Source organism: Bubalus kerabau, chromosome 14 (assembly GCF_029407905.1).
Source record: "Bubalus kerabau isolate K-KA32 ecotype Philippines breed swamp buffalo chromosome 14, PCC_UOA_SB_1v2, whole genome shotgun sequence".
NCBI classification, from domain to species: Eukaryota; Metazoa; Chordata; class Mammalia; order Artiodactyla; family Bovidae; genus Bubalus; species Bubalus kerabau.
This window is the reverse complement of record NC_073637.1, coordinates 9,087,709-9,156,037: the sequence shown is the minus strand read 5'-3', so window position 1 is coordinate 9,156,037 and position 68,329 is coordinate 9,087,709. Positions and strand designations below refer to the sequence as shown.

The following is a 68,329-nucleotide window of genomic DNA, read 5'->3' as shown; positions in this document are numbered from 1 at the left end:
CCATCTATCTGCCATGAAGTGATGGGACCAGATGCCATGATCTTAGTTTTCTGAATGTTGAGCTTTAAGCTAATTTGTTCACTCTCCTCTTTCACTTTCATCAAGAGGCTCTTTAGTTCTTCACTTTCTGCCATAAGGGTGGTATCATCTGCATATCTGAGGTTAGTGATATATCTCCCTGCAATCTTGATTCCAGCTTGTGCTTCTTTCAGCCCAGTGTTTCTCATGATGCACTCTGCATATAAGTTAAATAAGCAGGGTGACAATATACAGCCTTGACGTACTCCTTTTCCTATTTGGAACCAGTCTGTTTTTCCATGTCCAGTTCTAACTGTTGCTTCCTGACCTGCATACGGGTTTCTCAAGAGGCAGGTCAGGTGGTCTGGTATTCCCATCTCTTTCAGAATGTTCCACAGTTTATTGTGATCCACACAGTCAAAGGCTTTGGCATAGTCAATAAAGCAGAAATAGATGTTTTTCTGGAACTCTCTTGCTTTTTCCATGATCCTGCTGATGTTGGCAATTTGATCTCTGGTTCCTCTGCCTTTTCTAAATCCAGCTTGAACATCTGGAAGTTCACGGTTCATGAACTGCTGAAGCCTGGCTTGGAGAATTTTGAGCATTACTTTACTAGCGTGTGAGATGAGTGCAATTGTGCGGTAGTTTGAGCATTCTTTGGCATTGCCTTTCTTTGGGATTGGAATGAAAACTGACCTTTTCCAGTCCTGTGGCCACTACTGAGTTTTCCAAATTTGCTGGCATATTGAGTGCAGCACTTTCACAGCATCATCTTTTAGGATTTGAAATAGCTCAACTGGAATTCCATCACCTCCACTAGCTTTGTTGGTAGTGATGCTTTCTAAGGCCCCCTTGACTTCACATTCCAGGATGTCTGGCTCTAGGTCAGTGATCACACCATCGTGATTACCTGGGTCGTGAAGCTCTTTTTTGTATAGTTCTTCTGTGTATTCTTGCCACCTCTTTTTAATATCTTCTGCTTCTGTTAGATCCATACCATTTCTGTCCTTTATTGAGCCCATCTTTGCATGAAATGTTCCCTTAGTATCTCTAATTTTCTTGAAGAGATCTCTAGTCTTTCCCATTCTATTGTCTTCCTCTATTTCTTTGCATTGATCGCTAAGAGAGGCTTTCTTATCTCTCCTTTCTATTCTTTGGAACTCTGCATTCAGATGAGTATATCTTTCCTTTTCTCCTTTGCCTTTCGCTTCTCTTCTTTTCTCAGCTATTTGTAAGGCCTCCTCAGACAGCCATTTTGCTTTTTTTCATTTCTTTTCCATGGGGATGGTCTTGATCCCTGTCTCCTGTATAATGTCACGAACCTCCATCCATAGTTCATCAGGCACTCTGTCTATAAGATCTAGTCCCTTAAATCTATTTCTCACTTCCACTGTATAATCATAAGGGATTTGATTTAGGTCATACCTGAATGGTCAAGTGGTTTTCCCTACTTTCTTCAATTTAAGTCTGAATTTGGCAATAAGGAGTTCATGATCTGAGCCACAGTCAGTTCCCAGTCTTGTTTTTGCTGACTGTATAGAGCTTCTCCATCTTTGGCTGCAAAGAATATAATCAATCTGATTTTGGTGTTGACCATCTGGTGATGTCCATGTGTAGAGTCTTCTCTTGTGTTGTTGGAAGAGGGTGTTTGCTATGACCAGTGCATTCTCTTGGCAGAACTCTATTAGCCTCTGCCCTGCTTCATTCCGTATTCCAAGGCCAAATTTGCCTGTTTCTCCAGGTGTTTCTTGACTTCCTACTTTTGCATTCCAGTCCCCTATAATGAAAAGGACATCTCTTTTGGGTGTTAGTTCTAGAAGGTCTTGTAGGTCTTCATAGAACTGTTCAACTTTAGCTTCTTCAGCATTACTGGTGGGGGCATAGGCTTGGATTACCATGATATTGAATGGTTTGCCTTGGAAACGAACAGAGATCATTCTGTCGTTTTTGAGATTGCATCCAAGTACTGCATTTGGGACTCTTTTGTTGACCATGATGGCCACTCCATTTCTTCTAAGCGATTCCTTCCCACAGCAGTAGATATAATGGTCATCTGAGTTAAATTCACCCATTCCAGAGCATTTTAGTTTGCTGATTCCTAGAATGTCGACATTCACTCTTGTCATCTCCTGTTGACCACTTCCAATTTGCCTTGATTCATGGACCTGACATTCCAGGTTCCTATGCAATATTGCTCTTTTTACAGCATCGGACCTTATGCATTAATATATAATATTTGTCTTTCTCTTTCTGACTTCACTCTGTTTAATAGACTCTAGGTTCATCTACCTCATTAAAACTGACTCAAATTTGTTCCTTTTTATAGCTGAGTAATATTCCATTGCGTATATGTACCACAACTTTCTTATCCATTTATCTGCCAATGGACATCTAGTTTGCTTCCATGTCCTAGCTATTGTAAATAGAAGAGCTTCCATTTGGATAGATATCAGCTCAAGCCCTGGTCTCACAATTTAAAAGCTGAGTGACTTTGATTGTGTATCCTGGACGCTGTGCCCCTCACCATATCTTCCATCCCCAACTTTTCTGCCTGCCCAAGTTCTACCACATGGATCATTCCAGCATGTTGACCTGTCATACTTTAGTGGGAGATATAAACATGTAAATAGCAAAAGTATATTGAAAATAAAACTCATGAACCCACGGGTGGCTCCGTGCTCCAGGCTGAAGAATTCGATTTATCTATTCTTACAACACTGGGGCTAAACGTCTCTGAAAAGAACTGGAGGTTATGAAGCCCCACCTCAGGATTTGTGGTGACTGTTATTGAGATGCGCATGTGAGATGGAGGAGGTTATAACAGAGTGGGAGGGCCTTGCGATAGCAATCAGGAGAGCTGAATTTGAGTCCTGATTCTGTTGAATCAAAGTGTGTGATTTCGGAAAAAGTCATTTTTCAAATCTCAGTTCCCTCACCCATCAAGTGGAGAATGTTAATACCTGACTTTGGCACAGACTTCTTGCAGAGATCCTAGGAGGTAAAAGCTGTCGATGGTCACCAACTCCATTGTACAGATGGAGAAACTGGGCACCAAAATGTAAGAGCGGGAACAGAGGAAACACGGGCCTCCAACCTCGTGCTGCGCACTATTCTCTGCGCTCTCTCTGCTCAGTGATGCTGGCATATGCTCCTTCCCTTAAATAAGCCAAGCTCATTCCCGCTCAGGGCCTTTGCCCTTGCTGTTTCCTCTCCCTAGAATGTTCTTTCCCCAGATCTTCACGTTCTTCAAGGTTGGCCCCTTGCCCCTCAAGTCTCAACTCAGACATAGCTTGCTCAGAGGATGTCCATAGACACCCATCAGAGGTGTCAAATATTGTATATTAACGCGTACATATGGAATCCTTCTCCCAGGCTCCCTTTAGCATGTTATATTGCTGTATTTTCACATAGCGTTCTCACTTCCTGAGATTATCTTATTTACTTGTTGGCTTGTTTTCCTTTCTTTCTTTCTTTTTTAAATTTATTTATTTATTAGGTTTTTCTGGGTCTCAGTTGTGGCATACATGGGTGCATGCTAAGTTGGTCCAGTCATGTCTGACTCTGTAACCCTATCGACTGCAGCCCACCATGCTCCTCTATCCATGAGATTCTCCAGGCAAGAGACCGAAGTGGGTTGCTATGCCCTCCTCCAGGGATTGAACCTGCATCTCTTATGTCTCCTGCATTGTCAGGTGGGTTCTTTACCATCAGCACCACCTGGGCAGCCCTGTGGTATATGGGTTTTTTTTTTTTTTTTAAAGCAGTGGCATGTAGAGTCTTTCGTTGCGGCATGTGAGATCTAGTTCCTTAATCCGTGATTGAACCCAGGCCCCCTGCGTTGGGAGCTCAGAGTCTTAGCCACTGGACCACCAGGGAAGTCTCCCATTTTTCAATTGTTTTGTTTTTTTCTTTTTGATATTGTTTTTCATCGTTTCCATCTTCAGACATTCATGTGGAGCTTGTTGTACACTGAATGTTTGTGTCTCTTCTTAAATTCATAGAAGCCCTAACATCCAGTGTGGCTGTATTTGAACATGGGGACTGTAAGGAAGTAGAAAAGGTTACTTGAGGTCATAAGGATGGGTCCCTGACCCAATAGGATTAATATCCTTTTAAGAAGAGTCCCCAGGACACTGACTCCACCTTCCCAGCCCCTACTCCACCCCTTCTCTCTTTTTGTCTTCACGTGAAGTCACTGCAGGAAAGTGACTCTGTGAAAAGTGAAGTCGCTCAGTCGTGTCCGACTCTTAGCGACCCCATGGACTACAGCCCACCAGGCCCTCCGTCCATGGGGTTTTCCAGGCAAGAGTACTGGAGTGGGGTGCCATTGCCAGGAAAGTGACTCTAAAAGCCAGGAAAACAGCTCTCACCAGAAACCCGGACTCCTGAGTCTTCAGAACTGGGAGAAGACGAATGGCTGTTGTTGTTACCACTCAGTCTACGGTATTTTATTATGGAAGCTTTTGCTGCCTAAGACGGAGTGGATTCACACATGCTTCTTGAGTTGAAGTCATAACACATCACAGTCCCTGTAACGGGAGAAGAATGGAGTGGAGGCAGGGTGGGACCATTTCCAAAGGGTGATGGAAAAATGAGCCTAGTCAAAGTTAGTAGGTGTCTAGAAAAGCACAGGGGGTAAACTTATCCATTTATTATATTCTTTAAAGAGAATTTTTAAATTCTTAAAAATTTTTTACCTTTATTGAAATGTAATTGACATATATGATTGTATAAGTTTAAAGTCCTCGGTGTGTTGATTTGACACTCTTATATGTTGAAAATGATTATTCCCCTAGCGTTAGTTAGCACCTCCATCACAGCAAGTAATTACTGTTTCCTTTTTGTGATGAGAACATTTAAGATCGCTCTCTGAGCAACTTTCAGGTGTATACTATAGTATTATTAACTGTACGCACCATACTGTACATTACTGTACATTAGTTCCCCAGAACTTATTCATCTTATAACTACAAGTTTGGACTGCTCTGACCAACATCCACCCCCGCCCCGAATCTCTAGTGCCTGGTAACCACCACTCCACTTTCTGTTTCTGTGAGTACAGTTTTTATAGAATCCACAGAAAAGTGATATCGTACAACTTTGTCTTTCTCTGCCTGACTTAGCATAATGCCCTCTACTTCATCTATGTTGTAAAGGTAGGACTTCCTTCTTTCCTGTGGCTGAATCATATTCCATTTATCTCTATCTCTGCCTATGTCTGTATCTCCAGTCATCCCCATTGGTATCCACAGGGATGTGGTTCCAGGAGCCCCCATATGTACCAAATCTTAGGATGCTCGAGTCCCATGCCAGCCCTCCATGTCCATGGTCCTGCATCCATGGATTCAGCCAACCATGGATCGTATAGTTTTGTTGTCATTTAGTCGCTAAGCCTTTGAGACCCCGTGGACTCCTCTGTCCGTTGGATTCTGCAGGCGAGGAAACGGCAGTGCGTTGCCACAAGGACTGAACACAAAAATGCCTGATGTCTCGTCTCACATGTTTTCGCTGTTTCGAGAGATTTGCCCCATCGAATACTGCTTAACTTGAATGACTATTCCCTTCTTGATCATTTAGGTGAAATTGTTTTTCTAGTGACAGTGGCCTTCTATCTTGTACCTCATCTTAGAGACAGGGTAGTTTTCGTTTGTTTCAATGGGGCAAATCTCTCAAACAGCGAAAATATGTAAGACGAGACATCAGACATTTTTGTGTTCAGTACTAGTGGCAAACCAGTCCAGAATTCTTGCCTGGAGAATCCCATGGATGGATAAGCCTGTCGAGTTACAGTCCATGGTTTCAGAAAGAGTCAGACACGACTGGGCGACTAACACACACCATAATGATCTAATGAAACTAATAAAGATCCACTGCTTAAGTTGCCAAAAGAATTGTTGCTCAGCTTCCACAGATATTTAGAGGATGGTCTCAAGAGTGAACAAAATATGGCTTCTTAATGTGTGCAGAAATTTTGCTGAAGGAAAGGAATAAAGTGAATGATCTGGTGGGGAAATGCATTAACTAGCTTTGATTATAATCCATGGTAATGTCCATGGTAGAAAACAGTGATGACTTCTCTAAATAAGGTCTCTCGGTCCATGACACAGTTCCAGTACTCTTGTCTTTGAAGTCTTCGAAGTACTGGGTATTTACTGTTTATGCCATTTCTCTAACAACTTTGCACGTGATCCCCACTCAGAGATGTGGGTTCAAGTCCCAGCTCTGGCACTTAGTAGGCTGAGTCAGTCAGCCACTGTTCACGTCTTGTGATACTTCCTTCTAATCTTTGTCTTATGCATTTTTCATTACTGAGATATTATTGCATAATTTTGCATCCTGCCTTTCTCACCTAAATTAAGCTCTTCGTGTCTCCATTTTACTGAAAGCTCTTTTTTTTTTTTAAGATTTTTTTTTTTGATGTGGACCATTTTTTAAATCTTTATTGAATTTGTTACAATATTGCTTCTTTTTTATGTTCTGGTTTTTTTTTTTTTTTTTGCCCAGAGGCATGTGGGATCTTAGTTCCCTGACCAGGGATCAAACCTGCACACACTGCACTGGAAAGAGAAGTCATTCTTAACCACTGGACCACCAGGGAAGTCCCACAAGCTCCTCTTTATGTTTTAGTTTCAGTGACTGCTTATGATACATTTGCATGGACATGCCATGATCTTCATGTCCGTGCCTCTGCTATCAGAGCAATTTTGAACAGGAAATGGCATGATTAGATTAATGCTGGTAGCTGTCAAGAGAGTGGTAGCAGGTTGGGAGGGACCAGGGTGACTGAGAGCTACTTTTATTACATGATTATTGTTGATGGAATCAGAGCAGTTTTGTGGAAGAGGACCCTAAGGATCTTTTAGTCCTATGCCCTCCTTTTATGGTTGAAGAATCAATCAGAGATTCAGACAGGAAGAGTAACTTCACCAGGGTCTCCCAGCCTCAGCTGGGGCTCCCTAACACTCAGTCCAGTGCTCTTTCTAGTCCGGTCCAGCCTGGAATCACAGCCAAGTAGTGGCTGAACATCATCTAAAATCCACCCCCAGGGGACTATTTCATTAGCAAATAGAGATCTAGTCTTGAAATATATTTGGTGGCTCATTTTTTTTTTTTTTAACAAATTGTCAGTGTGATTAGTAATTACTGGCTGCTGGCTGAAAATAATTTCCTGCCTACCCAAACAAAGCAAATTAAGGAGAACAAATGATGTAACCCTGTTCAGGAAAAAAAAAAAAAAAGCCATTGAAACGTTCCCCAAAGAGAAGAAGCTATTATTATCCCAGACTTATAAATGGGAAGATGAGAATAGGAAGGCTGGACAACTTGTCCAGAGTGATCAGCCCAAATTAGAAGCCAGAGTTCCTGATGGCTACCCAAGGACAAGACCCCAGCTGACAGTCTGGCTTTGTCGGCTACCGGGAAAGCCAAGTTAAACAGGACGTAATTAGGGGCAAAATTCCATGCTTTCTCCTGCTCTGTGACCCCCTGACTGAGAAGTTCTTGCCAAATTTCTTGGCTGCTCTATCAACCTTCTGACCCCCATGCAGTCAGCAGGATGAGGCAGAAACATCGGGGGTGAATAAAACTCTTCCACTGCTCCCTGACCACGGCCCACTGGGCAAGTGGCTTCATCTTTCAGACCTCAGATGGCCCATCTGGAAAGGGGGATAAGAAGTCATTGCCCGCCCAGCTCAGTGATCCAACATGTAAAGTGAGAGTACCTTCCCAAAACGCGTTTGCCTGGGCTCCTCGGCTGGCAGGTGATAGAATGCCCATTTGAAAAGGTCTAGGCAGGGACTTCCCTGGTGGTCCAGTGGCTGGGATTCTGCTTTCCCAGTGCAGGGGGCCCAGGTTTGATTCCTGGTCAGGGGACTAGATCCCACATTTGGCAACTAAGAGTTCAGACGCCGCAAATAAAAGATCCCGCATACTACAACTGAGGTCAGAGATCCCACGTGCCGCGACAGAGACCCAAAGCAGCCAAAGAAAATAGATACTTAAAAGCAAACAAATGAAAACAGAACAAGAAAACCCCAAAACAAAAGAGGTTAGGTACAGGGAAAATTTACAGCAAGAACTTGGTATCAGCAGTGAGAACCTTTCCCTGCAAAAGTTAGGGTAATAATTGGGACTTCCCTGGCCGGCTAGTGGTTAGGACTTTGCATTTCCAATGCTGGGGATGTGGGTTCTATCCCTGATCAGGGAACCAAGATCCCATGCTGCCTGGCATGGCCAAAAAAAAATTAGGATAATAATAATAATAGGATTTTCTTCTGGTTCCTACTAGACAGGAAGCTCAAGCCTTGTATAACTTATCTCATTAAATCCTGGTAAACTATGAGATACCACATTTTATCAATCCTACTTGATACTGGAGTCAACCAAAGCCTTATGACCAGGATGTCATCAAATAGAACTGCAAGGCTGGATTCTCAAACCCAAGGCTCCAGGCTTCCACTCTTCTGCTGGGTTTGAGGAATGAGAGACAGGCATTTGTAAAGTGCTCACGTCCTGGCATTGTGACAGTTTTTTGAGGGAGGTATAATTATCCCTGATTGGCAGCTGAGAAAAGCGAAGCTGCCTCCACACGACAAAAGTATGTGTCCCATCTTGGGAGTTTGGATTCAAAGGAGCAGGCGCATCATGTACGCTGTTCCTTATGGTTTGGGTTCAAACCCAGTCAGCGGGCAAGTGTGTCTGGGACTGAAAGGAAAGCAACTTGACCTTGGCCGACTTACACTGAAGGCCTGCAAGCTGAGGACGGTGGTTTCTCAGGCTCTGAGTTTAACTGTGTGAATTATTAATAAATGGACGTTTTCTGAGCAGTCTCGGTGAGTGAGGCCCTGCACTGCTCAGTCACGTTTGCCTCCTCCTTTAAGACTCACAGTGACTCTGTGGGATGGTGTTATTTCCACTTAACAGATGAGGAAACTGAGGCTCAGGGGGTTTAAGTGACATGTCCTAGATCATGGAGATAATAAACAACAGAGATGGGGGTTGGATTCACAAACGTCAGATGCTGGATTTAAGACACTTTCTATTATTCCTCAGTGGTTTCTTTGGAATCAGCATTGGAAACCTTCTAGGTCCCTGGTTAATAGAACAAAAACAGACCACAGAGATGCTTTATATCCCACTGAATTTCAGAAGATCAGACCGGAAACTTAGTGATCCTTGAGTTCTGGGGAGGGGTTCCAAAATTCTTTGACATTTTTCTCTGATTTATGATTTATTTATCATTTTCTCTATTTTAATGCACATAGCACAGATACACAAATTCTTGCTTACAAGTCTGGGGGAAAAATTGCCCTTTCCCTCATTTCCTTGTGCCTTCACCTCAAGTGTGAATTTAGTATAATGAAAGGAAGTAATATAGTATACTTGCCACTAGAGTATGAGTTCCTGAGTTCCTATCTTAGTCATGGTTCTCTAGAGGAACAACTAATAAGCTTTGTGTGTGTGTCTGTGTGTGTATATATTCATCCATTCATCTATCTATTTCTATCTAGCTGTCTATCTATTCACTCTAGTTTTCTGCCTATTTATTTTTCTGGCTTTATCTATCTACTTCCCTACCTGCCTACCTGTCTATCTCTCTGGAGGCAGAGAGTTATTTTAATGAATTGGCTCATGTGATTGTGGAGGCTGACAAGACCAAAGCAAAGCAGGCAGGCTGGAGACCCAAGAAAGAGTCGATACTGTGGCTTGAGTGCAAAAGCATCTGGAGGCAGAATTTTCTCTTCTTCCAGGAACCTCAGTCTTTTCTCTGTCTTCAACTGATTGGATGAAGCCCACCCACATTACAGAGGGTCATCGACTTTGTTCAAAGTCTGCTAATTTGAATGGCAAGCACATCTAACAAATACCTTCACAGCAAAACATCTGGGCACTATGGCCAGCCAAGCAGATTCATAAGATTGACCCTCGAAGGTCCTCAAAGCCAACCCTGAATTTCACCTGACTCTGTGTTCCCACAGCTAGACACTGTGCCCTGTGCAGTGGGTACTCAGGACATGCACGTGTATGAATGAGTCAAATTCTAAAGCTCCCAGGATGACCTCGGAGGAAACAAGGAAAGAGAAAGAATATTATGCTCAGCCCAGAAGAGTGGACGTGAGTCTCAGAAATAACTGGGCATCCTTGAAGAGTTGTGGATTAGGGAGGTGAGTGTGGCTGTGGCTCATAGGGACCTTGGCAAAGGTGTGGGCTCCCATGACCTTGCAGGTGTTTCCCGTCAGAGCAACCCTGGCAGGGATTCCCGCCCACTGAGGACTGCAGAGCGGGGAGGAGGCTGGACTGGAGCCTGGTTGTCGGGAGGTCTGGTCCTTGTGCCATCTCTGCCACCAACAGGCTGTGTGCCCTTGGCAGGTTGCCTCACCTCTCTGGACTCAGCCCTCGCTTCAGTGGTTGGGTCAGCAAGTGGCCATCGGTAGGCAGGATCCAGGCTGCAATGGGGTTAATTGATTCAGATCAATTTTTAAAAGCAGTTTGTTCCATCCCTGGGTTGGGAAGAGTCCCTGGAGAAGGCAATGGCAACCCACTCCAGTATTCTTGCCTGGGAGATCCCATGGGCAGAGGAGCCTGGTGGGCTATAGTCCATGGGGTTGCAAAGAGTCGGACACAACTTAGCAACTAAACAACAAGAAGTAAATGGCCAATATTAAAAAAAAAAAAAAAAAGTGGATAGATTTCACTAAAAAATGGCTTCTGTGAGAAACTGCAAAGGGCTAACAAGTCTGGGCCTGACTTTACTGGGTGGCCAGGGCAGCCGGCCAAAGCTGATGGGCTCTCTCCTCTGTGGCAGAGAGGCTGCAGGCGGCCACCAGGCAGCCCTGAGCCACACGGCTGTCATTGCTGCTTCTCTATTACCTGCCGGAGTGAGGTAGCTTATGTGCATCTCAGAGACAACACTCCAAGACCCCAAGCAGCCTTGGAGTAGGGTAGGCACAGGGCTGGGGCTGACCCAGGGCGGGGAGAGGGGAGCGAGAAGGACCACCTTCTCCGGTCGGTTGCCGGCTCCCAGCCAGGACAACGCTGAAACAGCTTTTCACTCATTTTCTGTCCTAGGAGTTCTTATGGGACATGATTTTAAATATGCATCTTGACACCTTCAAGAGTTTGGGAAGGACTTCCCTGGTGGTCCAGAGTTTAAGCCTTCACCTTCCAATGCAGGGAGTGTGTGTTTAATCCCTGGTTGGGGAACTAAGATCCCACATGACGTGGGGCCCAAAATCCAAAATACATTGTAACAAGTTCAATAAAGACTTTTTAACAGAATATATTGTTTAAAAAAGAAGAGTTTGGGAAGATTGTTTTTGTCTGCTGAGATTATTCAAATTTGAGGCATGTGGACTAGCAATTCATCCACAAGTTTAATCACAGCTCTTCACTGTATGAGGATGCCCAGGATGTGGCCTTATTACCCGCTGCAGGTGACCTTCTGAGTCCTCACTCCCCTTCAAAGATCTATAATTGCTCAGTGAGAAGGACATTTCCGGACTGCTGTCTTTGGTGATGAGTGACAGAAAGCCCACATGAAAAGGATCAGACACAGGGGGAAATGTATTAGAAAGACTTGCACTCATATCCCGAGGTAAGAACTTTGGGAGAATGTGGGATTATGGCTCTGATCTCAAGGAGTGTAGGCTCAGTCTGAAGGGCAAGGGGAGCCCATGAGAAAGGTAGTTACATTTGATTTCTGCGTGGAAAGCATGTGAGACTTGGAGGCAGACAAGCCCGGCTTGTTGTCCACTAACTTAGCTAGCAGTGTGAAGTCTCAGTTTTTTCATCTTTAAGACAACTTCCTTCCTTGCAGGCCTGTTTTGGGAATTACTTGGCAACATCCTGGGACACAATAGGAGCTTAAGGTATGCCAGCTGTGGTCGTTATTATTCCACTACCCAGATGGGGAGTCTAGAGGTGCTGAGGGCCCTGTTGTCTGGGGGTCTGGGCAGGGTTCAGAAAGGAGATGGGCTTCAGCTGGGTCTTGGGGGGAGGGGAGCCACCTCGGGGGAGGACACAGTGTGTGCAGGGGTGAGGCAGGGGCCAGGTCACTGTGTGTTCGGGGGACAGGGCACACTGGCCTGACTGGAGAGTTGGGTTCACACGGGGGCAGCTGGTTAGAACAACACTTGGCCCTTGTGACAGCTGGTTAGAACTGCCCTGTAATCCTCGCTGAAACACCCTCCCCTTTGCCAAGTGGAAATTGGCATCCTGTGCTCTGGCTGGGGACTCTTTCTCCCTTGCCTGCGTACATGCAGCCTTGGGCAGTGGACCTGATGAATTGTCCTCATTCTCTGCCAAGTATCCAATTAAGAACTGCAAGCCTGGCACTGGCATTTCTGTGGAGCTGGCCTTCGGAGTGCGTCCAGACAGTGGGTCAGCCAGGCTGGAGGAGGGCAACGTTCAGGGTCCACGGGGACCCTCTGAGTTGGAACGGCTGCTGGCCAATTTCTCTCCGTCTCCGTGCAAACTTGAGGGACTGGGGTTTCAGAGCAGGGCTTAGACACCTTGGGGCCCAGATCATTTTCTGTGGAGGAGCCCAGGAAGCCATGCAGTGCCTACCAAGGTCACATCCGGCTGTCATTGCAGGAAACGCTGCAACTTTTCCAACAGGTGGTTGCAGCTCTTGTTTGCAAACTTCCCCGGGGTAGGGTGGGGGGGGAGGGGATGAAGGTGGGAGGTTGTGGGGGGTGGGGCTTATTGTCTCCCACAGCTGCCCTTCATTCTGTTGAAAGTCTTAGCAATTTGTGTTTCCTTACACTGAGTTATGAACCAACACCCATTCTTTTCTTGAGCTGATTTCTGTTTCATTTTTATCGCACGGTTACAAGGGTGGATGACATTATCTTAATAGCTCTTAACAGAGTCTAAAATCTAGGAGGAGAGACGTGTAAATAAATGATGTAGTGAAGGGAGGGGGGAAGCAATGAAGGGACTGAGGGGGAAGGAGGAGGGGAGGTCCTGGCTGAGAACAGAGCCACGTCCATCTCAAGGCTCCACACTGGACACATGGCCTCAGGGTCCCTTTGAGGTGAGGCCAAGAGTGAAAAAAAAACCACTCCAGTCTTGAGACAGGAGAGCAGGCCTGGTGGAGCTGGCTCTGTAGGATTCCCCCGTAACAACCACCCATTTGCTTTTTACTCTCTGCCAAACAAGGAGTGACTCCCTTGCATTGTGACAGGTCTTCTTTCCCTCCATGGGGTGAATGAGACAGTCCGTGTCCACCAGGAGGTCACAGTCCGGCAGGAAGAGAGATCTGGAAAGGAAAGTAGGCAGATAGGAGGACACGGAGGGATGGATGTCTATAGGTACCAAGAGGAAGATGAGGGTCTTTACCCACCCTCAAGGGTCTGCCTTTCCCACCTCACCCCCACTCTGGGCCATCTCTTGTACTTTGCAGATAAGATCAGCGGTTGCTGTTTTTTTTTAACTTTCTTGGCTGCACTGCATGGTTTTCCCAACCAGGGATCGAACCTGGACCCCTCGCATTGGAAGTATGGTGTCCAGTGTGGAGTCGTAACCACTGGTGATCAGTGGACTTCTTATTTAATCTTTCCTATTTCTTTTTTTTTTTCTAAGTTTTATTTTAATTTTAATTGGAGGACAAATACTTTACGATATCGTGTAGGTTTCTGCCTGCCATACTAATCTTTCTTATTTTTGCCTATTCTCGGTCAGTCATACTTTTACTGAATAGTCACCGCACCAGGGCCTGCGCTCAGTCCTTCTCATGGGTGATTTCAGTTGACTGCCTACCCTCAGTCCTGTGGGTACATGCCAGGCACTGCCAGGGGCTGGCATCTGAAGACGTCACGGCTGCACCCCTGAGACCACCGCGGGGCTGGCCCTCATAGCCTCCGTCCCTGTGTCCGGCTGACCACCATCCAGCCCCCTGACCTTCTGCCTCAGCCTCCGTCCCTGTGTCTGGCTGACCACCATCCAGCGCCCTGACTCCTGCCTCAGCCTCCGTCCCTGTGTCCGGCTGACCACCATCCAGCCCTCCGACCTCCTGCCTCAGCCTCCAGCTCGCCGAGCGCATACCCGCCTCGCACACTTGACACCAGCCTCGGTCTGGAATCCCCTTCGAGGACGTTTGTGAGCCTGGCTTGTAATTCAGATCTCAGCTCAAGTTTCTCTTTCTCGGAGAGATACCCCCACCTTCCACCTCCAGGAAACCCAGTCTGTCTGCCTTTCTCTTTCTCTCAAAGGAGAAGAAACCAAGGAAGGGCCCTCTCTGTAAGAGGAGGCTGCTGGAGTCTTTACAACATCCCACGCTCAGAAACCCCAGAGTCAGGGATGAAGCCTCCAGAGCCCGAGTCTAAAGGTCCAGTTTTACAGGTGGAATCCTGGTGCAGAGAGGGACGGGGCTCCACTCCCGTTCGGAAGGGGCTGCCCCTGACAACGGGTTTAATGCCTTTTCTCCACCTTCTGAGCTCCACCACTGAGCATTAACACACTGGCCCTTGGCCCTAAGCCCAGCCTTTTGTTCTCTGGTCTGGGATGCTGGGACTGGGACCCTGAAAGCACATTTCTATCCCCTCCTGCCCCTTCCTGGGTGCTCCAGATTAAGTTCTTCAGCAGCAGGTACCAGAGGGCATTGGTGAAGATACAGGAAGATGGTATCCTTGATCCGTTCCACCTCAAAGCTGTCATGACAGTTGAACCCAGGAGTTACATGGGTTCGGGTGACAGTTTCCACATCCCAGGGGCAGCCTGAGCGTACCCTCAACAAAGAAAGGCCCCCACCAGCCAGCTACAGCCCTTTCCTTAGACGCTCGTGTTCCAGCCCCACAGGGCCCCTCCTCGCCCTCCGAGAAGCTTCAAAGGGTTAGTAACCCTGGCCTCCACTTCCATGTTCCAGCTCTGGGTGGGCTGCTTCTGCAGCCTGTGACCCTGTGATGTCTCAGTGTCTTCTACCCCCCACCCCCCTTTTTTTTCTTTTCAGTTCTCTCATACTTGGCTGATGATTCTTTATACCAGCATCTCCCTGTTAAAGTGACTGGTAGAGTGTCTGTCTGCCGATGAGACCCTGAGACGTACTACTTGTATTTTATTTCATTTTTTTTATTAGGGTAGAGTTGCTTCTGTCTGGAAAACTCCATGGGCAGAGGAGCCTGGCAGGCTGCAGTCCATGGGGCTGCAAAGAGTCAGGTAAGACTGTGTGACTGAACACGTACAGAGTTGCTTGGCCATCTTGTGTTAGTCTATGCTGTGTGCGCTCAGTCATGTCAGACTCTTTGTGACCCCATGGACTGTAGCCCACCAGGCTCCTCTGTCCATGGGATTGGGGATTCTTCAGGCAAGAATACTGGAGTGGGTTGGCCGTGCCTTCCTCCAGAGGATCTTCCTGACCCAGGGATCGAACCTGCCTCCCCTGTGTCTCCTGCATTGGCAGGCAGATTTTTTACCACTGAGCCACCTGGGAAGCCCTAGTTTCTGCTGTACTACTTCTTAATTTCAAGTATCATTTAAAAAGCCCTTTTGCATCCTTTTTCTCCCCTGGTTCTCATTTCCTTCTCATGAAGCAGGGCTTGTTCATGTTTCTGGGGAAACTCAGGCCAGGCATCTCAGGCCCCTCAAGTAGTAAGTGGTGGGGCCAGAACTTGACTCCAGATCCTCTGTCACCAAGGGCGCTACGTGTCTTTCTGAAGCCTGGCTGCTTGACCTAGTTGCAAGGGAAAAATCCAGGATTCCCACCTTGGCTTGTGAAGCTGAGCTTATTATGTGCCTTGTTACAGGCATTATAAAACCTGTACATTAGGGAATACGCTCCTTGGAAATAAAAAGCCAAGACCTAGAATTTGTTAGTAAGTGCCCATGATAAATTCCAGACTGGAGAAGACATCTTAATAAAACAGGATTATTCTATGAGGCTTACAGTTCTGCAAGGACTTTACTGTGAAAATGATGTACCTTCTTGTTTAATTCGCGTTCCTCTCTACATGACATTGTAATGGTTGTATGTTCTCCATCAAGTTATTTTAGTGCTGTGCTTTTCTATACGTCTTGTATTTATAGGAGTTTTGGAGTGCATAAAGAAAATGTGGGTTTATCCATAGTATTGTACCAGGGAGCAGAGTTTCTCCCTAGTTGGATAGTCTGTTGAAGTGACTGTAATCTTTTCGTTGACTGGCCATTTTAAAAAGTTAGAATAGGGACTTCGCTTGTGGCACAGTGGATAGGAATCTGCCTGCCAGTGCAGGGGACATGGGTTCCACCTCTGGTCCAGGAAGCCCCCATGCTGTGGGAAACTAAGGCCCGAGCAACGCAACTGCTGCATCTGTGTGCTGCAGGTACTGAAGCCAGTGTACGTAGGGCCTGTGCTCTGCGGTGAGAGTAGCCCCTGCTCACCGCAGCTAGAGAAAGCCCGTGGGCAGCAGCAAAGACTCAGCACCACCAAAAATAAATAAATGAATAAATTTTCAAAAAGTTAAAAAAACGCGGCAAACTTACAGGGTATTTACAAGATCTCCAGCACTATTCTAAGTAGTTGCTGTATATTTACTTACGTAATTTCCATATACATAACAACCCTAAGATCGTACTGTTATCTTTTCGGCCGATGTCATTAAGCTCAAGGAGGTTGCGTAACTTGTCCAGGGTCACACGGCTGACAGATGTGAGAGCTAGGACTCGACCCCGTGATACCTGGCTCCAGAATTCTTGCTCGTATTCATTAGACTGATCCTACTTTTAACTTCACTCTTTTTTCTTTTTTTTTGCATGTGCAATTGCCAGCATAGAAACGTTACACATACAAACCTGGAAGGCGAGGCTGATCCCAGTTTGTAGAGAGTGCAGTCGCGGTGTTTCCGTGTTGCATTGACAGAGTGCTGCCAGCGTTGGCAGACCCCGCCGGTGCTGGGCAGGGAGGGGCACCCAGGTGTGCCTCATCCTGGTTGTCTGCCTCACGTGGGATCTTAGTGTCCCGACCAGCAATCACACCCACGCCCCTTGCATTGGAAGTGCGGAGACTTAACCACTGGACCACCAGGGAAGTCCCAGGAATTAGTGTTCAATGGGAACAGGGTTTCAGTTCTGGAAGATGAAAAATGGTCTAGAGGTGGAGGGTGATGACGTTTGCATAGCAATGGGAATGTGCTTGATAGCACTAAGTCGTATGTTTAAAATGGTAAATTTTATGTTATGCGTCTTTTCCCACAATTTAAGATTATATCTCACCTGCTTGCGTGCAAACCTTCCTGTCAAGGGTAAAAAGGCATTGTTTACCTTATGCTCATGGGTTCTGATGGGAGACTAGCTGGGTTCAGATCCGGGCTCTAGCTGTGTGAGGCAGTGGTTAGCTCTCAGCGATGCCACTTAAGCTCCCTGAGCTGTAGTTGCCACATTTGCAAAAACCAGGATAATAATAGGACCCAGCTTCTAGCATTGTTGGGAGGGTTGAGGGATGGGACACGTGGAAGGTGCTGAGCACTCGTGCCTGGCAAGGGGGAAGCAGCCGGTAAATGTCAGCTGTTGTTGGTACCTGATAAAAGATAGCACCTACCCCAGTGAGCCTAAAAAAACACCCAATACATACTCATCATTATGCGGAACATAAAGAACATAATTAAGAATCTTGGCAACTGAAATACAGCATATGGTTTCATACCTACTGTGTGATCATAAGAACAAACAACTTGTTCTTTTCCCTTTGGGTTAGTATTCAAAATTAAGGGAAAATTGCCCACAATCAAGTCTGGGCATGATGAAAATGGGTCACAGTACAAAGCCTTCCACAGTCAAATGATTCAATTAGTGTGGAAGCGGGCAAGCCCCAGCCCTGGATCCTCTTTCTGGCTCTGTCCAGCTTACAGGTCCTGTTCCCCTCTGAAGCCCCAAGCGCTTCTTGAAGGCCTTGGGATGTGACGTCTGACATCAGGGGCTGATTCACCCTCTAATAGGTCACTGTGCTGCTGACGCAAAGAAGGCCTTTCTGAGCACCCAGAGGATTAGATTCCTGTTGTCGTGAGCACTTTCAGGACATAGACGTTCCCTAAATGCTAGGAGATATGTTTACAATTTGAGTATTCAACTGTAAACCCCACCACGGTGGATTACAAACTGTGGTCGTGTAAGCATGAAGACACCCAGGCTGCCTAAGACCTGAGTGGGTGCGTGCTCAGTTGCGAAGTTGTGTCTGACTCTTTGTGACCTCATGGACGGCAGTACACCTGGCTTCCCTGTCCTTCACTATCTCCCAGAGATTGCTCAAACTCATGTCCATTGAGTCAGTGATGCCATCCAACCATCTCATCCACTGTCACCGGCTTCTCCTCCTGCCTTCAATCCATCCCAGCATCAGGGTCTTTTCCAATGAGTCAGCTCTTCTAATCAGGTGGCTAAAGTATTGGAACTTCAGCTTCAACATCAGTACTTCCAGTGAAAATTCAGGACTGATTTCCTTTAGAATTGACTGGTTTGATCTCCTTGCAGTCCAAAGGACTCTCAAGGGTCTTCTTTAACACCACAATTTGAAAGCATCAATTCTTCTGCGCTCAGCCTTCTTTATGGTCCAACTCTCACATCTGTACATGAGTACTGGAAAAAATCAAAGATTTGACTATACAGATCTTTGTTGGCAAAGCAGTATCTCTGCTTTTTAATACACTGTCTAGGTTTGTCAGAGCTTTTCTTCCAAGGAACAAGTGTCTTTTCATTTCATGGCAGCAGTTGCTGTCTGCAGCGATTTTGCAGACCTCAGTACCATCCCCTAAAGGAAAAGTGTGTCCATCAGAAGGTTGCCTTGGCTACTGGTTGTGGTGGTGTTTACTCAGCCTTGGAGGTATGGCAAACAGAGTCACGGAGCCAAATATTGTCAGGACCAGCCCACCTCTCATCAGGGAAGGAGTCATACCTGGGTCTATTCGTTGACCCATGTCCATGGTGGAGGTGGACACACTAGACTGTGTAAGTCTGACACCATTGTGGCTCCACTTCCATGCTCACCAAACCTCCTTCACAGACCTATATACAGGCAAATAATGTATTGGTTATATGAACTCAAGTATTCTTTTTTTTTGAAATTAATTTTTATTCAAGTTTATTAATAGTTGCTTTATAATGTTGTGTTAGTTTCTATTGTACAGCAAAGTGAATCAGCTATACATACAAATGTACCCCCTCTTTTTTGGATTTCTTTCCCATTTTGGTCACCACAAGGCACGGAGTAGAATCCCCTGAGCTACACAGTAGGTTCTCATTAGTTATCTATTCTATATGCAGTAGTCTGTGTATGTCCGTCCCAATCTCCCAGTTCCTTCCACCCTCACATCTTCCCAGCTGATGTCCATACATTCATTCTCTATGTCTGTGTCTCTTTCTGTTTTACAAATGAGATCATCTGTACCATTTTTCTAGATTATTATTATTTTTCTAGATTATTGTTAATGCACATATGTGCGTTAATATACGATATTTATTTTTCTCTTTCTGGCTTACTTCACTTGATGTGATACTCTCTAGGTCCATCCGCCTCTCTACAAATGACCCAATTTCATCCCGTTTTGTGACTGAGTAATATTCTACTCTGTGTACGTACCACATCCTCTTTATCCATTCCTCTGTTAATGGACATTTTAGTTGCTTCTATTGGACTCAGGTATTCCTGTTCTCATGTGTGGTAGGCAGAATAAGGCTCTCCCCCCAAGATATTTATGTTCCAATTCTTAGAACCCGTGACTAAGTTATGTTACATGGCAAATGCAAACTGAGGTTGCAAATGGAGTTAAACTGGTCTTAGAAGAGGGGGATTATCCTGGGTCGTCTGGGTGGGCATGAGATCACAGGGGTCCTTAAAGACCTTCAAGAGGCAGGTGGCAGCAGCCTGAGGTCAGAGTGACGAGATGTGAGGAGGATTCAGCCAGTGCTGCCGGCTTTGCAGATGGAGGCAGAGGGCGGCACGGCAACAAGTGCAGCCGCCTCTAGGAGCTGGAAAAGGCAAGGAAGCAGAGTCTCTCCTCGAGTCTCCGTGGGAACGCAGCCCGCCGACAGCTTGATTTTAGCCCAGTGAGTTGGGGGCCAGACTTCTGGCCTACTGAACTGTAGGATAATAAATTTCTGTTGTTTTAAGCCACTCAATGTGTTACAGCAGCAAGAAGAAACTAATACACCATGGCAGTGATTTCTCGACATATATGAATAAACTGGCATTTTGATTTATGCTTCCAGCTCAGCGTATGCGGTTTAAACTCTCCATGGACTGACAAAAATCAGATTTCTGACTCCACAAAGGTAAGCAGAGTCGGCCCCTGGAAGGCTTCTCCACTAACAGAGTGGAAGATTAATTTTCACTTATTGAGAAGGTCTACGTGTTGAGCGCTTTCAGTATATTTCCTAGAATTCTCACTACAGCTCTGTGACTTAGGTATGCTTATGCCTGTTTAATGAGCTGCTCTGGTGGCCCAGCAGTAAAAGAAGCGGCCTGCAGTGCAGGAAACCAGGCGGGAGCTGCAGCTTCCATCTCTGGGTTGGGAAGATCCCCTGGAGAAGGAAATGGCAACCCACTCCAGTATTCTTGCCTGGGAAATTCCACGGATAGAGGAGCCTGGCAGGCTATAGTCCTTGGGGTTGCAAAGAGTCAGACATGACTTAGCAACTAAACAGCAACATGATGAGATAATTGTGGCTCATGCTGGACCAAATAACCTCAAAGGATCTGAATTTACAGATCATTTACTGTCTGGGTGTCCCTAACACACATGCCTCGCGGCAGTGCGGCCCCAGACAGCTCCATCTTTCAGAGAGCAATCCTTCGGGTCATGCCTTCTCAGTAAAGGACACGGGAAGAAGCAGGACAGCATGAAGTTCCGGTCTTCATGTTCAGCTGGGGCTTTTATGTTCCGTCCAGAGAAGGGGGTGGAGTGCATCCCACATATTTTGTTATTTGTAAAATGCTGCCTGAGTAATTCCGAACATTCTGTGCTAACTGTTTTACACACTGCGTATGGTTCATCACACTGTGTGTTCTGTTGTTCTCAATGACTGTTATCGTTATTTAAAAGTCTTTCTTTATCTGGCTGCATTGTGTCTCAGTTGCAGCACTGGGGATCTTTGTTGCTTCCTGTGATTTCCCTGGTTGTAGTACCTACAGCAAATGGACTTAGCTGCCCTGAGGAGTGTGGGATCTTAGTTCCTCAACCAGGGCTCAAACCAGCATCCCCTGCATTACAGGTGGATTCTTTACCATTGAGCCGCCAGGGCTGGAATCCATCCCCAAGAAATAGGTTCCAGCACTTGCCCTTCAGGCTGTAACCCAGCCTCTGCATTCCCCACGGCACCCTGGCTTGGATGAGGAGCCCCGAAGAGCTTCCTGAATGAAGCTGAGGTCGTGCATAAGGGAGAAAAGCGTGAACACCTCTCCTCGTCTTCCTGGGGTTTTGCTGGTAATGGCAGGAAGCGCTCGGCGGGCTTTCATCATCAATACCCAGTTGTGGGTATTCACATCTGGAAGGCTTCCATCACTTGTGTTCTGAAGTTGTCGCAGAGGTGGCTCACAGGTGCCTGGCAGCTTTGTTCCGAATTTTCCATCCAGATAAGCAAGTAAGTGGAGAAGCCCCTGATTCCAGCCAAACTGCAAATTGCTTGTCTCCTTCCCAAAGGAACGAGAGAAAATGTGTCCCGAGCTGCAGCCCGAGGGAGCCAAGAGCAGGGGCTTTGGGACCAGCACCTTCCTTGAGTTCATATTTTCATTTTTCTGTCGGGCTTGAAGAGACCTGGGCTTTATTTCTTTACTTATTTTTTAAAAAAGTCTTTCTATTGTGTATAATTGGTAAGCAGCCACCTTTTTAAAAACAATTCTTTTATTTATCTTTTTATTTCTGGCCTCATTGCGCAGCGTGGCATGTGGGATCTGACGTTCTCAACCAGGAGTTGAACCCATACCCCCTACATTGGATGCGAAGAGACGTAACCACTGGCCCACCAGGGAAGCCTCCTGGGTTTTATTATTATGCGTCTCAGCAGAGCTTTCATCCTCATCACCTTCCCCACTCATGGTGTGTGTGTGTGTGCTAGTCATTCAGTCGTGTCCGACTTTCTGAGACCCCATGGACCATAGCCTGCCAGGCTCCTCTGTCCATGGGATTCTCCAGGCCAGAATCCTGGAGTGCATAGCCATTCCCTTCTCCAGGGGATCTTCCCAACCCAGGGATAGAACCCAGGTCTCCCACATTGCAGGCAGATTCTTTACTGTCTGAGCCATCAGGGAAGCCCCCTCCCCACTTATGGTAGGTCCAGCAAATTCAGTTCAGCCCCAGAAGCCCTGACTGTGTGTCCGCCGTGTTTGAACCCTGAGTAGGGTTGTGGGAACACAGAGACAGCCCGGAGCGTCTTCTCCAGGGAGGACAAACTCTGGCCGGTGACCAGCCGGCACAAACAGAAGTGTTTGTTCTCTTCGAGTGGCTGAGCAGGAAAGACTTGCTGGAGAGCTCACAAGAGGGGGTGGGGGGCTTGGGTCAGATGTCTCCATGTTATCCCCATCCTTGCTGTTCTCCTGGCTGCACGGACAGAAATCCAGTTGCAGACGTGCAGGCCAGAGCATGGGGAGGTGGCGGGGTCCCCAGGACCTGGCTTCCAACCCAGTCCTCACCTCTTCTTCCGCCTGTGACCTCGGGTGCTCTCCGCAGCGTCTCAGAGCCTCAGCCTTCAGCTGGCTGTGAGCTCAGGGAGACCCCAAGGCTGGGAGGCTCAGGGCAGCATCTTCTGTGCTCCTGCAGGTCAGACAGCCCCATGGGGGTCAGCTTAGGTGCTGCCTCTCCGCCGGCCATCTGCTCGGTTCAAGAAGAACTGGGCTCGGTCACCCCATGGGAAATGCCTGCATGGATCCCGGAGGAGTGGGGGACGCGTGCCTTGCCCGCTTGGCAGGCATGGAGCTGATGGATGAGAGGGGAGGGCAGACTGCCCTGTGGGTTTCCCTGCAGGAAGGAGGCTGCCCTTGGGGACAGCCACCCACTCAGCCACGGTTGCACAGCCTTCCAAACTCTGACCCAGGTCTCCACTTCCAGCACGCCCTCCAGAGGAGGGGGTTGGGAAATTCATTTTTGGGGATGCCAAGTCTCTCTCTGGTCCTGGGTTCGGTGATGGTGAGCAGGGAGTCTACCTGGAGGGGGAACAGCTACTGATTCCAGTGGCTTTCGTTTCCTTCCTTGTTTCTCTCATTTTATTTTGTTGGAGCAGCGGCTTTCTTTTCGCTACCTCTGAGAAGACCTTCGGGAGAGGCTGGCCTGGGGTCTTCCCAGCAAATGCGCATCTGGCTCCGGGCTGCTGTGATGGATAGAGGCAATTTCCCCGCGAAATCGGCTGCAGTATTGGCAGTTGCACGGGACATCCATTACATTCCTGCGGAGAGAGAGCTTTTCCAGGGCGCCTCAGGATGGAGCGATGCCACTCACAAGGGGGGTGGGGAAGCAGAAATAACCTAAAGGGAAAGGCGTCTATTTTAATTTTTTGCAGAGCTGCGTCTCCTGCATATGGGTCCAGCCCACTCTTGTGAAGCGGCTCCTTTTGGAAAATAAGGGGACTTGCAAACGGCTTTGTTAAAGGTAAGGACGAAAAGAGAAACAGAAGCTTGTGCAAACAGAACCCAGTGCCTCTATCTGCATAGGCAGACCCCTTGATCAAGGAGCCCTTAGTTTTCATCGGAGACCAGAGAGACACCACTGATCAACATGCTGGACGCTGATGCTTTAAAAGCATCAGGTACTTTAAGTTCATCAAAACCTGGTGATGTAGATATTATGATTATCAACCCCATTTGGGGGCTTCCCTGGTGGCTCAGATGGTAAAGAATCTGCCTGCAATGCAGGAGACTGGGGTTTGATCCCGTGGGTTGGGAAGATCCCCTGGAGGAGGGAACAGCTACCCACTCCAGTATTCTTGCCTGGAGAATTCCATGGACAGAGGAGCCTGGCTGGCTAGTCTATGGGGTTGCAAAGAATCGGACACTGAGTGACTGACACTTTCATACTTCTTTCATCTCCATTTTACAGATAAGAAAACTGAGGCACAAGGCAATGAGGTGACTTGCCCAGGGTCATCTCTTAGTAAGAAGAGGAGCCAGATTCAAACCCACGCTCTCTGGAACCCGCATTCACATTCCTAACGCTCTTTGCTTCTGTCTCTTGCTCATCTTGCGAAGCCAGACAACTCCCAGAGCTGTAAGTGGTGCCTTTGCTGGCTCTTAAATTCCAGATCCCTGTTTGGTGAACTTGTACTTTTCTCCAGACTCCTTTTTTAAAAAAATTTTTAATTGAAGTGTAATTGATTTACAGTTATACCATTGATTTACAATTTATTGATTTACAATATAGAATTGATTTATAATATATAATTTACAACATATAATTGATTAGCAATATAATTTTCATTTTTACAATATGCAATAATTATAATTTATAATATATAATTTACATTTTATATAATTAAAATGATTTACAATATAATTGATTTATAATATATAATTGATTTACAATTATGCAATCAATCCCTGGGTTGGAAAGATCCCCGGAGAAGGGAAAGGCTATCCACTTCAGTATTCTGGCCTGGAGAATTCCGTGGACTGTATAGTCCATGGGGTCGTGAAGAGACCCCATGACTGAAGTGAAGACACGACTGAGTGATTTTCACTTCACTTCATACACCTATAGCCATATGTATTCTTTTTCAGATTCTTTTCCCTTACAGGTTATTATGTATTATTGAGTTGAGTTCCCTGTGCTATATGGTAGGTCCTTGTTGGTTACCTATTTTATGCATAATAGTGGGTATATGTTAATGCCAGCCTCCTAATTTATCCCTAAACCTTTCCCTTTTGGTAACCATAAGTTTGTGTCTGTAGGCTCACTTCTTCTTGAGCCTTGACCTTCTTCCTCTGTGTGAACTCACTCCACCCCCGCTGAAGGGCAGGGTCTGCGGTGAGAATGCAGAGTGTCTGGCCCAGGGCTAGCTGTGGGCTTCATCGCGGAAGCATCAGCTTGGCGTCTGGGAGCTTGCTCTGAGCCGGGGTCTGGGAGTGTCCTGGCCTTTGCACGCGCCTGCTCAGTCACTTCAGTTGTGTCCAATCCTTTGCTACCTTATGGACTGTAGCCTGCTAGGCTCCTCTGTCCGTGGGGATTCTCCAGCTATTTCTTCCTCTGGGGATCTTCCCGACCCAGGGATTGAACCTGCATCTCTTATGCCCCCTGCATTAGCAGGCTGGTTCTTTGTCACTGGGAAGCATCTGGCCTTTAGGATCCTGCCGTTTACCTGGGGCATCAGACAATAAGTCAGCACATAGAAACCTGGGTGAGAGCTCAACAGCACGCTACGGCTGGCTCATGGGCGATGGGTGTGGGTTTTGAGTTGGATAACCAGGTGCGGCGGCGAAGGCAATGGCACCCCACTCCAGTACTCTTGCCTGGAGAATCCCATGGATGGAGGAGCCTGGTAGGCTGCAGTCCATGGGGTCGCTAAGAGTCGGACATGACTCAGCGACTTCCCTTTCACTTTTCACTTTCATGCATTGGAGAAGGAAATGGCAACCCACTCCAGTGTTCTTGCCTGGAGAATCCCAGGGACGGGGGAGCCTGGTGGGCTGCTGTCTCTGGGGTCTCACAGAGTCGGACACGACTGAAGCGACTTAGCAGCAGCAGCAGCAGCAGCAACCAGGTGTGGCCTCTCCAAGAAGTGACATTGAAATTGAAATCGAGTGGCTTGCAGGGTCTTAGTTCCCGGACCAGAGATTGGGCCTGGGCCCTCAGCAGTGAAAAGCCTGGAGTCCTACCCACTGGACCACCAGGGAATTCCCCCAAACTGAGATCTTAAAGTCGAAATGGAGCCAGCCATGGGGTGATCAGAAGGAAGGGCTCCCATAGTCTTTAGGATAGGGCTCACCTGTGAGTGGCTGCAGCCATCCTCATGTTACCTAACGGACCCAGTTCCCTCTTTAAGTGAAGTGAAAGTTGCTCAGTCGTGTCCGACTCTGTGACCCCATGGACTATTCAGTCCATGTAATTCTCCAGGCCAGAATACTGGAGTGGGTAGCCTATCCCTTCTCCAGGGGATATTCCCGACCCAGGAATCGAACCAGTTGTGTCCTGCATTGCAGGTGGATTCCTTACCTCTGAGCTACCAGGGAAGCCCAGTTCCCTCTTTGATCCCCTGCAAATGCCAAAACCATCCCAGGTTTAATCAAGAGACCTATGTTTATTCAACACAATTAGCTCAAGAAAGATAATCCAGGGGACCTAATGCCTTCTTTTCTCTGTGTAGCTACTTGCATTTTCTAAGTTATGTTTTTGATTTCTGTGTGTGTCTAATTTTATTTTCAATGATTGACCTGTATTTTAGGTTTTAATAGCGTAAATATCAAATTTTGTTAGTTCAGCTGTATAGCTAAGATGCTGTTACTCTGTTGCTCTTAATTAACGGATACCATTCAACAACAACAGAAAGAAGGAAGGCCGTTCCAGGGAGAGGAACCTGCACGTGGGCCAGGGCCCCACCGTGGGGGCAGGATGGGTGTGTGCGGATCGGGGGTGGAGTAGGGGGAGGGGTGGAGAGTGTGGCAGAGATGGGGCGGGGAGATGGGGGTGCAGGGCCTCGCAGGTCACAGCAAGGAGCTGGGATTTCATTTAAGTGCATGAGGAAGCCATGGAGGCAGTGAACACTGCAGGGACTGGGTCAGATAAGATGCTGGCATTTTGCAGACACTGGCCCCTCTGCTAGGGTGCCCGTGGAAGCCTCCCAGGCCAGTAGTGTGGCCCAATGGTTGGAGCTCGGGTCACACAATGAGAATGGCTATTCCATTCATCCTCCTGTTCATTCGATCGTGGTCCAGCACTTTGCTTGGCACCGAGGATACAGAGTGGCCTGGGGTACACCCTGGCCTCCAGCAGCCCCTGCTATAGGACACAAGGAAGCTGTCAGCCCAGGGCTGGGTGGCAGAGGTACAGGACAGAGGTCTTTCACGAGATGCGCCCAAGACAAACAAGAAACTGAGTAGTTCTCTGACTTTCAGTTCAGTTCAGTTCAGTCGGTCAGTCGTGTCCGACTCTTTGCGACCGCATGGACTGCAGCACACCAGGCCTCCCTGTCCTTCACCAACTCCCGGAGTTTACTCAACCTCATGTCCATTGAGCTGGTGATGCCATCCAGCCATCTCATCCTCTGTCGTCCCCTTCTCCTCCTGCCTTCAATCTTTCCCAGCATCAGGGTCTTTTCCAATGAGTCAGCTCTTTACATCAGGAGGCCAAAATATTGGAGTTTCAGCTTCAGCAACACTCCTTCCAATGAATATTCAGGACTTATTTCCTTTAGGATGGACTGGTTGGATCTCCTTGCAGTCCAAGGGACTCTCAAGAATCTTCTCCAACTCCGCAGTTCAAAAGCATCAATTCTTTGGTGCTCAGCTTTCTTTATAGCCCAACTCTCATATCCATACATGACCACTGGAAAAACCATAGCTTTGACTAGATGGACCTTTGTTGGCAAAGTAACGTTTCTGCTTTTGAATATGCTCTCTAGGTTGGTCATAACTGTTCTTCCAAGGAGCAAGCGTCTTTTAGTTTCATGGCTGCAGTCACCCTCTGCAGTGATTTTGAAGCCCCCTGAAATAAAGTAGTCACTGTTTCCTCATCTATTTGCCATGATGGGACCAGATGTCATGATCTTAGTATTCTGAATGTTGAGCTTTCAGTCAACTTTTTCACTCTCCTCTTTCACTTTCATCAAGAGACTCTTTAGTTCTTCTTCATTTTCTGCCATAAGGGTGGTGTCATCTGCATATCTGAGGTTATTGATATTTCTCCCAGCAATCTTGATTCCAGCTAGTGCTTCATCCTGACCAGCATTTTGCATGATGTACTCTGCATTGAAGTTAAATAAGCAGGGTTACACTATACAGCTTTGACATACTCCTTTCCCAATTTGGAACCAGTCTGTTGTTCCATGTCCAGTTCGAACTGTTGCCTCTTGACCTGCAAACAGATTTCTCAGGAGGCAGGTAAGGTGGTCTGGTATTCCCATCTCTTTAAGATTTTTCCACAGTTCGTTGTGATCCACACAGTCAAAGGCTTTGGCATAGTTGGTAAAGCAGAAGTGGATGTTTTTCTGGAATGCTCTTGCTTTTTCGATGATCCAACAGATGTTGGCAATTTGATCTCTGGTTCCTTTGCCTTTTCTAAATCTAGCTTGAACATCTGGAAGTTCATGGTTCATGTACTGTTGAAGTCTGGCTTGAGAATTTTGAATGTTACTTTGCTAGCATGTGAGATGAGTGCAATTGTGTGATAGTTTGAGCATTCTTTGGCATTGCCTTTCTTTGGGATTGGAATGAAAACTGACTTTTTCCAGTCCTGTGGCCACTGCTGAGTTTTCCAAATTTGCTGGCTATTGAGTGCAGCACTTTCACAGCGTCATTTTTGAGGATTTGAAATAGCTCAATTGGAATTTCATCACCTCCACTAGCTTTGTTCGTAGTGATGCTTCCTAAAGCCCACTTGACTTTGCATTCCAGGATGTTTGGCTCTAGGTGAGTGATCACACCATTGTGGTTATCTGGGTCATGAAAATCTTTTATTGTATAGTTTTTCTGTGTATTCTTGCCACCTCTTCTTAATATCTTTTGCTTCTGTTAGGTCCATACCATTTCTGTCCTTTATTGAGCCCATCTTTGCATGAAACATTCCCTTGGTATCTCTAATTTTCTTGAAGAGATCTCTAGTCTTTCCCATTCTGTTGTTTTCCTCTATTTCTTTGCATTGATCACTGAGGAAGGCTTTCTTATCTCTCCTTGCTATTCTTTGGAATTCTGCATTCAAATGGGTATATTTTTCCTTTTTTCCTTTGCCTTTCGCTTCTCTTCTTTTCTCAGCTATTTGTAAGGCCTCCTCAGACAACCATTTTGCCTTTTTGCATTTGTTTTTTTTGGGGATGGTCTTGATCACTGCCTCTTGTACAATGTCACAAACCTCTGGCCATAGCTCTTCAGGCACTCTGTCTATCAGATCTAGTCCCTTGAATCTCTCTGACTGTTAAGAAACCTTAATTAAAATAACACGAATCCTTAGAACCCAATGGAATCAATACTAACAGAACCACGATGTTTGTCCGATGTTGGGGACTCAGAGAGAAGGTGGTCCTTGGAGATGAGGAGGAGAAAGGGTTGGGGGAGGGCCATCTCAGCAGAAAGAAGGTGCTTGGCCCAGGTGTTATGGATCCTCTTGGCTTCCCTTGTGGCTCAGCGGTAAAAGAATCTGCCTGCAATGCAGGAGACACAGGAGATGCAGATTTGATCCCTGGGTGGGAAGATCCCCTGAGGAAGAAATGGCTACCCACTCAAGTATCTTGCCTGGAGAATCCCATGGACAGAGGAGCCTGGTGGGCTACAGTCCATGGGGTCATGCAGAGTCAGACCCGACTGAGCACGCACACACCAGGGAGCACGTTGAGGTCAAATTTGGAAAAAATTCCTGTTATCCCTTCCTACAAATGTTACAGCCTCACATTTCAGCTAACACCTTCTTATGGGGAGGGGCATTAGCAATGCTCAGAACTAGCCAAGTTTTTCCCAGCAGCTGCCGCTAAGTCACTTCAGTCATGTCCGACTCTGTGCGACCCCATAGACCGCAGCCCACCACGCTCCCCCGTCCCTGGGATTCTCCAGGCAAGAACACTGGAGGGGGTTGCCATTTCCTTCTCCAATGCATGAAAGTGAAAAGTGAAAGGGAAGTCGCTGAGTCATGTCCGACTCTGCACGACCCCATGGACTGCAGCCTACCAGGCTCCTCTGTCCATGGGATTTTCCAGGCAAGAGTACTAGCAGCTATAAACTTACAAAGACCTTGCTGACAACTGGACCTGGTAAAGAAAAACCAAAACCAACTTTCTTCCATAAATCCCAGTGCATGTTATAGTGCCCTCTGGTGGTGCAAAGTGAAATGACAATCCCGCTGGTCTCCGAAGAAAACGTCCGATTGTTCTCTACTCTGCTTAGTAAGAAATGTATTTATTGTGCTTCAAGCTCATGCACCCAGCACTTGCAGACCTGGCCAGCGTCGTTTCTTTAATGATGTTCTCCTATATTTCCATTGGCAATAACTTCTACTTCAGTTCAGTTCAGTTGCTCAGTCGTGTCCGACTCTTTGTGACCCCATGGACTGCAGCACGCCAGGCTTCCCTGTCCTTCACAAACTCCCAGAGCTTGCTCAAACTCATGTCCATCAAGTCAGTGATGCCATCCAACCATCTCATCCTCTGTCGTCCCCTTCTCCTCTTGCCTTCAATCTTTCCCAGCATCAGGGTCTTTTCCAATGAGTCAGCTCTTTGCATTAGGTGGCAAGAGTATTGGAGCTTCAGCTTCAACATCAGTCCTTCCAATGAATATTCAGGACTGATCTCCTTCAGAATGGACTGGTTGGATCTCCTTGCAGTCCCAGGGACTCTCAAGAGTCTTCTCCAACACCACAGTTCAAAAGCATCAATTCTTTGGTACTCAGCTTTCTTTATAGTACAACTCTCACATCCATACATGACTACTGGAAAAACCATAGCTTTGACTAGACGAACCTTTGTCGGCAAAATAATGTCTCTGCTTTTGCCTACCCCATCCTTATTACTCATCCATGCCTTTTTTACTTACCGGTTGAGAAACTATATGCTGGGCTTTTCAACTTGCCCTGCATTTGAGGTACCTGTGAGCCTTTCTTTGTCTTCCCGGGCACAACAGAAGCTTCTGAAAGGCGGAGAATCAAATTGAGTCTCTCTGTGTTTGAGAGAGGGGAAGAACATGAATTAGAACCAAACCAAAGGTGGCCACTTGTACCTTCAAGAGGGGTGTGTGTGACGCTATTTACACAAAAGGGTATAGACACTTCTTTTTTTTACGTATGTTTAATTTAAAATTTTCATTGATGTATAGTTCTCTGCCCCACTCCAGTGGCACATGGGCTGCTGGGTTTCACTGTGACTTAGGGTTGTGGTTGTCAGGCCTGTTGTGGAGCTGGAGAAGAAGGAGGAGAACAAGCAAGTTAAGATGCCACATGGTTTATTTTTTAAAAAAAGAACCAGATTAAGCCTTTTTTTTTTCCTTAAGCAAATGTTCCCCAGATTGTTGCGTTTCTGGAGGAGTGGATTTTTGGAGGTGCTCCCTGCCCCCTCCACCGTCTCCGCGGACACCATCCTCCCAAGCCATTTCAGGAGCAGTTAATCTAAGTTATTTGCATTGTGCTGGCCCAATCGCTGCTTCTTTCTTTCCTCACATATTCAAACGTCCTGCAAGAAACCCCCAGGCCTTCTGCTAGAAGGTTTCTTCGTGTGGAATACAAGGCAGGAAGGGTCCAGGGTTCTGTCTGGGGCAAGAGGATTTAACACAGGGGCAAGAAGAAAATAAAAGCCACCCTTCTCCCATTTTTCTGTCTTGCCTCTTCTCTCAAATTCTTGGCGGAAATTGTCCCGATGTGGGGCTCAAAATAATTTCATTTACATTTCAAACAACTCAGAATAAGGCAGATATCTGAGATGTCTCTAAAGAACATTTACTGAGCATATAGTGCGTCCAGGGTTGGGTATCCAGGGGTGAATAAAACAGTCTGCTCTTGAGTATCTTGGAGTTCAGGGGAGACATCAAGATGTATGATTAAGGGAAATGATGCAGGTGCTATGAAAGAGAGGGGCTTCCCTGGTGGCTCAGATGGTAAAGAATCTGCCTGCAATGAAGGAAACTGGGGTTCGATCCCTGGGTTAGGAAGATTACTTGGAGAAGGGAATGGCAACCCACTCCAGTTTTCTTGCCTGCAGAATCCCATGGACAGAGGAGCCTGGCAGCTTACTGTCCATGGGGTCGCAGAGGGTTGGACACGACTGAACAACTAACACTTCACATTTCATGTCTATTGCACCAGGTGTTAGGTCCACGGGGTGGGGATTTTTGCCAATTTTGTTTCCTGATCTATCTCCAGAATTTAGAATCGTGCCAGGGACATGGTGCAAGCATACTTGTCGTGTCTGACGCTTTGCAACCTCATGGACTGTAGCCCGCCAGGCTCCTCTGTCCATGGAATTTTCCAGGCAAGAATACTGGAGAAGGCTGCCATTTCCTATGCCAGGGAAACTTCTCAATCCAGGGATTGAACCTGCATCTCTTGCATCTCCTATATTGACAGGCAGATTCTTTACCACTACACCACTTGGGAAACCAGACGCATGGTACCTCTTAGTAAATACTTTTTGGATGAATGAATGGATCACAAATGGGGTGAGAAAGTGGACTGGGAAGTTATCCACCTACCGCAGTGTATCCCTGTCCCCACCAGACTGTTCCTTGACAGCAAAATCATGTTCCATCACCATCTATTTTCCAAACGCCAGAAGATTCTCATAGGTGTAATGGATGCCAGGTCTTTCCAGGGGGCACAGTGGTAAAGAATCCCCCTGCAGTGCAGGCGAAGCAAGAGACGCAGGTTCAATTCCTGGTCCTGGAAGATCCCCTGGAGAAGGAAATGGCAACCCACTCCAGTATTCTGTATACATATATATATATATGTTTTTGGGGCTTCCCTGGTAGCTCAGCTGGTAAAGAATTCCCCTGCAATGCAGAGACCTGGGAGACTTGGGTTCAATGCCTGGGTTGGAAAGATCCCCTGGAGAAGGGAATGACAACCCACAGCAGTATTCTTGCCTGGGTCATCCTATGGGCAAAGAAGCCTAGCGGGCTACAGCCCATGGGGCTGCAGAGTCATACCCAACTTACTGACTAAACAACAACAAAAATGGATGCCAGTTCAAGGGCATCTTCTTTGAGGAAGAAGCCTGTGGTGGATTCTTGGAGCAGAAACTGAAAGAAGGGAAGTCAGACTCCAGCTCGGTGGATGTTGATGGAGCGCCTGCTGGTGGAGGCTCTCTGCTTGCTTTGCCCGCCTCCTCACCTCCTGTCCACCCTTCTTAGTATAGGACCTTTGACCCAGCTCCATCCTGGTACATGTTGCTGGACTATTACAGAGTCAACTCAGTAATTCATACTAAGATGATTAATGAAGCACTGTGATGTGTCATGGAGCTAAGGCTTAGGCTTCAAGGACTCACAGGGCAAGTGGTCCCGGTTCTTATGGATTCATAGCCTTGTGGGGAGACTAGTGAACATGGACTTAGGGCACAGTGTAGATATTAAGTGCTGCTAATGGTCAGAGAAGGCTTCCTGGAGGGAGCAGCACCTCATCTGGCTCCTAAAGAATGAGTGTAAGTTGGGAGAAGAGGTGGAGAGTGTGAGGATGAGCATTCTAGGCAGAAGGAAGAGAAGATGCAAAGTGCTAAAGGCAAGAGAGAAAGAAAAGATACACAGCTCTTATTTCTTTGCTTAAAATCCTTCAGTGACTCCCCGTGTTGTCAAAATCTGGTTCAAAACCTTAAGCGTGTTTCTCGGGGCAGTTTACTCTAGAGAGGAAATGAGACAGGAACCCAACTATGAGGATCCAGTCATGTCCTTGTCATTTACCAGCCAGGAAGTTCTCCACTTCCATCGTCCCCACCTTGTGACAGATCTCTGAGCTTGTGTGCTAGGTCGCTTCAGTCGTCCGGCTCCTCTGTCTGTGGGATTCTCTAGGCAAGAATATTGGAGTGAGTTATTATGCCCTCCTCCAGGGGATCCTCCCAATGCAGGGATTGAACCCGTGTCTCTTACGTCTCCTGCATTGGCAGGTGGGTTCTTTACCGCTCATGCCACCTGGGAAGCTCAGAGGTCCTCCAGAAGCCCTCTATAACCACTGCCTTTCTGCCGTCATCTGTATTCCCTAGTCTTCTACAGAGATTGACGTGAAGAGGGTACACACCCACCCCTCCCAAACAACCCTTTAGGGACAGTGAGGTCCAGGACCGGAAGAGATGCGACACTTTTCCTGATGAGGACAGCCACCGGAGCAGCCTGGCTCCTCACGCCCAGTTTCTAACAGAATCCATAGGCTGTGGGTCCCACCTTGGCACAGGCGCCGCCGTCGTGACTGTTATTATTATTATTGCTGCTCTAATTTGGTGCCAGTTTGCTATTACCAGTACTATCAAGATGCCATCTTTGGAGAAGCAACAACTAAATTTCTTCTAGTTTTATTTAAAGATTCATGCTTGCTTAATTGATGTATCACTGATTTATAGTATTAGTTTCAAGTGTACAACTTAGTGATTTGATTTGATACAGATTATAATCCGTTTAAACTTACTATGAAACCCTGGCTGTATACCCTAGGCTGGCATTGTGTTTTTGAATTTTGTATTTAGTTGTTTGAACATCTTAATCCCCTCCTCCCATCTTGCCCCTCCTCCAGCCCTCTCTCCACCAGTAACCCCTAATTTGTTCTATCTGTGAGTCTATTTCTGTTTTGTTTTATATACATATAAATTATATTATATGCCATAATTATAATTACATTTATATTCTATAAACATAGTAACATAATTTCTATGTATATATTTATATGTTTACCTATGTTTTTATATACATATAAATTATGTATATACAATTACATGTAATTACATATGTATACAATGGTATATATGTATGAAAGTGAAAGTTGCTCAGTCGCGTCTGACTCGTAGTGACCCCATAGACTGTAGCCTGCCAGTCTCCTCTGTCCATGGGATTCTCCAGGCCAGAATACTGGAGTGGGTAGCCATTCCCTTCTCCAGGGGATCTTTCCAATGCAGGGACTGAACCCAAGCCTCCCAGGTCTCCTGCATTGCAGGGGAATTCTTTACCAGCTGAGCTACCAGGGGAGCCCCCAAAACACATATGTATGTATACAGAATACTGGAGTGGGCTGCCATTTCCTTCTCTAGGGGATCTTCCCAACCCAGGGATCAAACTCAGGTCTCCTGCATTGCAGACAGGCGCATAACCATCTGAGCCACCAGGGAAGCCAAATAATTATATATATGTATATACATATACATATGTATATGGTGGCTCAGACAGTAAAGCATCTGTCTACAATGTGGGAGACCCGGGTTCAATCCCTGGGTTGGGACGATCCCCTGGAGAAGGAAATGGCAGCCCACTCCAGTACTCTTGCCTGGAAAATCCCATGGATGGAGGAGCGTGGTAGGCTGCAGTCCATGGGGTCACTACCAGTCGGACATGACTGAGCTTAGGTTGTATTATTTCTAAGCTAAAAGACAAAAAAATACACATATATAAAAATATGTATATGTTTATATATCAGATCAGATCAGATCAGTCGCTCAGTCGTGTCCGACTTTTTGCGACCCCATGAATCGCAGCACGCCAGGCCTCCCTGTCCATCACCAACTCCCAGAGTTCACTCAGACTCACGTCCATCGGGTCAGTGATGCCATCCAGCCATCTCATCCTCCGTCATCCCCTTCTCCTCCTGCCCCCAATCCCTCCCAGCATCAGAGTCTTTTCCAATGAGTCAACTCTTCCCATGAGGTGGCCAAAGTACTGGAGTTTCAGCTTTAGTATCATTCCTTCCAAAGCAATCCCAGGGCTGATCTCCTTCAGAATGGACTGCTTGGATCTCCTTGCAGTCCAAGGGACTCTCAAGAGTCTTCTCCAACACCACAGTTCAAAAGGATCAATTTTCGGTGCTCAGCCTTCTTCACAGTCCAACTCTCACATCCATACATGACCACAGGAAAAACCATAGCCTTGACTAGACGAACCTTTGTTGGCAAAGTAAATGTCTTTGCTTTTGAATATGCTATCTAGGTTGGTCATAACTTTCCTTCCAAGGAGTAAGCGTCTTTTAATTTCATGGCTGCAGTCACCATCTGTAGTGATATACATGCATATATATAAGTATTTCCCTGGCAACTCAGTTGGTAAAGAATCCTCCTGCAATGCAGGAGACCCTGGTTCAATTCCTGGGAAGGGAAGATGCAGAAGATGCAAAGGACTGAAGGCAAGAGAGAAAGAGAAGATGTTCAACCCTCCTTTCTTGGTTTAAAATCCTTCAGTGACTCCCCTACGAATTCAAAATCTGGTTCAAAAGCTTGAGTGTGTTCCCCGGGGCGGTTCACTCTGGAGAGGAAGAAAGACAGGAACCCAGCTATGACTGTCCAGTCATGTCCTTGTCATTTACCAGCCAGGAAGGTCTCCACCTCCACTGTCCCTACCTTGTGACAGATCTCTGAGCTTGTGTGCTCAGTCGCTTCAGTCCTGTCTGACTCTTTGTGATGCTCTGAACCTGGGTGGGAAGATCCACTGGAGAAGGGATAGGCTACCCACGAGCCATCATTCTTGGGCCGTCTTGGTGGCTCAGCTGGTAAAGAATCCGCCTGCAGTGTGGGAAACCTGGGTTTGATCCCTGAGTTGGGAAGGTTCCCTGGAGAAGGGAATGGCTACCCACTCCAGTATTCTGGCCTGGAGAATTCCATGGACTGTGTATTCCATGGGGTCACAAAGAGTTGGACATGACTGAGCAACTTTCACTTTTCATGCATATATATATATAAACATATAAAATTTTTGTGTATGTATAAATTTTATATATATAGGCTGTGCCACAGGGCTTGTGGGATCTTAGTTCCCTGACTAGGAATTGAACCCACACGCTGTACAGTGAAAGTGTGGAGTCCTAACCACTGGACTGTCAGGGAATTTCCTATTAGTTTTAAAATGGCAACTTTCTCAGTCTCTCTTTATTGCTCTATCCCTTTCTCCCTCTCCCTTATGATTCCCTTTTTTTTTAATATGGAAAATCTCAACCTGTGTGACAGCTGAGAGAGATGTATAATGAACTCCCATGGATCCATCAATCAACCGCACCGATTATCATGATTTTGTCAATCTCATTTATCTGCACTCCATCCCTCTTTGTGTTTTTCACTCCATGCTGGGATATATTAAAGTAAATCCCAGACATCACATTAGTTCATCTACAAGTGACTCAGTATGTATAACAAAGTCTTTAAAAAAATATAATAATGGCACCATCATTACTCCTAAAACTTAAAAATGACTCCTTAATATCATCAAATAGACAGGTTTCAAATTTCCCTGATTGACAAAAAACTCTTCACAATCGCTTTGGTTTGAATATGTCCATATATTGTATTTATTTGATGTGTTTCTAAGCTTCATTTAATCTCAGATAATTTCTCTCAGTCTCTCACTCCTTTGCTCTCTCTTACTTGTCAATTTCTTATTAAAGAAACTAGGTCAATTATCTTCTAGATTTTTCCATGTTCTCGATTGGATGGATATAACATATTTCTTTGTCTTCTATATTTACTATAAGCTGGTAATAGAACTAGAAGTTTGATCAGATTCACATTCAACATTAGGGTAAGGTAAACTGATAATTTTTTTCACTTTGACCCATCAAGGTTTTGCACAGGGTACAGCATTATGCAGGTTAGGGAACTCAGGCGAAAGGCCCGTTGGGGGATTCTGCTGAGGTTATTAGGAGGCTGAGTTTTGCATGAGCAGGGGCTAGAGGCTACTCCAGGCTAGTGACGTAGGAAAGGGCCACTGCTTACAGATGCGCTGAGTAGAGGGAGCAGAATTAATGTGCCTTTTCTGTCTCCTCCTTCGTCATGTCTGCTCATGGTCTCCTGCAGACTGCTTGTACTGGGGAAACAGAGGAGCTTAGAACCTGGCACAGAAATCCCCAGCAATAACCAGGCCTTTGAATGATGACAAGTACCCCAGAAGATCTTTTCGATGGAAGATAATAAAACACTGACTCAGGAGCAGCTGTTCATCATCATTTGAAAGTTTTCTTTGGCCTTAGACTTTCTCCCACCACAGAACCTGATCTGAGCATGTGTTTGTGTGGTTTCTTTAGAAAAGTGACCCTGAGGAAGCAGAAAGGGGAATTTAGAAGAGGGAATCAGGGAAGGGGAGGAAAGCAAGCACGTGAGCAACCGAGCTGGCTGAGGCTGTAGACACCTGGAGCTCAGTTTCGCTGAGTACCCTCAGGAGAACTCTATTGAATGCATTCTGGAATTTTCACCTGAGAGATAAGAATGAGAGTCTTCATTATCGGCTCTCACCTCCCACACATGAAAGGTCTACACAGGGGACTCCATGTGCATCTTCCAGGTTTGTACACACACAGGATGGCTGACTTCGTCTTCAAATGTGGCCCCACAAGAAGCTGAAAAAGCAATGCTGATACAGAAAATGAGCATTACATGGTGTAGCCAAGGTGAGGTGCTGTCCAGGCGGACCTGTGTGCTGCTTTTTGCTATGGGAACGCCTGGAAAAACAGTGGGTCAATAACAGGCACATAAAAAAGATGCTCAACACTGCTGGTAATTAGAGAAATGCAAATCAGATCAGAACTACCTTGAGGGAAATTCCCTGTGGTCCAGTGGTTAGGACTCTGTGCTTCCATTGCCGAGGGTCTGGGTTCCATCCTTGGTCAGGAAACTAAGCTTTTGAAAGCCACAAGGAAAAAAAAAACCTACAATAAGGTATCACACCCCTCAACCCCACTGGCCAAAATGGTCATCATTAAAAAGTCTGCATATAAGAAATGCTGGAGAGGGTGTGGAGTTAAGGAAACCGCCTGTACAGTTGGTGGGAATGTAAATTGATACAGCCACGGTGGAAAACAACGGGGATTCCCAGGTGGTGCTAGTGGTAAAGACCCTGCCTGCCAAAGCGGGAAAAGTAAGAGACGTGTGTTCGATCCCTGGGTCGAGAAGATCCCCTGAAGGAGGGCATGACAACCCACTCCAGTATTCTTGCTTGGAGAATCCCATGGACAGAGGGGCCTGAGGGGGCCCCAGTTCCTGGGGTTACAAGGAGTTCGACAGGATTGAAGCGACTTAGCATGCATGGAAAACAATATGGAGGTTCCTTAGAAAACTAGGAATAAAACTACCATATAATCCCACCGCTGGGCATATATCCTGAGAAAACCACAATTCAAAAAGATACATGTACCCCACTGTTCATTGCAGCACTGTTTACAATAACCAAGACATGGAAGAAACCCAATAAGCTACTGGAAGATGCCTTTGGTGACTGTCCTTGGATGAAACTTTGAAACTGGCTACATAATCATGCATTTAACCAAATCTGTTCCCAGTACTTAGTACTTGTCACCTGGTAAACAGTGGGTAATAGCTAAATTTTCACTGGATGGATTAGTGAATTATTTCAACCTAATTATAATGTTGATAATAAAAGCCAATGTTTGTGTTCTTGGTATCTGTCAGTCACTGATTTATATTAATTCTAACTAGTATGTATGTGTGCATATGTGTACATATATACTAGTATGTATGTTCCTCAGTCATGTCTGACTCTTTGTGACCCCTGCCAGGCTCCTCTGTGCATGGAATCCTCCAGGCAAGAATCCTGGAGTGGGTTGCCACTTCCTCCTCCAGAGGATCTTCCTGACCCAGGATCGAACCCAAGTCTCCTGCATTGCAGGCAGGTTTTTTACTGTCTGAACCACCAGCGCTGTGTGAGGAACTCACAGTCATTACTCCCATTGGACAGATGAGGAAACTGAGGCTCAGAGAGGTCAGGTGGTTGTCCTGAGGCTGAAGCCAGCATGTGAACCCAAAGCCTGGGCCCTGAACATCTGGATGTCCAAACTCTCAATGGGAAGGTCTACAGGTTATATTTCTGTGCACTTTGTCAACTTGTGGAGGTTTGTTTTGGGTTTTTTTTTGCGTATGTTTTGGGCCCTCCATAATTTATCTTCTTTCACCGATGACTTGCATTTAAGTCAATGACATAGTTCCCTAAGGTAGAAAGAGTTACCACTTTGCTCTAAAGCACAAATTTCCAAGTAATCAGGAGGGAAGATTCTTGAGATCAGGGACTCTTAGTTGGGTTCTTGGAGGAAAAATTCTAGACTGACGTGCATATAGCATGCTGCTACCTGCACTGTTGCGCTTTCTGGGAGCACAAATGGTGAAAACCAGACTCTAAGTATGTGGATTTAGAAAAGCTAAGAAAAATGGCTTCAGACAATTAAAACTGGCTCTGTCAAGAATTATCCTGATGGACATAATTTACTCCCCAGATTGCCAGAGAGAGAAAATAATTTTGAATACGTGGCAAAAAGGGGGCAGGATTGCTAAAGATGAATTGACCTGATTACAAACTGTCCGGTCTGCACCCTCTCTTTTTCTAGCTGCTATCAGATCGTGTTGAATCCTTTGTGTCATATGGCTCTTTCCCCACGAGACAGAGGCAGAGTTCTACTCATAACAGATTCTATGAAGCGTGGCTTGGTGTCAGGCACATGGCAGGAATGTGAATATGTTAGTGAAATTGTTAGATTTGGGAAGCAGCAGGCCTTTCTCTAGAATTCGATTTCCCATCTAAAATGAGGTCGGTCTCTTGTGCTTTCTGAGTCTCTCTGCTCATGGGAAGATGAAGGATTCGTCTTCTAGTTCACCACTAGGCGGCGCTATTGGCCCGCGGTTGGGTTCCTCCATTGTCTCCATCTGCTCTGTGACAATGCATCATTCAAACGGATGATTGCTACCAACAGTTAGACTTACAATGTAAAATGTCACATAAAAATGATCAATAACAAATGGGGTGGGGCAGGTGATTAGCTGCACCCCGACTCCCTTGTATCTGATTTTTTTTTTTTTTTTTTTTTTTTTTTGGGCAGGAATGGTACCTGCAGGGTCGACATCGCGTTGTCTACTCTCTTAAAAGATTCACAGATTCCTTGTGAAAACCCACAGGTTGCTGCCAAAACTATTTCAAAGGGATATGCCTTCCTCGCTCCATATGCTCATCATGAGGAGGCTGGAAAATGATCCTTCTGCAAGCCGCACCTATTTCCAGCCTGGATTTTAGTTTAGCAACATTAGATTGTGTAACTTCTAACAGTCCCCTCTGGAGAGATGTGCAGGAAGTTTTAGTGTGCGCGCAGCAGCAGGAGGCGGTCCCCAGCGAGACTGAGCGGTGGATGAAAGGAGCCTTTGAGTCGGCTTCCAGCATCCTTCCTTCCCCTCTGTGCCCTCGCCCAGACAGCCTGCCTCCCTCTGGGGGCCTTGCTCTGAGCTCTCGCCCCTAGGCGGCAGCATGGGATAACCAGGAGCGCTCTGGAGCCTGCGTCCGGGCACTGGGGTTCTAGCGAGCGCTGCTTTTGCCTAGAACTTCTGCTGTGTGATTTGGGGCAAGTTGCTTCCTGTCCTTTGGACACTTTGTTTCCTTGTCTGCAAAATGGAGGGTGAATACCTGCTTTATCGAGTGTGTGAAGGCTCTGCATGTAATTGTGATCTGCCTTTGTAGTGGGAGGCATTTAGAGGGTTAGAAAAACCCAGGTTCTAGGTCTTAATTTGCTGCGTGGTTTGGGGCAGATCTCTCTGGACCTGAAATTGCTGATCTGTAAAAGACAAGTTTGGAACTGGTGATGCTTTAAACCTTTTCCATTCCAACCTTTTATAAAATCTACTTGTCTTGTGTGTTACACTTTCACAGCCTTGACTGGCAAAGCAACCAGGTAAACTAAAGAAGCAAATACATGAATGGGTAATTAAGATGCCTGGCTTATTCCTCTTATATACTTTGGTTTTTACCGGGAGACAAAAATATCCATGATCCTTTCTTTTCCTGGTCTGCTGGTCTTACCATTACAGCTCAGAAACCACCACCCCTGGCCCCCAAGCCTTCTCTAATATTCCTAGGCAATGTGAAGCCTTTTTGATTCTATGAATGCTCATTGCACCTCAAGACACATGTATGTCTTTGAATTGAGTCTTGCTTTTTTACTGCTTTTGTAGCACGGTGTTGCTGTTGTTCAGTTGCTAAGTCGTGTCCGGCTCTTTGTATCCTTAGGGACTGTAGCATGCCGGGCTTCTCTGTCCTCCACTATCTCCCAGGGTTTGCTCAAACTCATGTCCATTGAATCGGTGATGCTATGTAACCATCTCATCCTCTGCTGCCCCCTTCTCCTTTTGCTTTCAATCTTTTCCAGCATCAAGGTCTTTTCCAATGAGTTGGCTCTTTACATCAGGTGGCCAAAGTATTGGAGCTTCAGCTTCAGCATCAGTCCTTCCAGTGAAGATTCAGGACTGATTTCCCTTAGGATTGACTGGTTTGATCTCCTTGCTGTCCAAGGGACTCTCAACAGTCTTCTCCAGCGTCACAATTCAAAAGCATCAACATAGCATATTTTAGATAAAACATTTGATTTTATGATTATGTGTGCATGCCTGTCTCTCTGTCTGTAAAGCAGACATCTGTAACAGGGCTACCAATAATTTCTAAGCTCTCAACAGATACCACAGGGTTTGGCACAGGGTAATTGCTTGAGAAGAGATTTGTAGATGAATAAATGAGTGGAGAGAGTAGATCAGAGAGAGAATTGACAAATGAATAAATGAATGAGGTATTTCTAATAATGGGTTTCAGGGTCCCTGGCCATGCTGTGGATGGGGATGGATTTAGGAATCATCTGATGCATTGGGCTGCCTCTTCTACCAAGTCAGATGAAAATAATCTGTTTTTTCTGCCTCCTGAACAATGGATGTCAAGGTCATACATTTGCAATCCCAGGCTCAGCCTTTTTTTTTTTTTATATTGTGTGTGTTCAAGTATAGAGTTCATGTTCTCTTTTATTTTCCTTGAAGGTTAAACTGTTGCTTTTTTTTCATCTATAAAGATGTTTTAAAATCCCATCTTGAAGCTTTAAAGATTTTTCTCGCAGCAGCTAGATCTAGATATATAAAATCCATCCACTTTACAAATGAAAATGATTGATATACATCAAAAAAGTTATCTGCATCGGATAATAAAACCCAGCTCAAGTCTCTCTCTAAAAGCCCACTCCAGGAATTTCACTGAAAAGGCAGGTTCCTTGGAAATTCAGGGGTGGGGATTTTAGGAAAGGGGAGAATTGGTGATGGGGAGTGTTGGCTGCAAAAAAGAAGCACAATGTGAGAGTTGTGGGCCAAGTTTTATTTGGAGCAAAATAAGGACTATAGCCTGGGAGACAGCATCTCAGATAGCCCTTAGAAAAAGCTCCAGAGAGGTAGGCAGAAGGTCAGTGTCATATATGATTCTATGATTCTGGTGAGGGGGGTACATGCAGCTGAGTACACATTTTGACAGAGGCTCACCGCTCATTGCAAGGAGCAGATGCCACTGTTAATGATTTTAGTGCTTTTTCTGGATATGAGGAGATGCAAAAATTGGGCTCGTAAAATCTTCTCCTGAAAATATCTAACTGTCGAGGCAGACCTGTTCTGCCATTTTTCTCAGAGCACAGAGTGCCTCCCTCATTCCTGATCTCCACCCTAAACTCTTTGCAGAGGATGTTGAAGGTCAGCAGCTCCAGCAGTTCATGATTTAATCCTTGTAGAAGTAGATGGCAAGTGCCAATCTGTAGCTGGAAGATGAGAAAGTCATATTTACGTAGAAGACATCCTAAGTACTTTATATAGGGTATATTGTTTAGCCTCCCTCCTGCATAGCAGTTAGCATCAGCCTTAGTTTTGCAGGGAGAGAATTTGAGGCTCTGATATCTTTTTAAAATAAAAAAAATTTTTTTTAATTATGAAAGTATGACAACACATACAGAGGAGACTTGGAAAATATAGACTTAGGTTACATATGGTTCCACTATACAATTATTGTTAAAAGTAGATAAATGAAGATTTTATAGTTGGAGTTTCAATATCAAACTCTCAAAAGTTAATAGAATGAATATACAGACAAGTAGAAGGATATAGTAGACCTGAAAAACACTATGAACCAATTCAACATAATTAAGATTTGTACAATTTTCACACAGTTGCGCTGCTAAGTTGCTTCGGTCGTGTCCGACTCTGTGCGACCCCTCGGACGTCAGCCCACCAGGCTCCCCCATTCCTGGCATTCTCCAGGCAAGAACACTGGAGTGGGTTGCCATTTCCTTCTCCAATGCATGAAAGTGAAAAGTGAAAGTGAAGTCGCTCAGTCGTGTCTGACTCCTAGCGACTCCATGGACTGCAGCCTACCAGGCTCCTCTGTCCATGGGATTTTTCCAGGCAAGAGTACTGGAGTGGGGTGCCATCGCCTTCTCCTTTCACACAGCAGTAGGTTACAAATTCTATTCAGGTTCCCATAGACTGTAAACTAGGAGACACTGGAACATATCCAGGGACATGAAACAAGGTGCAAAAATTTCATGGTCTAAAGGTATTGAATCTGTCTGCAATGTGGGAGACGTGGGTTCAATCCCTGGGTCGGGAAGATCCCCTGGAGGAGGAAATGGCAACTCACTCCAGTATTCTTGCCTGGGAAATCCCATGGACAAAGGATCCTGGTGGGCTACAGTCCATGGGGTCACAAAGAGTCGGACATGTCTGAGCAACTAACACAAAGATGTTGAAATCATATAGGATCTGTAATTATACTAGAAATCAATATCAAAAGATTTTTGAAAATAACCCCCATATTTTCGAGAGCAATGTGACATTTACCAAGAGGCTCTGATACCTTAAGCAAAGTGCCCAAAGCTGCAGAGGCAGCTGCTGTTCCTGGACTCCAATCAGATTTCTGAAAGGCAGACCCCTCCTCACTCTGTGTGATCCCATCATTGTGGAACTCTGGGAAGAGACCTCGGCAGGATTTTTATGCAAAAATTGATTTCATCTCACATTTGTAGGTTTCTTTTGATCCCTTCTTGCCCCAGGCTGAGTCTTGGCATAACTTTATCACCCACAGAGGTTAAGAATGAGGGCTGGCAGGCACTGCTTCTTTTCTTCAAAGTTCCAGATATGTTTCTAAGGAGCAGTCGCGTTTAAAAACACCTGGGCTACATGAGGATCTTCTACTTTTATCTAGTTTGTTTCCTTTTTCCTATTTCATATTCAGTGCTCCCGTTTTATTTAGTTTATATTTTATGATTTATCCATCTCTTCTTCTTTTTGATGTTCTTTCCCAAGCCTAGCTTTTGTGTGTGTGTGTGTGTGTGTGTGTGTATATATATATATATATATATATATACATACACCATATATATATTATATTACATATGTAAGTATATATATTTTAAATATATAAATTTTTTAGAAAACTTAAGAATTTTTGCCTAACTAAAACATTTATGACATTTTGATTCCACTTGTTTGACTTAGTATGAATAGAATGCTAGATTTCCATTTTTTAAAAATAGATATGTAACAAGCAACAAAGTTTTACTGTATAGTACAGGGAACTATCGTCAATATCTTGTAATAACCTATTATGGAAAATAATCTGAAAAATAATCTACGTCTATATGTAAAGCTGAGTCACCTTGCTGTGTGCCTGAAATGTTGTAAGTAAACTATACTTCAATAAAATATATATATTAAGAAAAAAAAGAGTGAGGTCTGGGAAGTCAAGCAGACACGGTTTCAAATCTCATCTCTTGGGACTTCCCTGGTGGTCCAGTGGTTAAGACTCCATGCTCCCAATGCAGGAGGCAAGGGTTCGCTCCCCGTTTGGAGAGCTAAGATCCTGTATGCCTTAAGGTGTGGCCAAAAGATAAAACCCAGCTCTTCTACTTACTAGGTGTATGGTTTTGGACAAATTACTTAACCAATTCTTGATTTCCTTTCCTGGAAACTGAGGATTCTAATGTTGTCTTGGGCTTCCCAGCTGGTACTCGTGGTAAGGAATCCACCTGCCAATGCAGGAGATACAAGAGATGTAAGTTAGATCCCTGGGTCAGGAAGATTCCCTGGAGAAGGGAATGGCCACCCACTCCAGTATTCTTGCCTGGAGAATCCCATGGACAGAGGAGCCAGGCGGGCTAGTCTTTGGGGTCACAAACACACAACTGAGTGACTGAGCACAACAATGACATGTTGTCTACTTCATAGGGTCATTTTGGAGATTATGTGACACAATGAACGTACTTAGAGATGTACCTGGATAGGCTGGTGCTCAACGTTCACAGGATGAGCCATTGAGAGACTAATGGGTCTATTGCTGTGGAAAGTGCTGCACTCAATATGTCTTTTCCCCCTTTGCTTTGGGGTGGATTCCTCTCAACCCCACCTCTAGCCCAAGAGAAAGTCCTCCTCTTCCTCAGTTTATTTTGATCTTCTAGAAATGGCCTTTAATAAGCATTTCCATCGAGGATGGCTGTTGCTACGAATGGCACCTTCTGGGCCAACACAGTGGAGCAGTGTACCGTGGACCACTTGTACAACAGTTCCCTGGGGCCCTGGCTCTCTCTGGGCGGGAGGAGAGTATGCTCCCCTTTCTAAAAGAGAGCGGGAGACTTCATGTCTTAGAGGGACAGGCGTCCCTTGCCCCAGGGTGGAACTGACCAGTGCATGAAGGCTCAGTCCTTTCTTGGTGGAGCTGGGGGCGGAGGCTGAATCTTCAGAGGGGAAAGAAACAGGGAAACCATTACAGCGAAAGAGCATAGAAATTCCTGGGCCACTGAGAAGAAGGTGAGTGGGTTACTGAGGCAGCGGGACCTGGAGCTGGAGAACAGCAGGGGTGCTGGGCGGATGAGATGTGGGACTCCTTTAGTGGGGGACCATGGCTAGAAGGCTCCCCATCAGCCTGGCCAATTTGAAAAAAAAAATTATTTATTTTTTAGTTGGAGGCCAATGACTCCACAATATCGTGTTGGCCTCTGCCACAGAGCAACATACATCTGCCATGGGTACATGTATGCCCCCCACCCCTGAACCTCCCTCACACCTCCCGCTCCATCCCGCCCCTCGAGGTTGTCCCCGAGCACTGGATTTGAGCTCCCTAGTCATACAGCTAACGCCACTGGCTCTCCATTCTATGTATGGTAACATGCATGCTTCCATGCTACTCTTTGCATTTGTCCCAGCCTTTCCTTCCCGCCCCTCAACACCCCACCCCAGGTTCCACAAGTCTGTTCTCTGTGTCTGCATCTTGACTGCTGCCCTGCAAATAGGTTCATCAGGACTGTCTCTCTAGATTTCACATATATGCGTTAATATACGATGTTTGTTTTTCTCCTTCTGACTTACTTCACTCTGTACAATACAGCCTGGGCAAGTTTTTCTTAACTTTCTCTCCTTCCCAAGCGGTGGCTCTGCCTTCTGCCACCAGCTCCCTCCCCTTGTCTTTTGCTGGTGTTTCCTCTACTAAGTATTGTGTGTGTCTTAGAGTATTTGCTTCCCAGAGGACCCAAACTAACACATCCATCGTGATGACTCTGTGGACGATTTCCACCCCTGAGTTAAATGGTGTACTGTATTTTCCTATAATAAAAAAAGCATTTCATGTGTTTCGTTTCTTTACTTTATAAGGAGCTATGACTTACTTTTTTCCAAGGGACCTAACATCACACAGGTCCTCAGTTTATTTTCCTGGACACCTCCCTCCAGGAGCACCCTGGCCCCTCTTTGCTCTGGAGTGAAGGTCCTTTGGGCTAGAATGCTGTTCTCTCTACATCTTTTCTTGGCCTGTGTCAGATCTCCCATCTTCCTCTCGACTTACTTGATTTCCGTCTTCTTCTTGACTGACTTTCATGAATCGCTGAAGCACAACTTCCAGTAACTTCCCAAGAAGGGATACGGAGAAGATAATTTTTGACTCTGCAACTATCTGTAAACGTCTTTATTTAGCTTATTCAGTTGGAAATGGCCTGATGGTGTTCTGATTCCAATTTCCTTGTATAGGACCTCTTTTTTTCTGTCTGGAAGTTGCTAGGATCTTATAATAGTGTCTAAGTGTGGGTCCTATTTCCTTTCCTGTGCTGAGCATTTATGGCCCTTTTCCATTTGAAGATTCGAAAGTTCTGAGAACGTGAACAATGCGAAGTCTCTTTCCTAACCCTGTCTGCTGGGCCACACTTTCTTTTCCCAGAGCACTGTTCCCACTTAGTCGTGTATCTTTTGGAGATTGGCCATGAACATGTGGACAGTCACACTATTAACTTCTCCTTACTCCATTAACAAGTCTTTGAAAACATCCCTTTAAGAGTATCACAGTATTCTAATAAGTGGGTCTACCATAAAATTGATTTAACCAGTTCACTCTTGTGAAATTCTGGGCTTCCCACATGATTCTGGTAGCAAAGAACCCCTGACAATGCAGGAGACATAAAAGACGCGGGTTCGATGTGTAGTTGGGGAAGATCCCCTGGGGGAGGGCACGGCAACCCACTCCAGTATTCATGCCTGGAGAATCCCGTGGATAGAGGAGCCTGGTGATCTACTGGCCATGGGGTCACAAACAGTCAGATACGGATGAAGCGACTTAGCCCTGTGTCCACTTTTATACCGCCAAGCGTGATGTGACAAGCGTACACATCAGATTATTATATTCTGCTTTCCAAAGTGTGTTCATGTAGAGGATCTCAGTTTTACCTTAGAGTGGAAATAGTTTTATGTGGTTTCATATTCTTTTTTCCCTGTGGACATTTAGAATGGGACCCCATTTTTACCAGTGATGAAGTATGAACGCCAGGGAACATTTGGCTGTCCTGTGCCCACACGCTGCATTCAGAAATTCCTTCCCTGCAAATCACTTTTTGCTAAAGGGAGGCTTTCTCACTCATGCCAGATGACATCATCTCCAGGCCCAGCTGTCCACAGACACTCAGAGCTGTGAGATTTGGAAGTCACGATTTCCCAATCCCTCTTCGAGCTTCCAATAACACAAAAATTATACACCTATTTCTTCTTCTTCACAAGTTCTGAATGCTTAGAGAATTCAGACGCTTTCAGAATTCTGCTCTCAGTGAGGTCTGATGCATGAAGGATAAGCACTGGTTGGAAGGTTTCCCTCTCTAAGGCATTTTTCTATCTGGAAGCACATCTGATCTCCCCACCCCCGCTGCAAGTTTTCAGAGCCAGACTTGTGGTTCCTCCTGGTGATTAAATGGTCCCACAGAGGGTCATGCTAACATGGTGACTTCAGGGCAGAGCTGGGTCTTAACCCTGGTTTTCCAAGACAACTTAGAGCTGATTCCACTAGGCAACATCAGTTTAGTCACTCAATCGTGTCTGACTCTTTATGAACCCATGGACAGCAGCATACCAGGCTTCCCTGTCCATCAGCAACTCCCGGAACTTGCTCAAACTCATGTTCATTGAGTTGGTGATGCCATCCAACCATCTCATCCTCTGTCGTCCCCTTCTCCTCCTGCCCTCAATCTTTCCCAGCATCAGAGTCTTTTCCAATGAATCAGCTCTTTGCATTAGGTGGCCAGAGGATTGGAGTTTCAGCTTCAGTAACAACCCTTCCAATGAATATTCAGGACTGATATCCTTTAGGATGGACTGGTTGAATCTGCTTGCTGTCCAAGGGACTCTCAAGAGTCTTCTCCAACACCACAGTTCAAAAGCATCAATTCTTTGGCACTCAGCTTTCTATATGGTCCAACTCTCACATCCATACATGACTACTGGAAAAACCATAGCTTTAACTAGATGAACCTTTGTTGGTAAAGTAATGTCTCTGCCTTTTAATATGCTGTCTAGGTTGGTCATAATTTTTCTTCCAAGGAGCAAGCATCTTTTAATTTCATGGCTGCAGTCACCATCTGCCGTGATTTTGGAGCCCCCCAAAATAAAGTCTCTCACTATTTACCATCTATTTGCCATGAAGAGATGAGACCAGATGCCATGATCTTCGTTTTTTGAAAGTTGAGTTTTAAGCCAACTGTTTCACTCTCCTCTTTCACTTTCATCAAGAGGCTCCTTATTTCCTCTTCACTTTCTGCCATAAGGGTGGTGTCATCTGCATATCTGAGGTTATTGATATTTCTCCCCTCAGTCTTGATTCCAGCTTGTGCTTCATCCAATCCAGTATTTCGCATGATGTACTCTGTATATAAGTTAAATAAGCAGGGTGACAATATACAGCCTTGTTGTACTCCTTTCCCATTTGGAACCAGTTTGTTGTTCCACGTCCAGTTCCAACTGTTGCTTCCTGACCTGCATACAGATTTCTCAGGAGGCAGGTCAGGTGGTCTGGTATTCCCATCTCTTGAAGAATGTTTCACAGTTTGCTGTGATCCACACAGTCAAAGGCTTTGGCATAGTCAACAAAGCAGACGGATGTTGGCAATTTGATCTCTGGTTCCTCTGATTTTTCTAAATCCAGCTTGAACATCTGGAAGTTCACGGTTCATGTACTGTTGAAGCCTGGCTTGGAGAATTTTGAACATTACTTTGCTAGTGTGTGAGATGTGTGCAATTGTGTGGTAGTTTGAACATTCTTTGGCATTGCCTTTCTTTGGGATTGGAATGAAAACTGGCCTTTTCTGGTTCTGTGGCCACTGCTGAGTTTTCCAAATTTGCTGGCATATTGAGCACTTTCACAATATCATCTTTTAGGATTTGAAATAGCTCAACTGGAATTCCATCACTTCCACTAGCTTTGTTTGTAGTGATGCTTCCTAAGGCCCACTTGACTCTGCATTCCAGGATATCTGGCTGTAGGTGAGTGATCACACCATCGTGGTTATCTGGGTCATGAAGATCTTTTTTGTACAGTTCTTCTGTGTATTCTTGCCACCTCTTCTTAATATCTTCTGCTTCTGTTCGGTCCATACAGTTTCTGTCCTTTATGTGTGCCCATCTTTGCATGAAATGTTCCCTTGGTATCTTTAATTTTCTTGAAGAGATCTCTAGTCTTTCCCATTCTATGGTTTTCCTCTATTTCTTTGCTTTGATCACTGAGGAAGGCTTTTTTATCTCTCCTTGCTATTCTTTGGAACTCTGCATTAAAATAGGTATATCTTTCCTTTTCTCCTTTGCTTTTTGCTTCTCTTCTTTTCACAGCTGTTTGTAAGGCTTCCCCAGATAGCCATTTTGCTTTTTGGCATTTCTTTTTCTTGGGGATGGTCTTGATCCCTGTCTCCTGTACAATGTCACGAACATCCATCCATAGTTCATCAGGCACTCTATCTATCAGATCTAGGCCCTTAACTATTTCTCACTTCCACTGTATAATCCTAAGGGATTTGATTTAGGTCATACCTGAATGGTCGAGTGGTTTTCCCTACTTTCTTCAATTTAAGTCTGAATTTGGCAATAAGGAGTTCATGATCTGAGCCACAGTCAGCTCCCGGTCTTGTTTTTGCTGACTGTATAGAGCTTCTCCATCTTTGGCTGCAAAGAATATTATCAATCTGATTTTGGTGTTGACCATCTGGTGATGTCCATGTGTAGAGTCTTCTCTTGTGGCTGTTGGAAGTGAGTGGTTGCTATGACCAGTGCGTTCTCTTGGCAAAACTGTTAGCCTTTGACCTGCTTTGTTTGGTATGCCAAGGCTAAATTTTCCTGTTACTCCAGGTGTTTCTTGACTTCCTACTTTTGCATTCCAGTCCCCTATAATGAAAAGGACATCTTTTTGGGGTGTTAGTTCTAGAAGGTCCTGTAGGTCTTCATAGAACCGTTCAACTTCAGCTTCTTCAGCATTACTGGTCGGGGCATAGATTTTGATTACTGTGATATTGAATGGTTTGCCTTGGAAATGAACAGAGATCATTCTGTGTTTTTTGAGATTGCATCCAAGTACTGCATTTGGGACTCTTTTGTTGACCATGATGGCTACTACATTTCTTCTAAGGGATTCTTGCCCACAGTAGTAGATGTAATGGTCATCTGAGTTAAATTCACGCATTCCAGTCCATCTTAGTTCACTGATTCCTAAAATGTTGGTGTTCATCTCCTGTTTGACCACTTCCAATTTGCCTTGATTCATGGACCTAACATTCCAGGTTCCTATGCAATATTGCTCTTTACAGCATTGGACTTTATTTCCATCTCTAGTCACATCCACAACTGGGTGTTGTTTTTGCTTTGGCTCCATCCCTTCATTCTTTCTGGAGTTATTTCTCCACTGTTCTCAAGTAGCATATTGGGCACCTACCAGCCTGGAGAGTTCATCTTTCAGTGTCTTATCTTTTTGCCTTTTCATGCTGTTCTTGGGGCTCTCAAGGCAAGAATAGTGAAGTGGTTTGCCATTCCCTTCTCCAGGGGACCACATTCTGTCAGACCTCTCCACCATGACCCGTCCTTCTTGGGTGGCCCTACATGGACTGGCTCATAGTTTAATGGAGTTAGACAAGGCTGTGGTCCATGTGATCAGTTTGGTTAGTTTTCTGTGATTGTGGTTTTCATTCTGTCTGTCCTCTGATGGAGAAGGATAAGAGGCTTATGGAAGCTTCCTGATGGGAGAGACTGACTGAGGGGAAAAAGAAAGCTGGGCACTGAAGAATTGATGCTTTTGAATGTGGTGTTGGAGAAGACTCTTGAGAGTCCCCTTGGACTGCAAGGAGATACAACCAGTCCATTCTGAAGGAGATCAGCCCTGGGATTTCTTTGGAAGGAATGATGCTAAAGCTGAAACTCCAGTACTTTGGCCACCTCATGCGAAGAGTTGACTCATTGGAAAAGACCTTGATGCTGGGAGGGACTGGGGGCAGGAGGAGAAGGGGCCGACAGAGGATGAGATGGCTGGATGGCATCACTGACTCAATGGACGTGAGTCTGGGTGAACTCTGGGAGTTGGTGATGGACAGGGAGGCCTGGCGTGCTGCGATTCATGGGGTCACAAAGAGTTGGAGACAACTGAGCGACTGAACTGAACTGAACTGACTAAGGGGAGACTGGATCTTGTTCTGATGGGTGGGGCCACACTCAGTATATCTTTAATTCAATTTTCTGTTGATGGGCGGGGCTGTGTTCCCTGCCTGTTGTTTGACCTGAGGCTAAACTATAGTGGAGGTAATGAAGATAATGGTGACCTCCTTCAAAAGGTCCCATGCATACCCTGCTTCACTCAGTGCCCCCGACCCTGCAGCAGGCTGCTGCCAACCCACACCTCCACTGGTGGGGCATTTTTAGAAAACACAAAGAACCATAAGAAAATCAGAGCTGCTGATGACAAGATTTAGGAGATTTGGAGTCAGGAGGATCTGCCTGTAAATTCTGGAAGCTCTCTTATCCTCTCTGTCTCAAATACTCTTCAGCAAAATGGGAATAATGCTACCTAGCTCACCTGTTGTTATTAAGAGCATTAAAACACATACATGAAAATATTGATTGTGGTGTCCACTGTACAGCAAGTTTCCAAGCACAAGAATGGAGCTGTTACATGAATGATCTGAAATGCAAGTGAAAAGCTGGAGTCAAAGTCTTAAGAATCATGAACTATCACAGTTAGAGTAGACCTCCCGTATGGCAGGCTAGACCTAGGAGAGGAAGAGGGACCCCATAGAGGCAAAGCCAGGATTAGAACCAAAGAGTCCATCTTCCTGTCCATTGTTCTTTTTGCCACCCCACAGCTTCTCTAATGATTATCGTCACAGAAGGGATTGTAGGCTCCTGCCCTGCAGCCATTCTACTTCCTCCTCTCCGCAGCAGCACGAGTCCCATTTGAGAAAGTTGCTCCCCCAGGAGGTGAAATGTCAGTGGGAGTGTCAAAGATATGGGCATGGGACTTGGCCAGTCACATTTTCTCCCCCAAGAATTTGAGTCCTGAGTGAAATGATGGGAAGCAGAATATGCACAATGTAAAGTGGAAATAGGAACCGAGGAACAGGAAGTGACTGTAGCCAGTTTCTCCTGATGGTGGTACCCACCACCTAAGGGCTGCTCTCACTGCTGCTTTTCTTGACGCGTGGCTGTTCAGCTTTGCCTTTGGTTGTTGGAGCTACCCTACATCCTTCCACAAGACTCTTTTTGGCTCAGGTTAGCTAGAGCTACTTTCTGTTGCTTGCAACCCACAAAATCTAATCAGAACCATGATCTAAAACTTGCTCTTTAGATGCTAATGAGTGGTTACCATTGCAATTGGATTAACTGCTATTAACAGTGTTTTTAAACAACCAGTGGTTAAAGAGGAAGAGTGAAAAGCTCTGTCAACGGCTCTGAGAGAGGATGGAGAAAACCACCCTTTTTTCTGGACGTCTGCAAGCAATGAACACTCCCAGGTGGACGGAGAGGCATGGGCTTGCATCTCACAGCATACTGTGTGGCTTATAATGGATTGTGTCACTTCTCTGAGCTCAGATTTCCCTATAGGCACACAAGTGCTATGGATCTTCACCAGATATAAACCCAGTGAGAACAGGAGTTTCATCTTATTCTCTGCTGTCTCCCCAGAGAGTAGCACATAACAGTGTCTGGTTCAGGGAAAGGAATCGACACAAGAGAACTGAAGGCATCTGACTCTGACTTTGTCCTGACTTCAGGCTCTGCCCTCATTCATCAGACTCAGTGACTAAACCCAGCCTTCTGTCCCCCCAACTTCTCTGGGCTCGCATTCACCCTGGCTTCTCCTGTTTCTGGCCTCTCTTCTGGCTCTGACCTCCAGGATGCAAAGCTCAGCCCATCCATCTCCTGCGAGAGGCAGGAGGACCAGCCAGCCAGAAGGAGGCTGCCTTCCACCTTCCCTCTCCTCAGCCATCTTGGCTCCTTTAGCCAGGCCAGCCTTCCAGCACTAAACAGGCCTCCACCCGAAAAGTTTTTCAGAGAGACGAGAAGCCTGATCTGTGTCAGGGCTGCTGATGTCAGATCAGAGATATGTCGGGCTGGGAACAGACCTTCATCCTGGCTCACAAAGCACAGAGGGCCCTGGGCCCCTGCAGCTGCAATCCCAGGCCTGGGTAGAGAGTGCCCCTCCCTGGACCAGTTCCTTGTCAGCCTCAGACCCAGAAAGGGCGAGTCCAGGGACGAAGGGGAGGAAACAAGCAACTCCCAGCATGCCAGGCAATGTTGTTTCTCAGCATGGGGGAAAAAAATGCCAGTTCAAAGGGCTGCCCCAGTTTCCTGCAACAAGGTTTCCCCTTGGGAGGCAGGAGCCCGCTATGTTGATGGAGCACAGGGGAATGATCAAAAGAGATGTTTTGGAGGCAGAGAAGAGGCAGGCTTTTGATGAAAAACGTTGGTTTCGTCTCCAAAAAAAAGAAATTTGAAATAGAAAATATATATCAAGATGGCATTGGGATAAATAATTGCTTTTTTTTTTTTTTTGGTCTACTATATGTCAAGTACTTTTTATACCATTGAAATATAGTGTGAGGTTGAGGGTATCATCTGTGTTTTATAGATGAGGAGACTGAAGCTCAGAGAGCTTGAGGAACGCAATCAAGGTCACACAGCTCTAAGTGATGGAGTCAGGAGTGGGACCCAGGACTTTTCTGAGTTGATTTCTCCTCTGACTATTTCATACTTTCCAGCTGTCAGATTCTTCCTCTATGAGAAGAAAGAGTCACCACTACCCAAACTTAGAATTCATTACTTGGGATATTGTGTCCAAAGCCATTTTATGCTATATCTCAGGGAAGACTAACAACAATCCCGTAAGAAGCTCATTGTTATTTTTCCAGTTTTTTTTTTTTTTGCAAAGGAGGAAACAAACCCATAGACAGTGAGTAACTTGCCACCATCAGGAAGGTCAGGTGAGGAAGCAGGACTGGGATATGGCTGTGTGATAACGAACTCAGTGCTCGTCCCCCAACAGTGGGGTCCAGCAAACTGCAGCCCCCAGGCCAGACCTGGTTGATTGCCTCTTATGGTATGAACACTCTTTTCTCCTCTATTTAAAAAAATTTTTTTTAGGTTGTTTTTACTTTTTAAATATATATTTATTTTATTTGGCTGTGCCAGTTCTTCGTTTCGACATGTGGGATTTTTAGCTGCAGCATGTGAACTCTTAGTCTTGGCATATGAGATCTAGTTCCCTGACCAGGAGTTGAACCCAGGCCCCCTGCCTTGGGAGCGTGGAGGCTTAAACACTGAACCACCAGGGAAGTCGCTGATCTGTGACTATTAACAGGACTATTCATAGGAACCGCTAATCTTGACTGAATGAGTACGTGCAAGCTTAAGCTGCTTCAGTCGTGTGGCCCCACAGGCTGTAGCCCTCCAGGATCCTCATCCCTGGGATTCTCCACGAAAGAATACTGGAGTGGGTTGCCATGCCTTCCTCCAGGGGATTTTCCTGACCCAGGGACTGAACCTGAGTCTCATGTCTCCTGCATTGGCAGGTAGATTCTTTACCACTGGTGCCACCTGGGAAGCCCATTGAATGTGTATGATGTGCTAAATACTCTTGTAAGAGCTTTCAGTGCAGTAACTTATATTTTCCAAGCAACGTTTTCCCCATTTTACACGGAAGTGCAGTAGGAGCCTGTGATTACACAGCCAGGTGTGGTGCCTCAGGCGTTTAACCACCTGACTGTGTTCCTGATTGCTCTGCTTCACTGCCTCCCAGTGGTCTGGAAGGGAGTGACGTGTGGAGAGCAGAGTCCAAATGAATCCTGTTTAGAGGCACTTCAACCAGTTCTCTAGTGGCTCAGACTGTAAAGCATCTGCCTGCAATGTGGGAGACCTGGGTTCAATGCCTGGGTCAGAAAGTGAATCCCTTGGAGAAGGAAATGGCAACCCATTCCAGTACTCTTGCCTGGAAAATTCCATGGACTGAGGAGCCTGGTAGACTATAGTTCACGGGGTCCCAAAGAGTCAGACACGACAGAGCAACTTCACTTTCTTTTTCTGTTCGACCAGTTCTCAGGTACGAGGTGGATCTTCCCAACCAAAAAAAGCATGTCACTGGAAGCCCAGGCTCAACTGTGTCCCTCAGGTTGCTGTCTTGCAGTAAAGCAGGGGCAGTTCCCAGGGCCCATGAGGAACGCCTGGGAGATTCCGCTGGGTCTCAAAGACCTTCCAGAAGTATGTATGCAGCATCCAATGCAGCAGCAGCAGCAGCCTTGCATTTTGCCATCATCCTCCCTCGGCCCCTGTCTATCTCCTTTTGTTTATGACTGCTGAAGATTTTTGCATGAAAACATGGTTTTCTTGGTCTTCTGAGGGCTTGGCATCCTGCTGTTTATCCTCACCTGAAGCCATAATTCTCCATTTGTGGTTCAATAACTGGCTCCCTGGTGGTTAATTATGGGCCATATGCTCCCGGGGCTGGTGTGCTGGAAAGGCAGGCTGGCATGCTTGGACGTCTCCATGCTGTTCCCATTTCTCTTTTGGGCTTGTAGGTTCCAAGCTTGTCCTCCACGGTGTCTCCCTGGGGCCTCGAGAGACTCTTTCCCTCCTCAGGTAGTGTTCCGTTTTGCAGATGACCCCAACTGGGCTTAACTGGGCATTCACTCGTCTGCCTGCCAGCATCTCGGGGTTGACCATTTGGCAAAAACCAACCAAAGGGCAGATGATGTCTGCTGTTTAAATCTCCTGCAGGTGAGGTGATGAAGTGGAAAGAGCTTCGAGCCTGGGATTCAGGGAAGTCGAGTTCTGCTCCTAGCTGTGCTGGGAAATTGCTGTTATGACTTTGGAGAAATCTCTTTATCTCTCAGGATCTTAGGTTTTTTTCCCTAATGCGAAAGAAGTAGTTTTGATTGGATCAGTGATTTCTAACCTGATTTCTAGGTGTCTGAAAAGATTTGTTTTAGTCACTCAGTTGTGTCCGACTCTTTTCGACCCCATGGATTGTAACTAGCCAGGTTCCTCTATTCATGATATTCTCCAGGCAAAAATACTGGAATGGGTTGCCATTTCCTCCTCCAGAGGACCTTCCTGACCCAGGGATTGAACCCTCATCTCCTGAAAGTCTCCTGCATTGGAGGTGAATTCTTTACCGCTGAGCCACAAAGTGAAAGTGAAAGTCGCTCAGTCATGTCTAACTCTTCATGACCTCACGGATAGTCCATGCAATTCTCGAGGCCAGAATACTGGAGTGGGTAGCCATTCCCTTCTCCAGGGGATCTTCCCAACCCAGAGATCGAATCCAGGTCTCCCTCATTGCAGGTGGATTCTTTACCAGCTGAGCCACCAGGGAAGCCCAAGAATACTGGAGTGGGTAGCTTATACCTTCAGCGGATCTTCCTAACCCAGGAATCGAAGCTGGGTCTCCTGCATTGCAGGCAGATTGTTCACCAGCAGAGGAGAGCATTAAAACAGCTCTGGACTCCTTCTATTTGCAAACTCTTAGAAGTGATTGTTGCCTAGTCAACCCTGAGTCTTCATCATCAAAGAGGATTTGGTACAAAAGATGCAAACAATGAATGTTTGTTGAAATAATAAGGCCCTTCAGAAAGCCTGACAAAAATTGTCCTTTGGCCCTGATGAAGCTGTGCAGACTAAAAAAATCCTTGGTTTCTTTAGTGGCTAGCATTACGTTACAGATGTAAAATTGTCTCTGCATACCCAACACTGTATAGAAAAGGAAAAGGCAGGAAAGGGATTTTTTATTCTTTTTGCTGTGCCCTGAGGCATATGGGATCTTAGTTCGCTGACCAGGAATTGAACCTATGTTCCCTGCACTGGAAGTGTGGAGTCTTAACCACTGGACAACCAGGGAAGTCCCAGGAGAGGAATCTTTGAGAAGGATGCTGGCTAGTTAAAAGAGTGAAAACCAAGCTCAAAAAAATGATGGAGACCATAGGAGGTAAGGTGTTTGAGAATCCAGGTGAGACTGTGTTAAGATGGGAAGTCCTACTGGGCAGTCGTGTGACTGCCCAGCTGCTGGGTGGTGGAGGGGAGTTATCTAGCGTCCCCAGGCTTCCATGGATGTTGTGCATCACCAAGATTATCGCGTGATTTGGGGATTTCTGCCAAACAGGAAGAAACTTTGGACTTAAAACGATAAAGGACTACTGCGCCTGGTCCTCTGGCCCTGCTGCACTCACTGGCAGCTCTTTTCAGTAGTTTGGCTGGCTTTGGTGAAAGGCAAGGAGAAGACAGACCTACACATGCATTTCGATAGAGAAAAACACCTCTGTGCCTGGAGTCCATGTGAAAGACATTATAACAAGGTTCTTGTAGATGAAGGAGGACCCATCTCTAGTCTACAAAAGCTGAGGTTTTCTACCAAGACAAGTGATGGGGAACCCTCTCAAGAGACGCAGATGCAAGTGCCAAGGGAGATTCATGTTTCTGTGTCTCTAGTTGTTTAGTGAAAGCTCCGGCAAACTGTCTTGTCTGTTCTCTCTGAGCCCATCACCCCAAGCTGGTTAACTTCACTGGGGTTTTGTGAGATTAAGTGAGATAATAGATTCGAATATCTACACCCCTAAGGTACTCACAGGCTTCTCAGGTGGCTCTAGTGGTAAAGAACCAGGCTGTCAATGGAGGAGACATAAGAGATGCGGGTTCGATCCCCTGGAGGAGGTCATGGCAACCCACTCCAGTCTTCTTGCCTGGAGAATCCCCATGGACAGAGCAGCAGCCTGGTGGGCTACAGTCCATAGGGTTGAAAAGAGTCGGACATGACTGAAGTGACTGAGCACGCATGCAGGGTACTCGCATTTCCAGTGACAATCAACAACACTGTCTGGGCATTTTCATGGAGATTATGGGTGGGCAGCCACGGGTGGGAAGCACCTTTGCTTTTCCTGCTCCTTCTCATTAGCTTATATTCTTTGTGCTAATTTTATCTCCATAGTTGACATATGTCACTTGCAGCTGTCCAATATCTCTTTAATGGCCTCTGTATATCCTAATTATTTTCCACATTTTGACTCCTGCCTTCTCAAGGTAGAATCCAGAAAATTTTCATCCTGAGGCTTGTTTTCAGCCAGTATAGTAGCAGGGGACCGAGGTCCCTATAATTAGATGAACTTGCTTGAGACTTGGAATCAGAGGTGAACCATGTGAGGCTTCAGTCTGCCTGGGGAAGGTCCTTGTCCAGAGAGGTGGAGTTGTCTGGTTCTCTGGGAGCAGGGCTGGTAGAATTTCTGTCATCCAATCCTTGTCATTGCACTTGCTACATAGTAAAAGTTGTGATGTTTTTGTTAGAGAATCCCCACAAGTATGTTTGCATTTGAAAGATTCAGAGTCCATTCTTTGATCTTCTCAGAGATATTTTGAGCTGTGTATGTTCCTTTCATGCTTACATTAGTCCTTCATTGCTGCTGGTTGTGAGATAAATAAAGATTTTATCTTTTCATAAGTGGATATTATAGTTCTTGAAAATACGTAGACAAATGAAAACGAATAGAGGAGATATGATGGATAGAAGAAGAGATAAAGAAGAAGAGAGTAAGGACAAGAAGAGAGAGAAAGAGAAAAAGAGACAGAAAAGGGCCCTGGCGACCTCGGAAACGATCCCCGGTGGGTGAGCGTCTGTGGTGGCCAGCCTCTACGACAGCCTCCTGGAACCCATGTCCTGTGTAGTCCTTTTCTGTGTTGAATCAGGGCTGGCTGGTGTGATCCATTAAATATGGTGGAGGTGACAGTGTGTGATACCCAAGCCTGGGTAATAAAATGCATTGCACGTTCCGCCTTGGCCTTTTGGATCATTTTCTCTGAAAGAAGCCAGCTGCCATATTGGAAGGACACTCGAGCAGCTCTGCGGAGAGCTCACATGAAGAGAAACCAACTTGGCAGTTCCAACTTGCTGGCCACTTGACTGAACCTCCTTGGAAGTGGATCTCCTGGCCTTGGTCCATCACTTAGAAGACTGGAACTCCAGTCAAGGCCCAACAGAGAGCATCCTGTGAGAGCTTGAGTCAGAACTGCCCAACCAACTTGCTCCTGCATCCTTGGTCTACAGGACTGGGGGAGGTAATGCATGGATCTTGTTGTTTTAAGCCACTAAACACCAGGTTACTTGTACAGCGTTCAGTCAGTTCAGTTCAGTTCAGTCACTCAGTTGTGTCTGACTCTTTGTGACCCCATGAATCACAGCATGCCAGGCCTCCCTGTCCTTCACCAACTCCCAGAGTTCACCCAGACTCACGTCCATCGAGTCAGTGATGCCATCCAGCCATCTCATCCTCTGTCGTCCCCTTCTCCTCCTGCCCCCAATCCCTCCCAGCATCAGAGTCTTTTCCAATGAGTCAACTCTTCCCATGAGGTGGCCAAAGTACTGGAGTTTCAGCTTTAGCATCATTCCTTCCAAAGAAATCCCAGGGCTGATCTCCTTCAGAATGGACTGGTTGGATCTCCTTGCAGTCCAAGGGACTCTCAAGAGTCTTCTCCAACACTGCAGTTCAAAAGCATCAATTCTTCAGTGCTCAGCCTTCTTTACAGTCCAACTCTCACATCCATACATGACCACTGGAAAAACCATAGCCTTGACTAGACGGGCCTTTGTTGGCAAAGTAATGTCTCTGCTTTTGAATATGCTATCTAAGTTGGTCATAACTTTCCTTCCAAGGAGTAAGCGTCTTTTAATTTCATGGCTGCAATCACCATCTGCAGTGATTTTGGAGCCCAAAAAAATAAAGTCAGATACTGTTTCTACTGTTTCCCCATCTATTTCCCATGAAGTGATGGGAGCAGATGCCATGATCTTCGTTTTCTGAATGTTGAGCTTTAAGCCAACTTTTTCACTCTCCACTTTCACTTTCATCAAGAGGCTTTTGAGTTCCTCTTCACTTTCTGCCATAAGGGTGGTGTCATCTGCATATCTGAGGTTATTGATATTTCTCCCGGCAATCTTGATTCCAGCTTGTGTTTCTTCCAGTCCAGCGTTTCTCATGATGTAGTCTGCATATAAGTTAAATAAGCAGGGTAACAATATATAGCCTTGACGTACTCCTTTTCCTATTTGGAACCAGTCTGGTGTTCCATGTCCAGTTCTAACTGTTGCTTCCTGACCTGCATACAGATTTTAGACACTTGAAACAGTTCTCCTGCTGTCCGTCCCATTGGGAAAGATGCTCTTGTCTCTGAGGCAGGGGCAGACAGTGGCGATGTTGGAGATGTGTCTTCTTAGGGCTGTTGTCATTGTTCTGCTTCATGTGTTGTGCTGTGCTTAGATGCTCAGTCATGTCTGACTCTTTGTGACCCCCTGGACTGGATTCTGCCAGGCTCCTCTGTCCATGAAATTCTCCAGGCAACAATACTGGAGTGGGTTACCATGCCCTCCTCCAGGGAATCTTCCCAACCCAGGGATCAAACCCAGGTCTCCCACATTGCAGGCAGATTCTTTACTGACTGAGCCACCAGGGAAGCCCATTCTGTTTTATTGGTTCAGTTCAGTTGCTCAATCATGTCTGACTCTTTGCAACCCCATGGACTGTAGCACGCCAAGCTTCCCTGTCTATCACCAACCCCTGGAACTTGCTCAAACTCATGTCTATCAAGTCTGTGATGCCATCCAACCATCTCATCCTCTGTCGTCCCCTTCTCCTTCCCCCTTCAATCTTTTCCAGCATCAGAGTCTTTTCCAATAAGACAGTTCTTCACATCAGGTGGCCAAAGTATTGGATTTCAGCTTCAGTATCAGTCCTCCCAATGAATATTCAGGATTGATTTCCTTTAGGATGGACTGGTTGAATCTCCTTACGGTCCAAGGGACTCTCAAGAGTCTTCTCCAACACCACAATTCAAAAGCATCAATTATTCGGAGCTCAGCTTTCTTTATAGTCCAACTTTCACATCCATACATGACTACTGGAAAACCATAGCTTTGACTAGATGGACCTTGGTTGGTAAAGTAATGTCTCGGCTTTTAAATATGCGGTCTAGGTTGGTCATAGCTTTTCTTCCAAGGAGCAAGCATCTTTTAATTTCATGGCAGCAGTTCTGCTTCATAGCAGCGCTCAGTTCTTCACTTAGTAGAATTCCTCTTGGGCTTCAGTAGATAATGGAACATTATTTCTGGTTTTCAGTATTATTGTACCTTTAGTTCTCCAGGGTATATTTTCAAAAGTATTTCAATGGGGGAGGTGGATAAGGATGAATCAAGTGCTGTTATTTTGCGGTTCTCTTAACCAGGAGATCAAAAACTTATAGCTGCCCCTAAATTCTCAATTATGCATCTCATCAGTACACGTTTTTTGACAACATATGTTTCCTACAGGGTGCAGTGGTAAAGAATCTTCCTGTAATATATAGGAGATGTGGGTTTGATCCCTGGGTCAGGAAGTTCCCCTGGAGAAGGAAATGGCAAACTACTCCAGTATTTTTGCCTGGAAAATTCCAAGAACAGAGAAGCCTGGTGGACTATTGTTCATGGGGTCGCAGAGTAGTACATGACTGAGCGCACAATACTCTAAAGTATTTCTTCCTTGTTCCTTCATTTATTTATTAGTTACAAGTGCCATTGTATTGTTTTAGCCTATGTTATAAAGCATACAAAATATACATTTAGAAAATATGAGATAAAAACAAACAGAAATAGGAGTTCTAGTAGTTTATTTTTCCTTCCTAGTGGTTGTCGTGGTCACTGCTGGTGTGTTCCTTCTCCCACTTTGGAGACCACTGGTCTCCGATATGGTTAGCTTTTTGCATTTTCGTATTATCTGCATGATTTTTTTTAAGGGCAGAGATTGTGCCTTGTTTATGTCTTCCATGATTATAAGATGACTGCTCTATTTGTGCTTCTTACAATACAGAATGAATGAATGAACGAATACATGAATACATGATTGGATGGAGAAATGACATCTATATTTCAGTATGATACTAAAAACAAAGAAAACAAAAATTGATATGTTAATTTTAAAAATTTAAAAGGTAATATTAATTAAAAGTGATATGTATATTAAGTAGATGAGACTTAAGCATACTCTCAGTGGTTAAGATATTTTTTTAATCTTAAATTTATTTGTTTTTAATTGGAGGATAATTGCTTCACAATGTTCTGTTAGTTTCTGCTGTACAACAACGTGAATGAGCTATAAATATACATATATTCTGGGCTTCCCTGGTGGCTGAGTAGCAAAGAATCTGCCTGCCAGTGCAGGAGATGCAGGTTCGATCCCTGGGTCAGGAAGATCCCCTGGAGAAAGGAATGGCAACCCACTCCAGTGTTCTTGCCTGGAAAACCCCATGGACAGAGGAGCCTGAAAGGTTACAGTCCACAAGGTCACAAAGAGTTGGACAAAACTGAAGCAACTAGAGAACAATAACATACATATGTCCTCTCCGTCTTGAGCCTCCTTCCCCTCCACCATCCTGCCCAGTGGTTAGGGTCTAAACCTGGGTGTGCTTGATTCCAAAACCATGTTCACCACTTAGTCTCCCCCAAATTCCAGAGCCCCTCTCTTCCACAGTCAGAGAACCAGCTTTGTACCAGACACACCCCGGGAGGAAAGTTCCTGGATTTATTTCTAAGACAAACAGTGTTCTGTTTTCCCTACCCATCCCAAGCCCCACGCTGACATCCGCAGGCCCCTGAGTCACACCCCCGCACACAACAATTTTCTCCTTTTCCTTCAAGCTGTCTTCCAGGCCTGGCTCTCTGGCAAATAGCCATCACCCGTGAAGCCCTTTCTAGTGAGTACATATGTGGGGGAGGATTTTCCTTCACTAGCTTGCCTCACCAGGACACATGCTGTCTGGATTTCTGTCTCCTCGCATTTCCTGGAGTGAGGACTTGGGGCAGATGCAATCATAATCAGCTTGTCGACTCTATTTGTTCAGCTGGGCATCTCTTGACCATGTCAGTCGACCTGGCTCTTTATCCCCATTTAGACTTCGGACAGCCCTAGTGCATTAGACCCAGCGCTGCCATTTCCCTCTGCAGCCCCATTCTCCACGCCACTGGCTTTTCCCGGCCAGGCATTATGCAAGAAACTGGGAACCCAGAAGAAGGCAAGGAAGGGGCAGTTTTTCTGAGAATATACAGCTTGGTTCTCTCAGTGTGTCTTTTTATGTGCATACGCGTGCATGCACTCAACAAGTAATAGAAGGATACATAGCTGAATTTAGAAAGTCTTAGCTTGCTCTCCGGATTCTTTCATTGTTGCTGCACCTTGGCCATGACGGCACAGCTGGGGCCAGTGGGTGGGAGTTCTTGGGGTTATAAGCAATTACTGAATTGGCAAAAAAAATTCAGAAGGTCTTATGGAAAAACCCAAATGAACGTTTTGGCCAACCCATACAATGTAGTATTATAGTTGACCTGCCTTTGGTTGCCCTGAACCTTTGAATGCCTTTGGGATGGGTTAGTTTAGACCCCCAAATCTTCGTGGCTTTAAAATGATAAAATTTATTTCTCATTAGTGCTGTGTGTCCATCAGGGGACATCTGGAGGGGCTGGGGTCCAAGTCATTCTAGGACTTGGGCTGATAGAGAAGCCACCGTTTGCCAGCGACCCTGGTGGAGGGCGGTGAAAAAGCAGGTACATCTTACACAGATCACAGTAAGACATTACCCAGAAGCACTCTGGCCTCTTTTCCTGTTCCAGTGGCCAGAGCAAGTCGCATGGGCATGACCGTTTCCAAGGGGGCAAGGAAGTAAGTATTACCATGTGACCAGGAGAGAGAACTACCATTTATGTGAGCATGTATGTGCCAATGACTGTCATCATATACTTTCCTGCTTTTAGAGAATTTTATAGTTTCTGAATCCTACTTTTCTTTAAAAAAAAAAAAATTTATTTATTTATTTTATTTTTGGCTGTGCTGGGTCTTAGTTGCTCTGTGGGCTTTTCTCTCATCATGGTGAGTGGGGGGCTGCTCTCTAGCTGTGGTGCACAGGCTTCGGATGGCAGTGGCTTCTCTTGTTGTGAAGCACGGGCCCTAGGGCACACAGGCGTCAGTAGTCACGGCACATAGGCTCAGTAGTTGCGGCTCCCAGGCTCTAGAGCAACTCCCAGGAGGCGTGGCTCCCAGGCTCAATGCCTGTGGCACACAGGCTTGGTTGCTCTGGGGTCTTTGGGATCTTCCAGGATCAGGAATTGAACTGACGTCTCCTGCATTGTCAGGTGGATTCTTTACCACTGAACCACCAGATAATTCTACTTCTCCAGGATAGAAGTTAGAAATTCACTGTGATGGACAGAGTACTGGCCACCCAAAGAGGTCCATGTCCTCCTACCCAGGGCCTGTGAATATATATGAAGGAATTTTGCAGATATGACTACATAAAGGATCTTGAGATGAGGAGGTGACCTAGGATTATCCAGGTGGCCCAACATCAGCACAAGGACCCTTACAGGGAAAGAGGGAGGCGGGAGAAGCAGAGCCAGGGAAGCAGACATGAGGATGGGCACAGGCTTGCAGTGACTGATGCAGACAGCCTTGGGTCCAAGAATGCCTGCAGCTCTCAGGGCTGGGGATGGAGGCTTGTACTGGGGGAGGGTCTGTAGGGTTAGGGTTAGGGTAATGATGTGAGCTGATCTCTGTAAGAAGGCTGAATTGGGGTGTGAGATAATATAGTCACTTTGTTTTTAATGTTCACATTCAATCATTTTCTTCTTTTCACCTTACCTAAGACTTGTATGGATTATTCAGCCATTAACACTACCTACCACCTACCTTTACCACCTACTTCCCTTGTGGCTCAGATGGTAAAAGCGTCTGCCTACAATGCCAGAGACCCGGGTTCGATCCCTGGGTTGGAAAGATCTCCTGGAGAAGGAAATGGCAGCCCACTCCAGTATTCTTGCCTGGGAAATCCCACAGACAGAGAAACCTGGTGGGTTACAGTCCATAGGGTTGCAAAGAGTTGAACATGACCGAGCGACTGAGCAACAGTGTAACGTATGAGAGATTTGCACTGATATGCTGGTTTCTGATTCACAGCACAGTGCAGAAGTCATCAGAACTGATGCTGCCCCCATTTTATGGGCACTGCAGTCTCTTGCTATGTAGCACACATCCACAGAATTCCAGCGGGATAGAGCAACGGGCATTCCCCTCTCCCCCACCATGGATCTTCCTGCTGACGGTATCTATGGGATCCAGGCCGACATGGGCTGGCTCAGCTGGTGGGACTCGTTTACTGTGGATCTGGCTGCAGCTTGAGCTCAGACGTAGGTCCTGGGCTGAAGGAACAGAAGCTCCCCGAGGTCACAGTAGACCACCAGAGCACAGAAGCAAGTCCGCTGGAAGCCCAGTTGTGTTTCACATCTTTGCTCCTATCCTGGCGAGTGGTTAAGCCAAAGCTAGGGTGTGCAAGTGGGGAGAGATGCAGAGACTGTTACTGGGGTGTGAAGAATTGGACCTAATTCAATCTGTCACAACAGAGAAGGAAACGTAGTTTTGGGAAAATTAGGGTTGTTTTCCTGGATTTCATAGGACTTATGTCTTTTGAGTCAAGGCTCCCTCTCCATTCATTACTCTACACTGTCACTGAGGCAGAGCTCATGAAGAGCTCATGAAAAGCAGGTAGCCTTCTGGGCGCGAATGTCTCATTTTGCTCTGACCTTGTCTTTCTATTTCTGGAGGTTCGTCTGTTTTCAAACCACAGTGTTTCAACACCTCAGCTCACCATTTATCCCTCTGGGGAACTCTCTCTTTCCGATCAATTCCACCCCCGTTTCTGGGATGACATGTCTCTCTCCAGATCTTTGTCTACTCATCTGTAAAGAGAGCCAGTTCTCCCTGCACGCAGTGGACTCGGACTTTTTCTGGCAGCAGTTCGCAGGCGACTCCAGTCCCTCCTCTGTGCAGAGCTCCCTTGGCGCTGTCAGAAACACAAACCATGTCTCAGGCACATTTGGAGCAGAGGACTGTCCACAGAGAGAAACTGGTTCAGCTTTGGGGGCCCTGGGTTGCTCGGACCCTGCATGAAGCATTGTGTTGTAGGGGTGGCCCTATAAAGTGCAGGCTTGTTCCTGGTCTGGGGTCCAGAGTTGCTGAAGACTCTGTATGGTGTTAGGCAAGGTGAAGAGATTTGGCAAGTGGGTGGGGCGTGGCATTTTGAGTATCACTGTTACTGGATTTAGTTCATTTCAATAACATTTGTTGAGCCCTAGCAATGCTCCAGGGCTTCCCCGGTGGCTCAATGGTAAAGAATCTGCATGAGATGCAGGAGACACATGAGACGTGGGTTTGATCCCTGGGTGGGGAAGATCCTCTGGAAGAGGAAATGGCAAGCCACTCCTGTATTCTTGCCTGAAAGATTCTATGGACAGAGGAGCCTGGTGGGCTATAGTCTGTGGGGTTGCAAAGAGTCGGATACAACTGAGTGACTGCACACACACACACAGAGCAATGCACCAGGACATTGGGAACTAAGCTACAGACGTGCCCAGACATGAGGCCTCATGAGGCTTAAGTCCAGCAGGAGAGATGAGGTTATTAAATACACAGCTACGTTCTCTGCTTCAAGCTTGGCAAAGCCCCTGCAAACGATGACAGAAGTGTTGGGGTTATTCTTAACAGCTTTTGGGCTTTGTCTGAAAAGGACACGTCCTTTTTCCCCATCTTGCTGTAAACAATGAATGGCTGTGTTGTATGGGAACATTTAGTTCCAGCTCCTTGCATTTCCAGAAGGAGAAGGAAAGTCCTACTTTCCAAGAGGGAAAGGTTTGGGAGGAGCACTGCTGATGTTTTTTTTCTCTATGCCTGTGACCACTAATTTCTCTGCACAGAAGGAAAGGTGATTCTGATTCAATGAATGAATTTGGAGGTAGGAGCTGGGTAGGAAGCGGAGTTTGTGATGAGTTGTAGGGACTCCAGGGAGAATTAGAGCCCGTTGGGACCTGAAGTTCAAGAAAGGGAAGTGACTCGGCCTCCTCTGTCCTTGTGTATGGCAGAGACTAGAGGTCTAGATGCAAAGGAAAGAGAGGCTG

General features: G+C 45.9%; 1 long non-coding RNA gene across 1 annotated transcript; it reads right to left on the bottom strand.

Annotated features, from left to right (window-relative positions):
- Positions 1-25,121: 25,121 nt before the first annotated feature.
- On the bottom strand, positions 25,122-44,437 carry LOC129627180 (uncharacterized). Its single transcript, XR_008702460.1, has 3 exons — positions 44,408-44,437; positions 30,638-30,760; positions 25,122-25,263 (listed from the first exon to the last, which is right to left on the bottom strand). It is a non-coding gene; the product is annotated as an uncharacterized LOC129627180 (long non-coding RNA).
- Positions 44,438-68,329: the final 23,892 nt, after the last annotated feature.